Genomic DNA, 72,089 nt, shown 5'->3' on the forward strand with positions numbered 1-72,089 from the left:
TGATCCCTCAAATTCGGTTTGATTTAGTTTTTAAAAATACCAAAATACCCTTAGTTTTTTTTTTTCTGAAATCACCTTCATCTCTCCTCGACATGCAGCGGCGCAAGCTACGGTAATCCCCCACCTCCGGCCCTATTCTCCCTCTCTATATCTCTCTTTCTTCTTCTTCTTCTTCTTCTTCTTCTTCTTCTTCTTCTTCTTCTTCTTCTTCTTGTTTTGCACGATTGCTGCTGCAAATCTTAACAGCAACAATTTTTAGTTCGGCAATCTTCTCTAGCTCCGGAGTATCCTCTCCCCTCGCCGATCAACATACTAGGAATCAACTGAATCATTTGTTGCAACATTCATTTCAAGCCAACATACGAGTTAAGTAAGTTCCTTGATTTGCAACCTCCAGTTATCGGAACTGATGGTGAAGCTCTACTGAACTGGTCCCATTAGAACTCTTAAGACCCATCCCGTCCCATCACAGCTTCCGCTTGGAGCTTTGATTGTCGCATGCTTTTGTTTATTAAGGAAGATAACCTTTAGAGAATAGACCTCCATTTTTTTGTTTTTCTCTGTCAATGATTTACAGACCTAGCAATTGGGTTGGGTAGGTCGGGTTTGGGTTGGGTCAAAAAACTTCGGGTTGATTTCGCGTCGGTTGAACTTCGGATTGGGTTGCCAAAATTAAAGGAATTAACCTTAAAATTCCAAATATAAAATAATAAAACTTGAACATTTAACAATTCAAAGAGTAAAGGCTAAGTAGTAAAAATTGAAGAGTGGAAACTTCTACAATGCATAAATAATCCCAATTAGACCTAACAATCAAGTCAACGGGTTGACTCATGATCATGTCATTCTCACATTCAGGTAGTTCAATATGAGACCCTAACCCTATTTTTTCGGGTTGCATTCGCAGATTGGGTCAACTTTTTGCCAAGTCTAATGATTTATATTCTCTAATGTTTACAATAGAGTGATGTTCACTTAACTCTATTCTTCATTTTAACCTTATTATGAACTATCTGAATACATGGTCCTAGGTTTCAGATCTCATTTTACTAGATCGGTGTTTATTGTGTTTATTATGTTGAAAGGCTCATAAGAACATGGCTTTCACTTTGTTTCCTGGGTTATCAGCTTGTTTATCATAATTTCAATTGTAGGAATACCAATAGAAGATACCATGGACAGGGGAAGCTATCAATGCTAAACATCGATTATAAAAAACCTATTCAGACCTAAAAAAATAAAAATAAAAATAAGGGTAAATTACAAAGACCCCCTTGTACTAAGGGGTCAATGACAAAGTTCCCTTGTACTTTTTTTGTGATAGAGACCCACCTGAACTTTAGCAGTTTGACAAAGACACCTTTCACTACTAAGTCCGAAAAGCATTAAATGACCAAAATACCCCACTAAACTTTTTCTTGCCTTTTTTCTCTTAAAATCTATTTAACCTAGGAAATGGATATCTGGTCGTGCACAAGAAATTGCTTATGGAAAAAACAAAAGTGCATTGTAAAGATAATTATAGAAGAAAATGGATCTGTGGTCTAGAAAAATAATAAAGCAGTAAGGTAAGTCGTCTTACCCAGCCTTTTTGAAGAAATTGTTCAGTTCATCGCTTCTAGACATGGGTAAGCACCCCTCTGTGAAGCCAAACAGCTCGGAACTGTTTTTAACGAACTGAAAAATGAGGTTGAAAAGAACAATCATACCAGGAATAAAAACCAAAGAGGGGAGAGGGGAGATAAAAACGGATTGAGAAACCCACATTAAACAGGGTATGGGATTTGATAACAGGAACTATAGATTAATAAAATTTCTAGCCCATTTTCAGTTGAACGATATCATAATGTGTACTTAAATTTAGATGGAAAATGAAATCGATAGCCAATAGATAGAACTTACCAGATTGAGCATAGAAGCATGACCCCACCTGCAAGTCCCATAGTCACATTTCTCTGGTGGCCACCAGTCCATTGTGGCACAAATAAAATCATCGTCTATCCTCTCAATGGAAGTGCTTCCATTAATTAAGACAGTACCTTCAATAGTTCCACCTCCTCATACATTCTGTGGCACCACCATTATCGAACTGTAAATACAGAAAACCACCCAGAAGATCAATGCTGAGGATTCTAATCCTTCTCAATGGATGACCCCCCCCCCCCCCCCCCCAAAAGCACTAAAGCTGCCCATTGGAGGAAAGGAAGAATGGTAACTGATTAGTTTCAAGATATTGATTTGTACACATTATACTCATGATATTGATCTGTACATCTCCCTTGCGACTAAAACTCGTGCGGCTGAAACTAGTGAGGCAGATGACCCTTGCTACTGTAACTTGGAGCTTGCGATTGAAACTCTCGAGGGAGAAATCCCGTGTGGTTGAAACTCATGAGGGAGATGTCCCTTGCTATTGTAATTTGGGGCTTGGTTATAGAGGGTAGTATGAGAATTACAAGGGTAGTATGAGAATTAAAAAAATATTGCAACGGTGGATTTCTCATCTTTTTGGACTGAAGGGGGTCTTTGTCTCAGTCATAGTATGGGGAGGGGGGTCTATCGCAAAACAAAGTACATGGGGGTCTTTGTAATTTACTCAAAAAATAAAATAAATTGAATGAAGAAAAGAGAAGATGGTAAGTGAAGGATAAACAATTGCAGCATGTTGATAAGAAATGAGACAAAAAGAGAGAAGTGGGTGAATTAATAGAAGGAAGTCGAATTGGTGTCTCTGATCTAGAAAAGGGAAAGAATGAGTTGCCTATTTAGAATGGTAAAGAAATATAATAAATAAATAAATAATGATGGGAAAATTCCTGATCAGTACCCTGCACTTTGGCTCGAGTGACAATTTGGTCTCCTAACTTTAAAATCCGACAATTCAGTACCCGAACTTTCAAAATGTGACAATCCAATACCTGCCGTTAACGAGTTTGTTAAGCCGTTAAGTGACATTTGAAAAGTAAAAAATGCCCTAAGAATGCCATCTAATTCTCTTTATCAACCATCCAGACATTGGCAATAAAATGAATAGTCCCAAATTCTAGATTCTTTTAAACAGTCCCCAACTTTTTTGAATAGAATAGGCTAAGATTTGGGATTGTTCAAATTTTTGTCAACGTTTGGATGGTTGATAAAGAAAATTAGATGGCATTCCAATGACATTTTTGACTTTTCAAATGTCACTTAATGGCTAATTAACGGACTGGTTAACGACAAGTACTAGATTGTCACATTTTAAAAGTTTGGGTATTGGATTGTCACATTTTGAATGTTCGGGTGTTTGATTGTTGCATTTTAAAGTTTGGGGACCAAATTGTCACTCGAGCCAAAGTACCCAACTGATCGGGAATTTTTCCATAAATAGATGAACATAAGAAATAATGAGAGGGGATGGAGAGAGAGAGTAGGCTAGTGAGTAACTAATGAATAAATACCCAAATAGGATTCTGTAAGGAAATGACTAGAAATAAATAAAAATAGTAATAAATAGATAAAAAAGGAAAAATGATGAAATAAATAATCAAAAAATTAAATAAAAAAATAAAAGATAAAATAAATAGAACAATAATAATAATGAAGATAAATAAAAATAAATAACACATAAAAAACAAAATAAGTATAAAATAATAATAATAAATTGGTAAGATAGATTTGTTATTTGTTCTTGTCTTTCACTTTAAGTGTTCCTATTATGTCTTCGCTTGATTAAATAATTGTGTTTATGCTTGTTTAGATCCTCCATGTGGGCCCCATTTATTGAACCTGGGAGAGGGGTGCCTAACCCATTCCCTCTCCCATCCAAGTCTTACCTTGACTAGTTAGACCAATGCCTTGGGTTTTGGAGTCACTATTAAAACAAAACGTTTTGAAGCTCATTCTTGGAGGTCTCATCACCTCCATTTCCTCATCCAATGGGTGGCGATTCCAAATCCAACTCAAGTAAGTCATTTTCACGATGCTCACAATATATATATACCAACATTTAATTCTCTCAAATGACTCCTATTAAGGCCCCCTTTCGCTTCTCGATAAATTATTTACCCAGGTAAATGTACTTACTCGGCTAATTGTTTCCCATGAAAGACTTACCTGAATAAGTGCATATACCCATGTTCTTTTATTTCCCATGTAAATAAGGCAATGGCATTTTAGCCATAAAAATCCATTGTTAAAAGGGGCATTTTTAAGTGTTGGCAACTCCCCCCACCCCCCCTCCTCGAGGTGAGAAAGTTATTTACCCACCTGGGAGATGGGTATATACATAGGAAATTTAACTTTCCTTGATCCCTATATAAAGGTGAAAAAAAAAGATTCTCTTGTTCCCCTTCCTAATTACTCTCACCTTATGCTCGATTATTTTCTACCAAAAAAAGTGCTCCCATTATTGGACATGACATGTAACATTAAATCCTTATTTATTTGTTTATTTTGATTGATGGCCTTGTTTGGCAAGTGAATTTAAAATATCTAATGGGCTTTCAGAAGCCCGGTAGATCAAAATTGGTCTTTTCTTGTTTGGCTCGTGAAAGGATGAAAGCCCACTAAATGAGAAGACAGGACCCAGAAAAAGACCCTAATGTCCCAAAGTGGTCTACAACTCTACATCTAATAATTAGACCAAGCTTATGGTACACAACTACGGCCCAAAGTGACTCACTTGCCAAATCACTTATTATGTTTTTAAGCACTTAATGAGGTGGAGATGTTTGGTAAGTTACTTTCCTCATAAGTGCTTATATTGACATAAATGACAATTTTAGCCCTCACTTCATTCATACATATATACAATACTTTTCACATATTATATTATACATTTCAATGAAAAAATGCCACATTATGACAATTGAGAGCCCATGTTAACCCACACGTAAGCGCCATGTGGACCCAATTAATAATAATAATAATAATAATAACAACAAGTCAACAAATAATAAATAATAATAATAATGAATAATATTGATAAATAACAATAATACTAATTTAGCAAATATTGAATAGTATTTTCAGAATTTTTTTACATGATTTTTAACAAAATTATGAAACTGCCCCTTCCCTTACATATAGATTTGAACTTGCGAAGCTGAAGGATTGTCCATCATCTTCATCTTGAAGGTGAGAACACAGCGGTGGTAACCCCCTTGTTTCCTATTCCTTCTCCCTCTTCTTTCGTCCATCTTCCCTTTTCATTCCTATTCTCTTATTCTTCCTTTCTTCTTTTCCTGCTTCTTCCCCATCCCCATACTTTGGTCATGGAAAGCAGCTTTGCAACAGTGATATCAACTTAGTTTTCAATCATATATCGGTGGTTTATTATCGTTTTCCGGAATACATCCTGATCTGAAGTGCTTCATCAACTTCCTCTATTGATTTTGGCTCCTCAAACGCATCCTTGATCCTTTGTTCTTCGTTGGCATGACAGAGGGGATAGTAGCGGTGGTTTCAAGTTCCTGTTCCTCTGGTGATACCAAATAGTATTCTCAATTCTAGATCAATCCATCTTCATCGTCTTTGATCATTTTCTGGTTCACTAGGTTCGAATGAGAGGAGAGGGAGGTAAAACCCTCATGTGGGGTATTTTGGGTATTAAAAAATACCATGGACCGGTTCGTCCCATTCTATTGAAAATACTTCTCCAAGAAAAAAAAAGTCAATTTCAAGTCACTTTTTTAAGAGTGACTTGAATGTACTTATTTTAATAAAATGTAAGTCTTCCCCACTTTTTTATCAAATACATAAAAAACACTTAAATAACCGATTGATGTGTGGTCCTACCTCTTAAAGGATATTCTTTAAGAAGTAATTTTAAGAAGTGAAATCAAACAGGCTACATTCGACTTAGAAAACCTCTGCCCCAACAACCGATAGGCATCAATCGACACAGTCACACAGGTACGTTCTTCTCGTTTTCTTTTTCTTCTTATTAATCTTCTTCACAGGTACTAATCGAGACTCACCATTCATGGTGTTCAATTTCTTCACAGTGTTCTCCGTTTTTCATCCATACTCAGCTATTCTTAATCGTGTTCAGGTATAACCAACCACCATCTCTCGTTTTTCCTTTTCAGATTCCATTGATGCATTAGGATTTAACATTTGTTAATGTCTGTTTATGTTTCGAATTAGGCAAAAATTCTCTGAATGTTGTTTTAATTTTGTTCATTTCTCTTATTGTTTGTGTAGTCGTATACTTCTCTTCTCTCTCTGAGTTATTTGAATCTGTTTACATCAATTTGAATTTGTATACTTCTCTTCTCAACAAAAGAGTACTTGTTTTGTATTGCAGATCTGTTATGTATCAGATGTTGTTGCATCCCGTTCTCTTCTCTTCTCTCTCTCTCTGCCCGACCCAAAATGAACGTTAAACTTGTTTTGCTAGGTTGCCCCCCTTTAGGCTTGCTAGAAATTCTATTTCATCTCAGGTTTTGAGCTGAAGTGGTGAATAGCGTAGTATATGGGGGTTCCATATGACTCCAAACTCAAAGTGGGCAGTCATTCCCGGGAACCATTTGTTCCTGGGTCTTGCCGATCTGCAGAGGAAGTACCTACAATAGTTACAAAGTATCGGATGTGAATTAGAAAAAGTGAAAAAAAAAAAAACTATCATTCATTGACTACAGGCTGGTGTCAGCATGTGAAACCCATCCAAATTTGGCTCTTGGTCGTCTAACCTTATAACCTGTGGTAAGTTATGCAATCCTATATGCCATTATTGTTTATCAAAAGCCTAGACCCACATGCCCTGTAAGTTTCAGATAGAGTTATTTATGTAAATAAGTTAGCCTGGACCCATCCAAATTAAACTAATGCATTCTATTAGCCGTTCTATGATGTTTTATAGAATATTCGGTGTTGCACTACACTTTGATTAATAAAGAGAAAAATTACCTTATAAACTAGGCCAAAACCCCCTTGTCCAAGCTTGTTACTGCACTGAAAGAGTGGCAACTCTAGTTTTATTTTATTTCCCTCAAGGTCTTCAAAATTGGTAGAGCCTTGAATCATGGGATCTCTTGGCATGTCTTATAGGGAATTGATTTTCTTATTTTCTGATCTACATTATGGATTCAATATTTAAAAAATGATGATCTGCAATTGTTATGCAGAGTGATGTTTAAGCTTTGTAAGGGAGAGGTTGAAATTTATCTTATGTCTCTCTCTCTGATGAGTAACTTTTAAGCTTTATGAGTGATGTTTCTTTTAAGCTTTATAAGGGAGAGGTTGGATTTTTCTTTTAAGCAATTGTTATGCATCTCCAATGTTATTATTATAATATCCAATCAATATTATCGTTGTATTGGTTTCGACTTCCTCACGAAGTAGATAAAGTTACTCAATTGAATTTGTTCCTCATGTGTTTAGTGATTTGCTAGTCAAGTTGCATAATAGCATGCATGTTTTTTTGTCTACATATATTGTTCTCATCTAACTGTTTGTTGTCCAGGGAAATGAAATAATAAAGGGCAAACCTTCAACTCTTTTTTAGTCAGAGTTTTGTTTCTCTCATAATTTTCCATTTCAAATGATAATTTTTAAGAGAAAACAAATTAATGATGGATATTACTGGCTTATGAAAAAAAGAAGATCAAGTGACCTATTCATTGTAGAGTACTCCAATTGATGATGTTGAGGGATGCCAACTCTATATTTTTGGAACCCTCCAGTTTCTGAAGAAAGAGATTTGTGACCTATTCATTGTACTAGGAATGTCTTAGCATGAATGAGCAATCATACATGCATATTCAGGTTGGAGGTCTTTCATGTGGCATCCAGTCCTTAATTTGTTGGTGGCTCCTATGTGAGGCTATGACCTTTGACAATATATTGAACTATATGACTATGTGTGTGGACACAACTTATTTTTGGAAAAGGTAAAGTATAATTTCATTCATCAAAAACAACACCCATGTACAGAAAGAGACTGTACATTGGAAATTTAGGATTTGAAGCCACTACATAGCCATATTTTAGATACAAAAAAGAAAGCTTTTCTCAAAACAACTGTCAACAAGCCTTCCTCTGTAAATAGGATTTGAAGCCAACCAAGAAATCAGTAAACCTTTTACTTTTTCTGCTACCAATACTAGCAGAGTGACACATGCTTTGCACGTGTATTTAAAATATGTTAATTATTGCTTTCAATGTAAATTAATTTAAATGAAAAGATGACATTAGAAAACAGAAAATTATTTAGTAAGAGTTATGATCCAGCAAGAACTGTACAGAGTTAACATGAAAGTCCTATTACCATGTTCATCATGAAGTCAATTGCCTTGATCATATCCATACAATGCTGCTCAATTCTTCCCATTGTATTTTTGTTGGAATTAATAGATAAACTCTATATACAAAGATGAATGGTACTAATTTGATGATTTTCTGCAAGATATACAATGGGTGGTAGGTGGTACCAACTCTAGAGGAAGTAAAGTTTCTTTCTTTTATTTTTATTTTTGGTTCATCTAGAGGAATCAAAGTTAGACCAGGCATTTTTGACCGAAAGACTGTTAGAAGCGAAGATATATCTAGAACTATGACTACCGGGGTTAAATGCATGGGAGAATAAATAGGTTGAATGTAAATTCTGGTTTGTTTTTGCTTCAAATTTAACTTTGTTTTGTTTGAAGATGACAATTATAAGTTCTTTTGATGCTATTTTGCAAATAACTGAGACACAAAGAGATACTCACAGAACCACAAGTGCAATGGACAGAAACTTTCTATTGCAAGTCAATTACTTTCCATTGTCTATCCCACCATGACAATCCATTATGGATGCCCTAGACTTAGAAAAGTGGAGTTCCAGTGATTTTTCACCTGAATTCATTTACTCCTTCCCTCAGCCAATGGTGCCTTAGCATCCCTAATTGGTTTTCTTTGATATTAGAAAATCAATCATATACCCTACCTTGTATTGGAGGCTTTCACAATTAATATTAGCCATTCAACCAATTAGCCTAAAAGAAATCCAGTTTTTTTTCTCACAACATATCAATCTAACAGTTCACCATAGATTTGGAGCAAATGTTTTAAAAGAAAGAGAACAATTGGACAGCAGACGTTGGAATTTGTTGTCCATGAATAAGATTATCCTCATTAAAACACTCCCTCAGAAAGAAAAAAACAGAAATAGATAGCAAAAGAAATTCATATGTTCAACAACGGACGTCCTTATCAGAAATCTGAAATCAACAAAACAACCAAACATGAATTCCTAATTTGAAATCATGCTTTTTTACCTTTGAATAAAGCTTTCTTATGCAAGGTGCCAACTGGCTGGTTGGTAAGGTCTCCTGCTGGTTGTAGCAGAGACTTGGGATTGAATCTTGCTTGCACCTGTGTTTTGGGGGGGGGGGTTATGGGTTTGGGGGATGGCTACCCCTGTTGTGTAGACCCTTCTTTTTTTTTCTTCTTCTGAATAAATTTCTTTTGAGAGAGAGAGAGTGAGGGAAATACAGTCAATAGGATACAGAAGTAGCAAATCACAAAATTCTTTAAGAAAGGAAATAAAGAAATTATAGAGGTGTATATAAATTTGACTATTGATGAAAGACTAAAAACCAATGTTCAGAGAATCACACTGGGCATAGAATTGGAAAAGGGATAGGTTCACAGGTCAGAGGTTCAATTGCAGTCAAACCAGAGGTCGAACTGTGATGTCATGACATATACACACACATACATACAAACATATACATATACATATACATATGTTTCAAGCCATATAAATGCTATATATAACATATTCTACAAATAATATCACACTTTAGTGTGGTGCATAGATGGTTATTTTTGTTAAATTTTAAGCAAATGACCAGAGTTCAAGTCTTTTTTCCTTCATTCTTTAAAATGCAAGTGTATTGAAGCAATATATGCATTTTTTTTACGAAAAAAAGCAATATATGCATTAAAAAGGCATAAATAAGCATAAATAAAGTGGTGGATTAATGGCCATTGTATAAAACCAGGATCGGTTGATCGATTTTTTTGGTTAAACTGTCCGAGCAGATGACTTTGAATGGTTTTGATGAGTTCCAGATTTTAGGGTGTGACCGAACTGGTTAAGGGTCCAAGTCATGGTTCAACCGGTCTGACTGGACGGTCTAGTCTGGTTTTTTAAACGCTGCCAAATACAGAGAGTTGTAGATAGATAGAGCGTGCGAGAAAAACATTGTCGGTGGGATTCAGAAGCAACACAAATCACAAAATTCTATCGGGAAGGAAATAAAGAAATTATTGTAGGGGTAAATAGTGGAAAAATTGATCATTGACAAAAGACCAAAAACAGAGAGCACGAAACTTTCTTTTTATATAGTAGATGGAAAACATCATTTGCTTTATTAGAGAAGAAAGATGACTATTTCTCTAAATCCAAATTGTCCAAACTATTGCAACAGGACACGTATTCCTCATTGCCTTGTCTGTCTTACTAAGACCATCCAGCTACCAAGCTTCTAGCATATGGACAAACCTTATGTTTGTTGCTCTATATTTAGGACTTAAGTGATGACTTTTATGATGCTTGATTTGGCTCTATTAGTGTTTAGAAAACCAGACTGGACCACACTTGATAAAAAACCGGTGAAAACTGACTCGTTTAACTGGAAAACTGGTGAACCGGTCTGTGTTTAGAAAACTGACTCTTTACAACTTTTTGTGGGAGCCTGGAGAAGGAGGAAAGGATCATTTGGTTAGATGGGAATTAGTATGCAAGAAAAAGGACCGGTTCACCAGGGTGGATTGAATTAGAGTAATTCAACCCCCAAGGGACACATAACTTTTCTTCCAAGCTGCCAGTTTCTTAGCACACCTTTCCACCACGGGATTCCAAAAGCTTCCCTCCGTAGGATTGGCTCCTAATGGTATAAACCCAAGTATCTCATTGGCCAACTAGATGTTAGACATCCTAGTGCCTCAGCTAGGATGCTATTTAACTGATTGTAGTTATTTTTTCCAATACATATTACTACCACCTAACTCTGTCGGTGTGATTTTGTCTTACACCACCCGTCCTAAGCCCAGATAAAGGAGGGTTGTGTCAAGTTGGCAGATGGCACTAAAACTTTTGTCAAACCCTTATGAATGTGATTACTTCATAATAGAAAGAGTTATTGATAAAAAAAAAAAGATGGAAGAGTGGAAAAATTAGAAAGGATAGGATCTGGAATGAAGGCTCCCTGTTCAATGACTAGTTTGGGTTGGTTGCATTATTACTCTACATTACCAGAAATTGGGTATTGTGTGGTGAAACTTCCTGCTTGACCCAATTAAGAAACCATTTTCACACACAGATGCATATATGGATATTTTTCTATGCATTTCTGTACTTTTGGTTCTTGCATGATGGCACAATTTGTGATATAGATATTTTTTTTCTTCTTTCTATATGTTGACAGGAAAAATGAAGAAGTATGGTCTGCAACTTAGAGTTCAACCATCACAGCAGAAGAAGCAGCCAAAAAGACCTCCTCTTGCCCCTCCTCCTGGCTTCAATGATGATGATGATGATGATGTTGAAAAGGAGATTGCTCGTCATGCCACCAGGAATAAGTCTCTAAAGGATGTAAGCACTTGAAAATTTTGCATCTCTTGTTTTCCCAAACTTCTTACTAGTGATTTCTTTTCATTTCTCTTTATCTTCTGAAGATTGAAGAACAGCAGAAGAAAGCTTTGGAGGAAGACCCTTCAATATTTGACTATGATGGTGTATATGATTCAATGAAAGAGAAGATTGCCCGGCCTCGTGAAGAAGATTGCCAAGAGAGAAAGGTAATATTGCTTGATTCCTGATTTATAATATATTGATCTCATATGAGGATTTGTTGTCAATTGCAATGATTAATGGTAAGTTGGTAACTTAATTTCGCCTTGTGGAATAATTTGCTTTTGTTTGAATGCTATTTCCTTTGTTGCAGTTGATGACAGATTTTTTTAGCTTTAAGGAGCTTAAGTTTAGTTTGTGCTCTCATCAATTTTAAAGTCTATTTTTTATCTGTTAGACTTTTTTTTTTTTCTATTTACTATGTTATCCATTGATGTAGGACAGGGTAGGGGTTCTACTATAAGATTTGGTGGTGGGCTTTGTAGGGGTGAAAGAGGGCTTTTCATGATCCAAGATGAAGAATAAGGGTAAAAAAACAAGTAGATAGCTTTCTGTCCACCAAAGAATGAGCAAGAAACCAGAAATAGAGAGAAGAATTCTTGCTTTTATTGGTAGAAAGAGAGGGGAAAAATGAGAAAAAATTTCTGGCAACTTTCATATTTCACTAAACCAAACTTTAATTCTTCCAATCAACTCATCTTGAACTTCAGTTACAATGACTATTTATAGACTCAAGTTATTAACTCAGATGTCCCTTTACAAACTCTAATTTGGACTACGGATTAGGGAATTGACCCAAAACAACTAATTGTCCCTTTACAAACTCCATAGTGAAACATACTAAGTACTCCCCCCTTCCTGTGCCCTGATTGCTGTTGCTTTTTGTTGTTTGTTGATTACTGGTTATTTTGCTCCATAGCTACAGCTTGAGAGTGCTCAATTTTGCTACATGCATGATATTCATTTCCAGAAAGAAAACAAAAGCAGAAAATGTTGTAGAAGATTGGCATTCGCTGGATAATATGTGGGAAGTTTGTTTGAAGACTTCTTCAGACCTTCTAAGCAGAGCAGTGTTTTAAAAGCGAAAGGCGCACAAAATGCAACATGTTCCAAATGCGCCTGAGGTGCAAGGCGAGGCGCATGCCTTTTTAAAAAAGGCGCACAAAATAAAAAAAAAAGCTTAAAAAATATAAAAAAATGTAGAAATTCTAAGAAATCAGGAAAATTTCAAAAAACAAAGTTAATTACTTAATTATTAGCTCAATTGGTTAGATACTTAGATTATTAGACATTACTCATTATTCATTACTCATTATAGGTAAAGTATGTAATCAGCTTATCAGCAATCTGAAGTTAATCAGGAAAATATGCAATCATCAATGATCAATCTTGAATCTACAGAAATAAAAATTAGAGATAAACTGATAAAGTATGCAATCAGCAATGATTCAATATAAAAATTAAGAAATCAGCAGTAAATATAAAAGAATTAAAGAATATGCAATCAGCAATGGTTCAATTGGTTAATCAGGATAATATGCAATAAGTACAGAACTAAGAAATCAGCATTAAATAATTAAAGGAGACTAGACTACAAAAAAAAAAAAGAAAACAGAACAGTATAACACATTCAATGGTTCAATATAAAAATATAAAATATAAATATAAAAGAATTAAAGAATATGACTATGAGCACAACCTATACAACATTAAATAATCAGCATTAACAAAGCTAAAAGACACTTAGCTCTTAGTATCGGTATCCTCTCCATGGCTCACACCGTCACACTCACATGTAACAAAATCAATATAAAAATTAATCATTTATTGTAATAAGCAAGTAAGGAATCAGATTTGAAAAATATTTCAAAAAACAAGCTATATATTAAGTATTTAAAAATGCAATATCAAATTTTTAATATAAAAAAGGTTCTTTCATCAATCATCATTCACAAAGCACAACCTATACAAAAAGCAAGTTTACTGTCTATACTAAATCTCAAAATCAAATTCTCATATGTTCATTGAATCCATTCATTCATTCTTGATTCTTCTTTCCTCAAGATTCTAGCATTTTCCTCTTCTTCATTTGGAAATTCCATATCATCTTCATACTCATCATATTTCTAATCATCAATATTCTCTTCTTCTATTTCTTCTTCTATGTCAAATTCATCTTCGTCTTTTTTTTTTTTTATCAACAAAGGAGAATTTTATTTGAAATTAGAGTTAAAAAGTTTTACAACTTTGTGTATGGGATTAAAGCTCCCACACTATTACATATTTCTGTCCCTGTTTTCATTGCAGTCCAAAACAATTGTTGCCTCAAATCCCCTTGTTTAGCAAGATAATCAACTAGCCCATTTGCACTCCCAACCCATTTGAATTCAGCTTCTACCTCCTTTGCAACCTAACCCATTGAAAGTCTACGGAGTACTTTTATTGTTTTTAGCCCAAGAGATGATCACCTTGGAGTCCCCTTCAACGTCAATATGCCTCATTCCTAGTTGCTTAGCTATTGTAGAGAAGATGGGCCGAATGGCCCATAGGTTGTTTATTCTTCTTGTTATTTTGGGCCCATCCTGTCAATATTAAGTTATTTTTAAGTTCTTTGTAAATTCTTGCCCAACTAAGGGCCTCCTTGTAATTACTCAAATATATCTAATAAAATAGTGTTAAAGGGCTGAGATAGAGAGAGTTCGAAATCCTCTTCTCAGAACCCTCATTGCAGAACACTCAACTCTCCTCTCCTCTCTTCAGTTTCAACATGGTATCAGAGCGTATCTGAACTTGAACATCCTAGGGCTGGAGGCTTAGTCACGTACTGCCTGATTCTTGGAGGTCATTGGACGAGCCCAAGACTAGAATCTCTTGGAGAAGGGGTTCGGTGACTAGGAAGAATCAGAGAAGAAGAAAAAAAAAGGGGAAGGGGAACAACTCGGTTCTGTTTTTGAAACTCGACTGTGTTTGGACTGTTGAAGCTCAAATTGTAAGTTGTGCTCAGTTTTCTGGTTCTGTTTTGTATTACCTTCGACTGTGTTTGGACTGTTGAAGTGTCCGAAAATCCTAGCAGTTCTGTACTACCTTCAACTGCATTAAATCTGGTTTAACCCAGAAATTTCTGGGCTGTTTTTTCTCTTCTTCTTGGACTGTTAAAACCTGCCGAAACATCCTTGTAACAAGGCTGTGTATTGTTACTCTTGTTCGGTTGTTTTAGGGGGCTGTACGAACTGTTTTTGGGGTCTTTTCTCTTCCTTGACAGTGGGGTTGTCTCTATTGCCCACACTGTGTTTGTGAAAAGGCCTATTCAGCAATACCGATTGGTACTTACTCTTCTTGGCTGAGTGTACAACCTTGAAAAGGTACTTCGGCTAAGTGCACAGTACCTAGGAGTTTCTGTTTACTTCTTGAAGCCTGAACTCAGTGAATTGTCTTCTTGTGGTTGGCTGAACTCAGTGTGTTGCCTCCTTGTGGTCGGCTGAACTCAGTTATTGCTTGTCCTTATTCAGTATACTTGTAGAAGTCATCTGAAATCATATTTGGAGTGTTTACATGATGTACTCCTCAGAGTTTGAAAACAGAAGTGGTGCTGAATATGGACTGGGTCAGGGGACTCCAAGTGATTCCTTATTGGTTGTGACAACAGTTAAACTAGATGGAACTAATTATCTGGCATGGTCACAATCAGTAAAGATTCATGTTTGTAGTAGAGGAAAGTGGGGGTTCATTTCCGGGAGTAAGAAGGCTCCCCCAGAAGATGATCCATCCTACGAGAAGTGGATGCAAGAAAATTACACTGTCATTGGGTGTCTTGTGAACTCAATGCAGCCACAAATCAGTCAACACTATCTATGGATGAATTCAGCAAAAGAAATTTGGGACAGTGTTGCAGAAACCTATTCCCAAAAACTCAATGTGGCCCGGGCATATAAATTGAGAAGTGATGTAAAGAATTTAAGGCAAGGAGAGAAACCTCTTGCTGTATATTTCTCAACCCTGAAATCCCTATGGCAAGAGATTGACCTAATAGAAGTTGTAACTTGGGACACCACTAATGATGCAGAGACTTACAGAAAATTGGTTGAAAGGAACAAGGTTTTTGAGTTCTTAACTGGACTAAACCCGGAATATGATATCACAAAACAGAATATTATTTCCAAGGAGTGTGTATCTTTGTCACAAGCTTATGCATTGGTGAGTAGTGAAGAGAGCAGAAGGGCTGTTCAGGTTCAAGGGGCTGATATTAATGATCACTTTGCCAATATGGGGATTAAACCTAAAGGGAATGTTGGAACTTCTAGTGGCACAGGAAAGAAAGAAGTTGTATGTGAGTACTGCAAGAAGCCGAAGCACACCAAAGACAAGTGCTGGAAGTTACATCCTAATCTTGTTCCCATTCAGTTTCAGAAAAAATATGATAGTAAAAGATCAGGAAGTGCAAATGTAGCTGCCGGGCCAGATAGTGAAGAGATGTCTGCTTCTACACAGTTGGCAGCCATGAGAGCAGAATATGAAAAGTTTGGGAAGATGATCAGTCAGCTGAGTGATGTGACCTCTGCTTCCGACCCTTCAGGAAATTCTACTACTTCAGCATTTGCTCATTCAGGTATAAGGGCTTCTGCTAATCATGCTACCTCTTCAGGTAATCTCAAGATCCCTTGGATTATTGACTCATATGACTTACTTCCTACCTTGTTTGTTTCATATGACTTACTTCCTAGACGTGATAAAATCACTTTAGCTGATGGTTCACTTGCCCCTATCTTTGGTAAGGGAACCATCAAGGCTACGGATTCCTTGTACCTACCTTCTGCCCTTCATGTACCTAAACTAAATACAAATTTGTTGTCTGTGAGCAGTTTAACCAAGTCACTAAACTGTTGTGTAACCTTTTTTCCTTCCTACTGTGTTTTTCAGGATCTGGAGTCTCAGAAGGTGATTGGGAGTGGCCATGAGGCGAACGGAATATACCTGCTTGATACTCCGGGACAATGCACTGATCATCTTGGGAATGTTGCTCTTGGATCTGTCTCTTTAGAGTTTGTTAGTCGGATTATGCTGTGTCATTGTCGTTTTGGTCATCTGTCTTTTTCGGCCTTGAGTCATCTATTCCCTGAACTGTTTAAGGGAATTAGTCTGTCCAGTCTTCATTGTGAGTCTTGTGAATTGTCAAAGCATTGTAGAAGCAAGTATCCTTTGAGAAATAAAAGATCTTCTGTTCCTTTTAATATTGTGCATTCTGATGTGTGGGGGCCTTACCACTTACCCTCCATGGGTGGCTACAAATATTTTATCCTATTTATTGATGACTTTTCACGATTCACTTGGATATTCCTGATGAAATCCCGTGATAAAGTTCCAAGACTTGTAAAACAATTCCATGAATTTGTTCTAACCCAATTTGATACCAGGATTAAAATCTTCAGATCGGACAGTGTAAAAGAATACCTTGAGAAAAACCTATCCTGCTATCTTTCTGACATGGGGGTTATTCATCAAAGCTCATGTGCTAGGACCCCAAAACAGAATGGGGTTGTTGAGAGGAAAAACAGGCATATTGTTGAGGTTGCAAGAAGTATCTTATTTGCCTCACATGTTCCTACCAGGTTTTGGGGTGATGTTGTACTTACTGCTATCTATCTTATAAACCGCATGCCATCCAGGGTTTTGGGGTTTAAGTTTCCCTTCACTCTTCTTCATCCGGACAAAGACCTTTTTCCTGTTCCTATTCGTGTCTTTGGGTGCACCTGTTATGTACATGTTCCAAGTGTCCAAAGGCATAAGTTTGAACCCAAAGCCCAAAAGTGTATCTTCCTTGGTTATTCCCCCAAAGAGAAGGGTTATTGCTGTTTTGATCCAAAGTCTGGCAATCGGTATGTCTCAATGGATGTCACCTTTGATGAGTTTTCCCCTTTTTATGGTTCCTCTCCAGAAGGACATTGTCCACAGGGGGAGGATTTGACACAGATGTTTGCTCTTCCTCTTCTTGTCCCTGTTGAGTTCCTTGATGTGTCTGCCTCTCCCTCAAATGAATCAAAGTTGGATCAGTCGTTCCATTCTCCTTGTCCCGGTACCCTACCTCCTCGTCCTATCCTCAATCCCAAGGTGTATCAAAGGCAAAGATTCAGAAATGTGTAGGTTGTTTCTCCTACAACACATGAGCCTCCTACACTTCCAGTCACAGAAGAGACAACAGGTACTGGTTCAACACTTTTGAATTCATCATTCCCTGATCTTGATATTCCCATTGCTGTTAGAAAAGGAAAACGGAAGTGCACTGCACACTGCATTTCCAAGCACCTTTCTTACAGTTTGCTTTCACCTTCATATTTTTCCTATCTCTCTTTTGTTGCTTCTCATCCTATTCCCAGGTCTGTGTCAGAAGATCTTAAGATTTCAGAATGGAGGGATGCTATGAAATCTGAAATAGATGCCCTACACAAGAATGACACATGGGAAGTGGTGGATTTGCTTGAAGGGAAGGATCCTGTTAGTTGCAAGTGGGTCTTTACTATCAAATACAAAGCTGATGGCATCATTGAAAGGTACAAGGCCAGGCTGGTTGCAAAAGGCTATACACAGACATATGGGATTGATTATTTAGAGACTTTTGCACCTGTTGCCAAGATGACATCTGTGAGGGTTCTTCTATCTTTAGCTGCTCACTTTGACTGGCCCCTTTATCAATTGGATGTGAAGAATGCATTTCTGAATGGTGAATTACATGAGAAAGTTTACATGTCTCTTCCTCCAGGGATGTATGGAACTGATATAAAAGGGAAGGTATGCAGGCTGAAGAAATCTCTTTATGGACTAAAACAGTCCCCTAGAGCATGGTTTGAGAGATTTAGAACAACACTTGTTAACTTTGGTTATGTGTAGACACAGTCCGATCATACTCTTTTTGTGAAGAGGAGTGGACCTCTGGCAGTATACCTCATTGTGTATGTAGATGATATTGTAGTGACGGGTAATGATGCCTTAGGAATTCATTATCTAAAATCTTTTCTCTATACAGAGTTTGAGATTAAAGATTTGGGGGAATTGAGATACTTTCTTGGCATAGAAGTGGCTCGATCCAAGGATGTGATTCTTATCTCCCAAAGGAAGTATGTTCTTGACTTGCTCTCTGAAACTGGAAAGATGGGTGCTAGACCAGCTGCTACTCCTATTGATATGAGTCATAAACTCTCAGCCTCAGAAGGGACATTATTAGAAGACAAAGGAATCTTTCAGAGACTTCTTGGGAAACTTTTGTATCTATGCATGACTCGGCCTGATATTGCATATGCAGTCAGTTGCATTAGCCAATTCATGCATGCTCATCGAGACACTCATTTGGCAGCTGCAGAGAGAATCATATGTTATTTGAAGGGCTCCCCAGGAAAGGGTATTCAGAGACTTCTTGGGAAACTTTTGTATCTATGCATGACTCGGCCAGATATTGCATATGCAGTCAGTTGCATTAGCCAATTCATGCATGCTCCTCGAGACACTCATTTGGTAGCTGCAGAGAGAATATTATGTTATTTGAAGGGCTCCCCAGGAAAGGGTATTCTGTTTGCCAAGCATGGTCATATGAAACTTGAAGCTTACACCGATGCTGACTAGGCCGAGAACATTGATGAGAGAAGATCTACCTCTGGGTATTGCAGCTTGGTAGCTGGTAATGTTGTTTCTTGGAGAAGCAAGAAACAATTGGTTGTTGCTCGGTCTTCTGCTGAAGCAGAAAACAGGGCCATGGCACATGGGGTTTCTAAATTATTATGGCTAAAATCTTTGATGGAAGAACTTGGAGTTGAATATGACAAGCCAATTATGTTGTACTGTGATAATCAGGCTGCCACCAACATTGCTCACAACCCAGTGCAACATGATAGAACCAAGCATATTGAAGTTGATCGACACTTCATTAGGGAAAGGGTCTCTTCGGGTGAAGTGTGTCTTCCTTTCATCACATCTGAATGACAGTTGGCAGATTTTCTTACCAAAGGCATTCCCAAGGCAAAACTTCAGCATGATACCAGCAAGCTTGGCATGATTGACATCTATGCTCAGCTTGAGGGGGAGTGTAGAGAAGATGGGCCGAATGGCCCATAGGTTGTTTATTCTTCTTGTTATTTTGGGCCCATCCTGTCAATATTAAGTTATTTTTAAGTTCTTTGTAAATTCTTGCCCAACTAAGGGCCTCCTTGTAATTACTCAAATATATCTAATAAAACAGTGTTAGAGGGCTGAGATAGAGAGAGTTCGAAATCCTCTTCTCAGAACACTCAACTCTCCTCTCCTCTCTTCAGTTTCAACAACTATCTTCAGTCCTTGTAGCAGTGCCATTAGCTCAGCTTTTAGAGAGTTGCCCATGCCAATCGGTCCAGAGAATAAAGCTAATATTCTCCTTTCAGAATTTCTAATTACTCCCCCAATACTTGACACTCTAACAGTTCCGGATTTCCAATAGAGCTTCCATCAAAATTCAATTTAATTCTGTTGCCATCTGGAGGTTTCCATTCCATCCTTACTCTCTCTTTCACTCTTGAGGATTGTGCTACTTCTGTCCAAGATCTTATAATGTCTATGATAGAGAAATCTTGAAAGATATGCAGATATCTTACCCAATGAGCTACTTTAACTTTAACTATGTCAATTACCTCCTCCATTGTTCTACTATTGTCCAAGAATATTCTGTTATTCCTTTCTTCCCAAATCATCCAACAAATAGCTACCTTTGTGGCTTTCCACATAACATTCCCTCTTTTCTTTGGTTGCCTCAAAAAGTCTCGGTTGAACAATTTTGCCACATCTTGAGGGGAAACCCACTTGTAACCAAAGAGAATACAAAAAAAATTCCCAAATGTGATGCACAAAGGAACAAGATAATAATAGATGTGCCAAGGTCTCACCACTTTCCTTACAAGGGGAGCACATGTGAGGAGAAAGGCAAGCAAAAGACCTTCTTCTCTACAACATATCACAAGTATTAACCTTTCCAAGGAAAATTTCCCAATAGAAGGCTTGAATTTTTGGGGGGATAAGCTTACTTCAAATTTCTTTCACAGGGAAATCCCCAACCAGGATGCTAGGTGAGGCAAGTAAAAAGGAGGAACAAGAGAAGAGGCCATCTGAGGAGCCTTTCCATATTCTAGAATCTTCCAAGGATGGGTCCAAATGGATTTTTCCTATTAGGTCCAGCAATTGAACTAAAGAGGCACATTCATTTTCCCTGAGGCCCCTTCTGAAACCCAGATTCCAATTGACCCCATTTGGGCCAAGATTTCCCAACATACTTGTTGTTTCCCCTTTGAAATTTGACTAAGTGTATAGGTCCAGGGAAAAAGGTCTTTAAGTGGACTATCTCCCACCCAAAGGTCTTCCCAGAAATGAACTTTATTACCCTGGCCCACATCAAAACGAATGGACTTAAGGAAATATTGGGTAAATTTCATAAATTGCTTTCCAAGGAGAAGTTGAGGAAACATGAGGAGCAACTTTTGCATCCCAACCATTTCCATCCAAACCATGAATACTCACAATGACTTTGTGCCACACCCTGTTTCTCTCAAAAGGGAATCTCCACAACCATTTTCCTAACATAGTTGAGTTTCTAAGTGAAATATTTCCTATTCCCAAACCCCCTTTATCCTTGGGCTTTCTAACTTGATCCCAATTAATCAAGTGAGTCTTCCTCTCCTCTCCTAGGTCCCAAAGGAAATCTCTCATGTATTTCTCTAATCTCCTTGCTACTCTACAAGGTATTCTAAAGGTTGAAAGGAAGTAAATAGGGAGGTTTGCCAAAGTGGCTCTAATCAATGTTAACCTTCCACCTAGAGAGATATGATTCCTCCTCTACAGAGCTAGCTTCCTAGCAAATCTTTCAATGATTGGCTTCCAAAAACCTTTTGACCTAGGGTTACCACCTAAAGGTAACCCTAAGTAGCTAATTGGCCAACTTCTAATTTCACACCCCAAAATTTCTACAAATCTATTGAGTTCCCCTTCCTCCAAATTGACCCCTACAATGCTTGTTTTGGTCCAATTTATCCTTAAACCTATCACCCCCACAAAGTTATCCAATAACAACTTTAGGTTTACCACTCCTTCCTCATTACCTCCCTCACAAAAGAAAATTGTGTCATCTGCAAATTGAAGGTGGGTAACAACCCCTACAATGCCTTTGAGTTCTGTTAGTTTGACAACGACCAAGAAGAGAGAAGAAGAAAGAAGAAGGAAAGAGAGAGAGAAAAGGAGAGAAGAAAAGTCTGGTTTGAATCAGGGAAAAAAATCACCTCTCCCATTCGGCCAGACATGTTTTATATTACTAACATAATGGAAAAGACACATGTGCCCTTACTTAAGTGAGGGACACTAGTTCTAATATAATATTACAGATCAACAACCTCAACATAAGTATAAACACAGAAATACCCCTACACTAACACTCCCCCTCAAGATGGTGAGTATATATCATATAATACCATCTTGTTACATATGTAGGCCACTCTCCCATGACTCAACCCTTTTGTAAATAAGTCTGCCCACTGGTTCCCTGTGTTAACATATGTAGTGTCCATCACTCCATTCAACACCTCTCTCACAAAGTGACAGTCAACCTCTATGTGCTTGGTTCTTTCATGAAACACTAGATTAGAAGAAATATGAACTGCAGCCTAGTCAGCATCATTATATCCTTCTATTTCAAGTTTTCCACCACTTGTGTATATCAAACCATGACCAGGGGCCCCTTTTAAATACCTTACAATTCTTAGAACCACATCCCAATGAGGAACCGGAGGTTTCTGCATGAACTGACTTACCACACTAACCGCAAATGAGATGTCTGGCCGAGTAATGGATAGGTAGTTTAGTTTACCTACAAGTTGCCGGTATTTGCTAGGGTCTTCAAACACTTCACCCATATCACTGCTCAGCTTAGTATTTGCTTCCATAGGTGTTTCAATTGGTTTAGCACCTAATAAACCTGCTTCCTCTAGCAAATCAAGCACATATTTCCTCTGACACAAATTAATACCATGCTTAGATCTTGCTACTTCTATCCCCAAGAAATATTTCAATTTACCAAGGTCCTTTGTTTGAAAGTGTTCTTGTAGAAAAGTCTTCAACTTGTCAATGCCCATTTTATCATCCCCGATAATAACAATATCATCTACATACACCACCAATAGGATTTTTCTTGCCTGAGAGTCATGATTGAAGACGGAATGATCAACTTGGCACTGTTTCATACCAAACTTCTTTACCACCTCACTAAACCTACCAAACCATGCTCGAGGAGACTGTGTAAGCCCATATATAGCCTTCTTTAGTCGGGGGAGTAGCTACTGGTACATGTGGGCGATATGTATACACTTGACAGATAGGTGGCCGTTCAACAGGTGGTGGCCCTGGAGGTAAGGACTTGGTCACGGCTGGAACAAGGGGAACAGAATCGACAACTGGAAGTGGAAGAGGGGAAGGTGATGAGGAGGAAAAAGCATCACCAGGCCCCAAGAAAAACGGAGTAGACTCAAAGAAGGTAACATCAACACACACAAAGGAACGACGAGAACTAGGATGATAACACTTATACCCTTTCTAGGTCTGGGAATAGCCAAGAAAAATGCACTTAATGGATCGTGCATCTAACTCGTCCTTCCCGGGGCCCAGATTATGGACGAAGCAGACACACCCAAAAACCCGAGGAGAAAGAGGAAACGGAGACAAGGTGGGAAACAAGGTAGTGAATGGGGAATGACCATCAAGGATAGACGTGGGCATCCGATTAATCAAGAAGCAAGAAGTAAGCACCGCATCACTCCAAAAGGGTTTGGGAACATTCATGTGATGCATGAGGGATCGAGCTGTTTCCAAAAGATGACGATTCTTTCTCTCAGCCACCCCATTTTGTTGTGGGGTGTAGGTACATGAGGTATGATGTATAATGCCATGTTGGTCCAAGTATTCTTGAAATGATGAAGATAAATATTCATGACCATTATCAAAACGAAAAATTTTAATGTGAACACCAAATTGGTTGCGAATCTCAACATAAAATTTTTTGAAGATGGTAAACAATTCACTTCTTTATTTCATTAAATAGAGCCATGTCATTCTTGAAAAATCATCAACAAAAATGACAAAATATCTATATCCATTGTATGACATCACTTTATAAGGACCCCAAACATCTGAATGAACCAAAGAAAAAGGACTCGACACACGGTTATCAACCCTAGGACTAAAGGGAACATGATGATGTTTCTCCAACCGACACGACTCACAATCTAAAACATAAAGTTAACTCAACGAAGGAACCAAAGATTTCAAAACTTTCAGCGAAGGATGACCAAACCGACAGTGCCACTGGAGAGGAGAGAGATATGACTGGAGAGCTGTTGATGTTCTTCCACCACCGTCAAGATAAAACAATCCACCAGCTTTATGCTTTTCACCAATCTTCATCCCTGTCTTGAGATCCTGAAAAACACACATAGAAGGGTAAAAAGTAATAGAGCAATTGAGTGACTTGGTCAACTTACTAACAGACATATTGTTAAACGGAAATTTAGGGACATACAAAACTGAGGATAAAGATAAGGGGGTCAAGTTAACACTGCCAACACCACAAATCGAGGATGTGGAACCATTAGCAAGGTAACAGATTGTGATGTTAAGCAATGAGAGAGGGAAGAAAACACACTTGGAGTTCCAGTCATGTGATCGGAGACTCCAGAGTCAATAATCCAGGGATTGGGTGTGGATGCCAAACAAGCTATACCTGAGTGTGCGAAAGTAGCCGTGTTCTGCTGAGATGTGGATTGGACAAACCTCTCATACTCATCACGGGGAACACTCACCATCTCCTTCCCGGGAACATCTATGGATGTAGGAGGCATCTGATTAGATGAACGATTCTCCTGTCTGAAACCGGTGTCACTAGTTAGGGCATGATTGGCCCAAGTTGAGGGTGGACCATGCAAGTCATAGCAATAATTAATGGTATGTCCATCCATACCACAATGAGTACATCTCCTCGGACCCGAGCCGCGTCCTCTACCACGGGCTCCCCCTGAATCTCTACCTCCAGTACGACCACCACCATGGTTATATGTAGGTCCACCACCACCACTCTGACCATATACCGGACCACTGCTACCACCACGATCAGACTGAGCTCCTCGAGCTCCACCTCTAACACCACGGCCCCTTGACACTGCAAAGGCTGATCTAACAGAAACATTAGAGTTCTCAGTAGACCCAATGGAAGTCCTCCGAAGTCGAGCAAACACCTCTTCTAAGGAAGGGAGAGCTGACCCTCCCAGTATCTGAGCCCGCACTGGTTCATACTTAGATTTCAGCCCCACCAAAAATCGAGTCACATCAAGCTGTTCCCTCTGTTGTTGCTGAATTTTGACATCAGAAGTGAGGGGGTGATAAATATTCAACTCATTGCGAATGTTTCTCATACTAGCATAGTACTCCTCAAGACTCTGATTGCCCTGTTGCAGATTAAAGTATTCCTGATACAGCTGGTATACTCTGGTTGTATTGTCTTGACCAGAATACAACTTTAGCATGGTCCCACACATACTTTGGCAGTGTCAAGAAACATGAAATTTACACTAATCTTGGGTTCTATACTATTTCACAACCACGTGATAATCTGCGCATCCTCTTGTTCCCAGTCTTCATGCTCATGAGAATCAGTGGAGGGTTTCTCCTCCCTTATGTGTTTCACCTTCTTCTTTGCCTTTAGAAAAACTTCTACAGATTTAGCCCAAGGTACATAATTCTCTCCATTCAGTTTAATGGAGGTCATTTGAACATTCAGGTAGTCAGTAGGTATCATCACATTAGATTTGCTATCACTGCTATCTCCCATTGCTGAATTCTGTTATTCTTGAATTCGGCACACTGCACACTACTTGATCACACTGGTTTCAGCACTTGTTATTGCTGAAGGTTGCACTCTTTATGCCACAAAAAAACCCTACCCTACCACTACCTGAAATCTCACCACTATATGAGAACCACTCCCCCTTCGAATCACACAAAAAAAACATAAACCCTAGCACACTACAGTCTGAAATCCCATCATACGATCTGAAACATACTTCCTATTTGATTCATAACAAAATATGCATAGAAATCTCTTACCTCATCACCCGAAAAACAAACCACACAAGAAGAAAATCAGACCACACAAGACACCCACTACACCACACGAATCAGCCTCTTCTCTTCATCGATTAGGGGAGGGCTTCTTAGAAACCACAGCAACCGACCATGAGCAGCACAACTGGAGGCATAGAAACCTCCAAGGGAAGAGGGCGACCACTCCTTTTCAGCCCTTTCCCTTATCTCCAATTGATGGCAGAGAAATCAAGAGAAAACCCTAGATTGAGTGCACAGAAAACAGAAATCTGGGCAGATCTGAGTTGCTTAGTTGAGCTCTGATACCATATTATGATTTGGCCTGCCTTTGAGTTCTGTTAGTCTGATAACAGCCAAGAAGAGAGAAGAAGAAAGAAGAAGGAAAGAGAGAGAAAGGAGGAGAAAAGGAGAGAAGAAAAGTCTGGTTTGAATCAGGGAAAAAATCACCTCTCCCATTTGGCCAGACATGTTTTATATTACTAACATAATGGAAAAGACACACGTGCCCTTACTTAAGTGAGGGACACTAGTTCTAATATAATATTACAGATCAACAACCTCAACATAAGTATAAAGAAGGAAATACCCCTACACTAACATAAACAATCCTTGGAAATCAGCTTTTGCCACCATTCTGCTTAACACCTCAGCCACTAAAGTGAAGAGAAAAGGGGATAAGGGATCTCCTTGCCTAATTCCTCTCTCAGCCGATCAAATTCATCTTCATCTTCCAAACGAAGTTGGGAATTTGATGTGCTAGGTCTTCTGGAATTGGTTGCCTTGGGCCACTTGGCTCATAACCGTGAAGTTGAGCTTGAGCCTCTAGATCTTGTATATCTTAGTGGCTCTTCAACTCCAGAAGCACGAGCAACATCTCCCCATGTTAATGAATCACCATCAAACACCAAATAATCTTCAGCCCCATCCATCTCTCCCAATAACCACTCGTTATTCTCATCAATATCTTTTAGAGAGATGGGATCAATGTAACTGCGCGAATCAAAATGCTCTTTCAGCATCTGGTTGAACTTAATAAACACTAAATCATTTAATCACTTTTGATCCAAGTGATTCCTCTTTTTAGTATGAATCTGTGAATTCATAAAATAGCATTGAATTGCTAAAAAAATTTAAATTTAAATGTAAAATATAAATATAAAATAAATTATAACACAAATTTATTAAAGACATACATACTCAAACACACTCTAGTTCCGCTCGCAACCAGACGCACTGCATGTTAAACTAAAAATTTTGATAGCAATTTTTTGTAGATTTGGAGCTGAAGCACCAAATGCTGTCCACCAATCAGCTGAAAAATATAAATATTAACTAAATTAGCAAATTGACTAAATAAAAATAGCAATTATTAAAATAATTAAACACAAATGTTAATTAATTTTATATGAATATTTACCCAATGCTTTTAACACAGCAGATGAATCTCAGTATACAATGGGTGGGAAGGGAGGCAAATGCATTGGTTGATGCTTTAGCAAAGCAAGGGGTAATTAGGGATCGGTTGTATTGGGCGCAATTGTAATTACAATGCTAGCTCTAATTTAATAGTGAAGCTACATCTCGTGCCTCCCTTCGGGATGCTTGTAACAATGCCTATCATTTTTTTCTCAATGAAATTTAATGATCTTTTACTTAGTAAGTGAGATGTGGTGGGAGTTATATGGAATTAATGGTTTATAGGATGGCCCTTGGTGTTTGGCAGGTCTGCTAATGCTATTGGCAGATTATCTTGCTAAGCAAGGGGTTATAAGGGAACATTTGTACTCAGCTACCTTGTAATCTTTATCTATAGTGCTTTGTGGTTTTCACATTTTTAAGGGAGGTCACACCTTGTGCCTCTCAGTGGAATGCTTGTAACAGTTCTCGTGTTTTCTTAATAAATTCCTCTTTCAATTATTAAAAAAGCAGTTGAATGTGAGGCACTTGTGAAGTATATAGGAATGGTAAGGGTGAAGTTGTGGCTTGTTTTGGGCTCAATTGTAATTTTTCTGCTTTGTTTGCTTCTTGTTGGAGGAGATAAGAGAGGTTATCTCCTCCCTTTGTATCCTTAATTTTCTTCAATGAAATCTTCTGTTAGTGATAAAAAAAAAGATGGTGAAGTTTTGGCTTTGTTCTAGGACCTATGGGTCAAGGAGACTCACTAAAGGCTGAACTCGTGGCTTTAACACCAGGGTCTGATGCTGGAAAAGAAACCTTTTCTTTTCTTTTTTCTTTTTTGATTAGTAACAGGCTTTTATTACTTGAAAAAGCATTTACAAGAGTAATGTTCAAGTTATACAAATTTTAACGTAGAGATGTACCATCACCCCTACTTCTGAGGTCCTGATAATTATTACCCCTAATCCATTGCCCAAAGTTATACAAATTTCACTGAAAAATAGATACCCAGAACAATTGACTTTGTTGGAGTCCTCATCAGCTAGGCTGTTAGCAGACTAGCTGAAATTAGTAGTCACTTCTCTTATCAATAGCTGTATCTCTCTCAAAGTGTTCCCTATACTTCCAAAGCCCTTCTTTGCTTCCTTTTAGTCATCCCACTTCCAATTTGGTTTCACCCTCAATCATCAAGTCGTCAAAATTTTGTGTTTTAGCCATTTTGATCCCTTGAAGGACTGCCCATAGTTCCGCTCTAGTAGAGTTCCCATATATCCTATAGGTCCCAAGTATAAGCATTGAATATACCCCTGAGTATCTCTAAATACACCCTATTCTAGACTTTCCCAGGTTGCCCATACTGCACCCCTCTACGTTCATTTTAATCATGCCTTGTTCTGGTTGGTCCAACTCATGACTACTTTGTTTCTTATCAGGGGGGCTTGAGCCACCACTTGCCAACTTCTTATAATTTCATTATTTTATTAATATGCAAAATTTGGCAAAGTCTTAATTCAATGGGCAACTTGCACAGGAATATTCTCTATGATTGCTTCCTTTGTGCGAGATTCGTCTCGGAAAACTCTTGCATTTCTTGTTCAAATTACAGCTGATCTAGAGTATGTCACACAACTTTCCTCTTACCTTTGTTGGGGAGAAAAAAGTATATTTGAAAAGATCTCTTGGAGAAAAAATGGGTTCCATCTGCATTCAAATTCCAAATAGTGAAAAGAAAAATCCTAAATATCTGACACAAAAGAACATGAGATTAGTAAATAGAAAGAATATTCACCACAAGGTACAAAGGAAGCACGTATTGGGATTTGGGAGATAAAAACCAGGTTGGCCTATTCTTCGGCAGAACATCAAAAGATGATTGTGAAAGGTGGTTCAGAAGTTGTAAGCAAGGCTTAAAATTTCGATTTGATACGCCCGATACGGGGCGTATTGTATCGTATCTTTGAAAAATAGATGCAGGATACACATGAAAAATGAGCGTCTCGTCTTCTTTTTTAATGTGTCTCATCTTTTTCCCTGAAATAAGCCTTCTTTCACCCCCAAATGACTCTAAAACTCCAAACCTATTCCTAGAGTGCTAGATTTGCAAAAATTTGCAAGAAACAAGTGTGAATCGTTAATTTTTTTGAAGATTTTTTAAATTTTGAAAAAATATGGAAAAAATTTATGTTGATCCACATTTCTTACATTCAAAATCACAATTTTTTGTGTTATCAGTAGATTTATGGAAATTTCATCAAGATATTTGGGGAAAATATAAATTAACAAAAATTTGAAAATGTAATTTTTTTTCTATGCCTATAAAGACTAAATATGTTTTAGATCTATGGATTTATCTATCATATCCATAGAGCAATTGAAATTTCTTCTTTAATATTTTTTTGATTTTTTTATATTTTTAGAATTAAAAAATAAATAATAATTAATTATATTTTATCATTTGATCACAACAATTGAATATATTATAATTCTATGGATGATCTATCATATCCACAGGCCAATTGAAATTTCTTCTTTAATAATTATTTTTTATTTTTATATTTTTAGAATTAAAAAATAAATAATTAATTAATTATACTTTATTATTTGATCACAAGGATTGAATATATTATAATTCTATGGATGATCTATCATATCCATAAAGCAATTGAAATTTATTCTTTAATAATTATTTTTTTATTATATTGTTTATTTATTTTTTATAATTTTTGGAAATAAATAATAAATAATAAATAATTATTAATTATATTTTCACTTAGAAGTTGCGCCAATGCATGTTTTATGGTTGGATAGGAGAGTTGGGTTTTTCCCATCCCATAAAACATTAAAACTTAAGAATTATAATTTATAAATTGTAGTTGAGCTTTAATGAAATTATAATTAACTACAATATATTTCTTCATAAAACCATTAAAATATATTAATTTAATGTATATACACCTCATTGAGGTCTTATATTTAGTGTTATTGATGTATTTTTATGATTTACTAAAGTAATTATTAGTGTTTCCAAGCGTATCTTAGTTTTTCTTCGATACACATGTATCCAAGGCGTATCCCGATACATCTCTTAAAATTGTCTTTGTGATACTTTGAACCTTGGTTGTAAGTAGGGGTGCAACTTGGTCAGGCTCAAGTTGGGGTTTTGTCAAAATTTGAATGGCCCCGGACGGAAAACCCAGCCTAATGCAACATAAAATCTCAAGATCGGGTACCCGACTTGCACCTTTAGTTGTAAGATGTCTGCTAAATAGCAACCCAGGACTTTGGCAATGTCAACATGTTTCTAGAGAAATAAGGAAGCTGGCACATGACCCAAGGGCCCAATTTCTATGGACAAAGGAGGCTTATTGCTTGGCTGATGCTCTAGCAAAACAGAGTTAATAGGGAGAACTTGCATTGGGGAATTACAAGTGAGGATTTAGTGGATATGAGATAGGTAGATGATATAAATGTAAGGAGTTTTTGGGATGTTTTGGAAAATCTTCTTGTAAACCAGTTTCTTATTTAATTGACAAGTATCAAGTTACCAATAAAAAAGTTCTAGAAGGTTGCTGTATTAATTAACATGATCTGGCTAAAAAACAAAATGGAAGGGACGTGGCATTACAGGAACATCATAAGAGAGGTCAGAGTTAGTGCCACAAGATCTGTAATCCACTTTTTCCTGGGTCCATAATTCAGCAAATTGCTTTGCTGATGCATTGGCAAAGGATGGGGTTAATAAGGCTCAGTTCTGGGATTTTTTTTTAATCAGCTTGTTCTGGGAAATTTCTTGAACTGTATGTAAGAAGTTAAAGCCTGGACTGTGTGATTAGTGTCAGCCTAGAAGGGGCCATCATTTAACAGTTATACATCTTCTCTTTATTTATTTATATCTAATAAAGTTTTAATAGTTACCAGTCAGAAAACAAAAAAGTAATCAGTGTATCATCTTCTGTAATTTTGGGAGTATGTTCTCTATTCTATGTTCTCAGTATTATCGATTGTGTTATATTACATGTGAAATTGGTAGTGCAAAATAAATAAATAAACTAGCAAGACATTTGTTTTTTGAATCTGATGAATGGAGGGATTTGATTATTGTATTTCCAACAGACTTTTGGTTCCTATTGCAGCCTAAATATATTCAAGTACTGATGGAGAAAGCTAAAGAACGTGAAAGAGAGCATGAGATAATTTATGAGAGAAAACTTGTTAAAGAGAGAAGCAAAGATGATCACCTATATTCAGACAAGGATAAATTTGTTACAAGTGCATACAAGAGAAAACTTGCGGAACAAGCTAAATGGTTGGAGGAAGAACGGTTGCGTGAACTTCGCGAGGAAAAAGAGGATGTATGCATCTCTTTCCCCCTTATCCTTTTAGACATGATTTAAAAGCTGTGGTTCTGCTACTGAAACTTAACATGCTTGTATAAGTGCAAAAAACAGTCACAGCTCTTTTATAACCCAAGAATTTTCTTGCATTATGGTTGGGGTGCCAAAATGTAATGTTAATAAGCCTTCTAATAATTGATATTATTTGTGGAAATAAATTTATTTTTTTTGGAAAGGTAAAGTAATTTTATTCAACTCAAAAACATACAAGCTGGGATCAGACCCAGAAGGGCAGTCTGAATACCACAGCATTTACATTTTCCTCCAGAATTCAGAACAATAAAAAGAAGACAAATTCAGACTTTTAAATTCTTCAGATACAGATATCCAAATGGACCATAAAACAGCGGCTGAATAGTCCTCCACACCAGGTTCCCTTTCTTACTAAGGCCTCCCACCTTCCAACAATCGAGGAGATCCTTAACCGGTCTAGGCATTACCCAACTAAATTCCAAGAAATAAATTTATTGGTTATTAGGGATTGTTGTTTATAAGTAATTGTCATAAAATTTTCATTTACGGCATTTTTTCTTGGCATCATATTCTCCTTTACAAATTTTGCCAGTTTATATTTATACATTAGCCTTGAAAAGGTTAACTTGTAAAAATGTTAGTTTTTCTTTCAGCATTAATCTTTATTCATATTAACAGAAATAGATTTCTTTCCCCTTCCATTGTATTTAACATTGAGTACAAAGTGGAAGATACAGAGGATAGCAAAGAGAGAGGACCTAAATTTGGGTTTTGGTTTGTTCAAATACAATAAGAACTGCAAGTTATTAAAAAGGACCAAGAACATACTTAGGTTGATGTCTCGATGATGGCCAGAGCTACCTTGAGTGAAAAGTGAGGGATAGGAATATGAGACACTGGTTTTGGTGGGGTTTGGGATGTAGAAAGACTTATGGTTTCTTTCTTCTTTCTCTTGAACAGGGAATGCAAATTGTGTAAGATATACCTCTCACTTTTTATTTGTTTATAGTGTCAAAGTTTAAGAAATAAAACTTAAAAATGTTACTTTATATAAAGAATGAGCAATTGATTTCCCATAGATGTCCTTTACACTTCAACTATTTAAGCACTATATATATGAATCTAATACATTTTATTACAAATTACCTTATAAAAAGAAAATGTGCTGTATATGAATAAACCATTTAGGTTATATACATGTAGTCTATATAAAATGTATTCTAATATCTAATAACATACCATGAATTTCCTAAAAGATTATTGGGAGTCTACCCCTCACAATACCCCAGATGGCTGGGAGACAAGGACCAACATTGGGTAAAGGCCTTTTAGATATTAGAAAAATATTACTTATGAACCACTGAACTAAATTGTTTCTCCAGAATTTTATTAGATTATAGAAATTATTTATAAAATAATTTATTATAAGGGGGCTATTGTAAGGGGTTATTTTGGTTACTTTAGTGCTCTTGGGCAGTTTTGCATGGATATGGACACAGGAGTCAGAAAGTGATGTCTACGAGACTAGACAAGATGGAAAAACATGGTCTCATGAATGTATCTAACTGGAAAGGCATATACTATGATAATGGTTCATATATTTTTAATTCTAACATTTAATACCTGCAAAAATGGTCTAAAATGTTGCCTTTGTTTTGTCAATTTAGCATTCATATTTGTACACTAGCCGTTCATTTATATCAATATAGCAAAGATATAATAATGAAATGTTACATAGAAGTGTCTTCAAGAACATTGTAGAGCGTTGAACTCCAACGACTTGTGATGTGTTCAACACAAACATGTCATCCATTTCGGAGAGTCTATGCAACAATGCTCTTAGGCTGAAAAATCGTACTATAAATTGTATGTGGGAACCAATCCACCATTGTCCAGGCAATTGTGACACCTACTCCAAGTCTCCAATGTATCTGGTCTTGAGTTTGATTCATGATAAGCAAATGATTTCAACCATGAGGTCTGCTAAATGTTGTGCAGGAGTGGTCTACTGAGTCTTAGCGCAGCTTGGTTTCATGATCCAGTTGATATGAGATTTGGGTTATATGGCATGGTTTCTCTTCTGTTCTTGTCTGGGTTTTAGCCTAAAAAAGAAAAGAAAGAAAGAAATAAATACCTCAAGAAATTAAATGAATCCTTTGTGTTGTCGTCTTTGCTACCATGCCTAAGATTCTTGGCTTGTCTAGATCTGTTCTGTGAATCTAGTAAATCCAAGCCTTATCTCTGAGATATAAAGGACAAACAAATACCTCAAGAAACATAAATTAATAAAGGCAGCCATTTTCTTAGGTCATGACTGTGATTTGGCTGAGTAATATATGAACCCCTAAACATCCATATGTGGTTAAATAAATAATAAGTTACACTTCACCCAGCTTTTTTATTTTGGAACTGAAAGGTTTTGAAGCAGATGCACTATGTGATTGGTTTCTGTAGCACAATATTATTTACAGCAATGAAGCATCCTTATTATTATCCTGTTAGTTCTGATTTAAAACTCTTTTAATTTGCATGCCCATTTCCTCTCTGTTCAAGGTTACCAAGAAGAAAGACATGACTGATTTCTACTTCAACCTTTCAAACAATGTTGCTTTTGGTGCCAAAACTGCTGAATCAAGAAATCCCGAGAAGCAGGAAGAAAAAGGGACTGCTGATATCTCAGAGAGAGTACTCCCAAAAACCAACTTGCCAACAAAAACTGCTGACTTAGCAAGGCAGAAAGAGCAGTATCATGCTGAGACGTCTCACTCTGAGAAGTTGGAATCTTCAGACAGGATACCAGAGACAGATACTATCCCAAAAGAAAATATTGTAGCTGAACAATCATTAGCTGAAGAACCAAAACGGGACCATCATAAAATAAGTGAAGATGCATTGGCTGCAGCTAAAGAGCGGTTTTTGGCGCGTAAGAGAGCAAAAGAACAATAAGTAAGATGCTATACCGGTCTCTTTCTTTTATCTGTTGTAGCATGTCATGAATGATATATTAAAAAGATGAAAAAGATCTTTGCTAACTTCTTGGTTGGGCTCTCAAAGTATGTTTTTTGTTTTTTTGTTTTTTTTCTTTGGGTCTAGTTGTTAGAGATGTTTGGACACATTTTTCCTACCAAAATAATGATGATATTAATTGTTTGAGGCCAATATTGGGAAACCAGGTCAGGGTGTTATTTGTCGTCATAACAAAGAAAGAATCCATTTTATTTTACAGAAAGGGCATACAAATCATCTTGGCCTTCGCTTTAGGTACTTGTTGGTTAGAGGTTCCTGCATTAATTGTCTCGGTTTCTTAACCCGTACCAAACCCGACCTGTTGACATCCCTACATGCCAATATAATATGATATTCTGGATACTGCACACAAAATAAAAAGGATACACAAAATTCAAATATTCAGAAGTCTGTTTGGTTCCCAGTCAGAATTAGAATTGGAGTCGAATTCATCAGAAGCGGAATTGGACTGGGCCTCCCACCTGCTTGGTTTATATGGGAATTGGAATCGGAATCAGAATAAAGCTGAAATGAATTCTCATTCTCAAGGGGGGGGGGGGGGGGGGGGGAATATGGCCATTCCCTCAAATGGGGATTGTCATTCCATCAGGAATGAGATTCTAAATTACCCCCCTCGGAGTTTTTAACAATTGGTATTCTATTTTTTTTAAGGTTGATAAAATCACAAATACATATATCAGGATTGATATTAAATATCTAAACCCATTAAATGTCCCTGACTCTCGTTTTTCGCTTTTTGGTGGGTTTAAAAACCGGTACATATCATACAATATGAACCTTGATTATTAGGAGAAGCACCGAGGATAAATGTATTTTTCTTTCGTCCACACTGGTGTATCTTACACTCAGAGTGGTACACCCGAAATGACACAATTGTGGACATTTTGTATGTATCGAATGATGCAGCTTAGGCTGGATTAGCCGAAACCCAACCTGAAAAAAAAGGTTGGGTTAGAGGTCAGGTTGGTTAACAGGGTTGGGGTCTTGGCCTCTCGGCAACCTGACCAAACTTGAACCCAACATGTCTACTGTCTTCATGTTACCGTATAAATATCATAAAACGTATATGCATCAATAATTTTAGTTTAAACTTTAAAAGGTAATCTTTTTATCGTTACGTAAGTATGTACTCCTAAAGCACCAGAACTTTTTCCTCTTATAGTCTTATGTAATCAAGTTTAAGAGAAGTGGGAATATTTAAAAAAAAAAAGAGTGAAGAACTTGGGCTAACCCAAACCCAAGCCAATCCAAAGCCATTGGGTTGGGGTTCAACGATGTGGGTTGGGTTAGGGTTGATACTAACTGACCTAACCCGACTTGCACCCCTATATGGTCAATCATGTCCAGCCCATAGCTGGCTCAATTAACAGACTGCAAAAGCCACAAGACTTGGGCCAGTCTTCACTGCTTTGAGAATCAAAAACCCAAGCAACAATATGGGTAAACAAAACAGATGATGGGCTTTAGGCCCAACCTCGGACCAACGTTGGCGGTCCCACAGGGAATCTCATTGGACCAACCTGATTCATGTTGGAGAAAGCAGTTACAACACTAGTGGGAAAGCTTTATTATATGGTATTGATGGTGATGCGCACGATTTGATGATCTTACATCACATGTAGTTGAAGATCATGACAAGAGTTGGACCTCTAAGATACACGCTTTCATCTTATAATATTAATGGAAAGAGGCTTAGATCATTGACAATGATTTTATTGACTTGGTCAAAGATTTGCAATCAATAGAGCGGGAGTGTAGATACACCTGATCAACACAATCTTGTCTTCTGGATTACATCCATTCTTTAGAATTTCCCATTTCCATTAATTAAAGAGTCCATGTGGGTCACCTGGTACACCAGATCCTACAAGAAGAATGAGAATCCAGAGCTTGTTTCTATTTTATTTTACTCAATTTATATCTCGGCAAGGTGGGTTCTGTTTTTGTGAATTTATTGGAAGTCCAGAATCTGAACTGGATCCAAAAGCTAGATGGGTCAGAGTGAATGCGAGATTGGATGGACGGTGCCCGGCTGGTCCATGGGGTTGGCTGTGTGAATCGTTGGATACAGTGGGCCCCACCTTGGGAATATTTCCACGACATTCGGAGCTTATCCTGGTTAGAGAACGAATGTTTATTTTGATTTGCGAATTAAAAATTGTGATGGGAACGTGGACGTGAAGTGGAGCCGCGGAACACGGAGGGAGAGAGAGAGAGAGAATCATCTCTCCGTCAACCTTTGGCGGGTGTAAGGCGAGCGACACTGCATAGAAAAGTGGGTGGGGGTGGGGGTTCTTTTTTCGTGTTTGGTATACCGACAGTCTCGCTTGTTGTTTTTTGCTTTGTTTTCTTCTGCTTTTTGTTTTTTGGCTTTTTGCTACCAAGGTTATTTCTTTTGTGTAAGACTTGAAATCATGGGCTTTGACCCGACCCTTGTTTCTCTCCCCACCTAATGAGACTTTTTTCAGAACATGGGGTTAGTGTAAATGTGTAATGGTTAAGACTGGTTCCAGAGCAGAAACCAGCATTTTATACAATCCCTTCTTGACATCTTACATTCTGTGATTTAATTTGAAGCCTGAATCCATGAAATTACCATTCCGAAGTGAATTTTGACAGTGCCATTAACAGCTTTCATGTAAATCTATCTGAAGCCGACTTGTTTTCTACATCTCTATCGCCTTACTCGAGAAGGCAAAAAAACAAAACATTCTAATCGTCTCGGTCAAGCTTCCTTAATTTTATCACCAGTGAGGACCAACCGTGCTTTCTCATTAATGAAAGCTGAACACCTTTACTGGAACCGACTTGTTTTCTACATCACTCGAGAAGTGAATTTTGACAGTGCCATTAACAGCTTTCATGTAAATCTATCTGAAACCGACTTGTTTTCTACATCTCTACCGCCTTAATCGAGAAGGCAAAAAAAACAAAACATTCTAATCGTCAAAAGGTTTCTGTCTCTGTCCCCGTATTTTTAGTTTGTTGAATGGAATTTGCCGTTTAGGCTTCAAGAAAAAGATTCATTCAACACACTCTCATTTTGGAAGAATGACATCAGTTGGATATATAAATTGCTGATAGTTGGATATACTGCGAAGATTCGTTAGTATAAGCCATCAAATTTGACCTTCGCCATAACGTTTCATTCCCGGCCATGTATTTATCTAGAACCGGCTAAAGCTCAATTTGGTAGTCTACCCATCACTCAAAACCGGCAAATCTTGATTCGTCCGCATCCACTCGAGTCTTGACAATTCATCCACATGCACGAGAAAGGGAGAGGAGAGAGATTCTCATTTTCTACTAACAAAAAGTTTCAAGTTCAATCACTAATTTCCACAAATATTTCAGAAACAAATTAACAAGAATGACATGTAGAAATTTTCACATTGGGGAGATGTATATGTGAGAGTGTGTAGATGATGTATGTATAGATATGTAAAAAAGAGGCCAAAAAGCATATACAATCCATCTTTTGTCACATGGCGACACCTGATTCGGGCACGTAGCTTAGTCTCTCAACCTCCCAGACCAACTTGGATGTAATCTCATCATACTCTGGAACATACTCCTGATACACAACAAGATAAGAATAGAAGCCATTAGAAAACAATTAATTAGTTAACTGGGTAAACGTATTAATTTCAAATACCCATCTCATCAGACCTTCACAAGTCTTAACTTGAACCAATTCTAGTTTTTCTTTTCTTTTTTTTTTTTTATATATATACTAAAAGAAAGGGACTATTTTAGTATTCTCCCAAGTCAAACCACGCCTAGTTTCAAAGGGAATTAAGGGATAAGTTTTAACTTAAATATAATATAATATTCAAAGTGGAACAAGAAATTGTTTAAGGGTATCGATCCCTTTTTGATGAATTGTTTATACCTCAAGCTCCCTCACTAATTGCTTTGCAGTTGGAGCAGATATAATAATGCGTCGTGCAGATGGGGAAATAAAGCCTTCATCAACGGCCTTGTCTATGAAAGACAACAAGGAATTATAGTATCCATCCACATTCAAGAGACCCACCTGCAGAAATATGTATACTTTAGTTAAAAAATAATAATATAGAATTAGTCCTCAGGTGATGCATAATATGTTATTAATTATTACAACAGCCAAAAGCACGAGCAAACAGGCTCTCTTTGACCGAGTTCTAATGGATTGCAATTTTCCAAACCATCTTCCCCATTCAACCATTCAAGATGGAAACACTCCCCAACACGGAAAGCAAATTAATAGACTCAATATTTTTTACATCAATGTCATCTCTTCTATGTGAAGCAATGCAACAGTTAGAACGTGGTCATGGTGACAAATTCTATGATCAATATCTGAAGGAAAAAACTTGTAGCCTTGCTTGTGGAAAATGACTTTAGGCTGGTATATACATTGGCTGTTGAACAGGTTTGGCCCCATTCATGGTGAGTTTATTAATGGAGTGCACCGCTGCATGATAAAGAAAGAAACTTGTGTTGTGGTTTAGACCCATCCGAGTCAAAAATTGCAATTTGTCAAGAAAGAACAAGGAAAAACTCTCTAGTTATGTTTATTTTATCATATTAATGAATTTTACAAGAATAGATGATAATGCGTCCATTTCCAAACCTAAGCCACTAAGGATGAAATGAAAATTGTTACCCCATGGCAGTCAAGCATGGAAATGAAAGCCTTACTGGTTTTTTATGAATACCAAGCTGAGCCCAAGTGATGACTTCAAGCAGTTCTTCAAGGGTGCCATACCCGCCTGATATATATGAAAAAACCAAAGAATCATAACATTGATAATTAAACAAGTATAGAGGTTTTATACCATTGACATGGTAATTGAGACAATACCAGGTAGAGCAATGAATGCATCAGCTTGACGAGACATCTCAGCTTTTCGTTGATGCATATCAGATACAGCTCTCACTTCTCCAACAGTCTCACCAGTTATCTGCAATGCCACCCTATGTTATATAATTGCATGTCTAGGGAGCTCTTGAGTGTTTTCAAGCATTTAATTCTAACTAGGTCATGGGTATCAATCTACTATAAACAGAGTGACCAGACTGTTCTTTTAAGGTCAAGCTCCCCCACTTTGGATTAAACCATGTCCAGAAGAACCAAAACCCAGATTTCAGAAGCTCGACACCAAACATGATACACACTGCTGCATGCCTAATTTCTGAGGACATCAATATATATACAACATCCTTTTCAAACAAATATTCACATACAGCTCATGAATGAACTGTAAGATGGGAGTACAAATAAGGAAAGAGCAGATAAAGATGTTAAATACAGAAAGGAGGCCACTGTTACAAATAACGTAGAGACTCGACATCTCATGAATGTCGACAAGCTGCGCCATATCTGAAACACCTTACATTTAACCCTGGTACTCTAAAAAATCATCGTTTTCCCATGTTTGTCACCAGAAAGAATTTCAAGGAGGATTTGTTTAAACCTTAAATGAAGCTTTCCAACTTACCTCTCTAGGCATTAGAGTCCTCGGAATAACACTGCAACAAAACCCATCAAAATGTAAGTCATCACCCAGACGCAGTAGCAAAATATCTTTAGCTTTTACACAAATAAAATAAAATGAAATCTAGAGTACCATTCTCTTACGTTATAATTAAAGATTCCAGAAAGCAAAAAAAAAAGTTTTTTTTTTCTTTAGGAATAAAAAGCTTCCACAGTTCCACCGGAGCAGGTGGAAAGAAATCTTTGGAAAGTTCATGAGCTTTTTCCTGATCTATGTTTCAGTGTGTACTGACATTACCGACCGACACCAAATCGATTTCACTTTATCTGGTTGATGAAAATCTCAAAAGTTTGAAAAACAGGTGTCTGGTTCTTGGTTCTTACCGTAGACAAACGAAGAATGTACACGGCACTACGGCAGTAAAACAAGAACCCAATTTACAATATCAGACATAAAAATCATGCAAGTGACGACACTAGTCTTTTGAAACTTCTTCAAAGGAGGAGAGAGAGAGAGAGAGAGAGCAAACCCTAGAACATGGCGCCCGCCATCATGAACAGCCTGAGAAACAAGACCCATCAGTCCCACGCTGCCACCTCCATATACCAAATCAATCCTTCTCTCCACCTTCAGAGTTCCAAAGCATCGAGAATGCAAATCCACGTAACAGGTGTCAGTTATAATAACAGCATCAGAGACCAACATTATTACTAATTAAATAATACCGATGTTAAGCAACTGATACACTAATCATAACAAGGACTTTGGTCAAATTTAAAACCCCGGAAGCTGCCGAGTGATGCACCTCTTCATGGAACCCATGAACAAAAAATCATGGAGTTTCGTCATGGGAAGAGGGTGTGGGGATTGTGGAGCTACCCAAGAGAGGACATGCTTAATGTGTCATGATACCAAGGTAGCACGTTTGCTCCCTAGGGGAAGCAGAAGAGAGTTTTTTTTTTTTTTTTTTTTTCCTTTTTTCCCACTTACAGAGAGAGAGAGAGAGAGAGAGAGAGAGAGAGAGAGAGAGAGAGATCATGCAAGAAGACAGGCAGGTTACAGCTAGCTACTCTCATGCCAAAGATAAACTTAAAACCCCCGGAATTCACCAAAGAATCAAAGCCTGTTTGTTACAAAAACCACAAACACAGTAACATGACCACCAAATGAGAAAGAGTTTCATCAGCACACGAGAATAATAATGAATTTTTCAGAGCTTTGGAACTAAGATTTGTAAGTTGTAACATTGCAAAGAAGTTAACACAGAAGAAGACAGAAGATGGAGAAGAAAGCTTTGGATTTTGGATTTTAGATTGCATCCGTCAGAAGAAAATGACATCTGAAAATGCACCAAAAGAATCCGCCAAATATGGAAAGAAAGCAGAGGTTCCTCTTGGTATAGAATACAAATCAAGATTCATAAAACCTATCCATTAATGGAACAAACTAAAATTGAAGAACTCAGAAATCTAACAACAGAATCGAATCACAGAAACCCCATAATTTCTTCTTGGACGAAAATGATACCAACCAAAAAAACACAGGAAATGAAAAGGCGGAAATGGGATCCCATCGAATCCAGAAATCATTAATGAAACACTAAAAACTGGTTTCATTGGGTGGTTTGAATTTTTCTAGCTGTGAAAGAGAAACACCAGTAAAAAACTGTTCTGGAAAGAATTTTTCTATAGTAAAAGCAGTGCTGACAAGAATAAAGGAGAACCCATTATTACCAGTTCCTTCCCCAACTCAACTGCAGCTTCTTGGTATCTAGCTTTCTTCCCTGAACTGCTCCCACAGAACACACAGATCCTCCTGAATCTCGACTTCCTCTCCTCCTCCATTCCTTCTCTCTCTCTCTCTCTCTCTCAGTAGTGCGTGTGTGTGTTCGTGTGAACCAACAATTTCTTCAAACAAAAGGAGGAAAAGGAGCGGTGTAGAGATGAGCCGAAAACAAGCTCTATTTAATATACAAACAACCCCTCACCCCACCTCGTAGAAAGTCCCCTCTATTGTTAAATCTTACATCATACCTAGCAAAAAAAAAAAAAAAAAAGAATTTCATTTTATTTATTCCTTTACATTATTTTATTTCTAAAAATGGAAAAGGAGTATAGGATTCTGCCAGGGGCCAAAAGCCAGGAGGAAAGGAAGGTCTTTCAGTTTCAGGAATATAGGATTATTCTCACTTGGTTGATGCATAATTAATTTGATTTTTTTTTTTTTAATTTCTTCCTTTATATTCTTGGGTCCTTGCTTTTGTTTATTTGGCACGCTTCTCACGTGTGAACCTTCTCTTTACCCTCTCAATGTCAATGGTAGGTTAAGAGTTTTCTGATTTTCTGCAATTAAAATACGTATTAGACAACTGTATAGTGTATATACTATTTAAAAAAAATACTTGAAATAATAATTGTTCACAAATCACAAGGGTAACGAGGCAATTAATCTAAGGATACAATTGAATTATCTATTTAGCAACTTTCTTCTATTATTGTTTTCTTCCTTTGACGAGGAATGCTAACCATTAACAAACTGCATACTTTGTGGGCCCACAAAACACAATAGGACAAAACCAGATCAGGGGGTGTTTCCATTTGGACCACTAATTTATGGGCTACTTGATATCCAAGGGGGCCCATGTTACTTTTGTTGCTTTGTGCCTGGTGGGCCCGTAAGGCTTCTGCTTAGCTTTCTAGCTCCAATGGCTTGTACTCTGTATGAGAGATACTGTGCTTGGGTATTCTTCTTGATACAAGCCTCCAAAGTCCAAAGTGTTGTATGTGGTGATCGGACGTTCTAGGCTTCTGGCATTTGCTTTGGCACCGTCTTTGTCAGAATTGGTCAGACCACTTGGACCACAGACCACCGGCCAGAATGGATCTCGGAATGCTTGATTCTTAAAAGTTTATCCAAATGAGGGTGTTTATTGATAGATATACAATATTATAACATTTATTTGTTTTTAGCCCTATTGTAGATGCAAAATAGGTTCAAAAGTAACGTGAAAGTGTTTTTATGTTTTTAAATTCTTGAACGATTTAAATGGTCGAACCGGATAATTTGCCGGTTTGACTTGTGATCCAGTGCCCAAAACCAAAAGTAGGGGTGTTCACGGGTCGGGTTGAGTCGGTTTATTGAGATTTTCCCAACCGACCCGACCAGGTCGGGTTACCTGAGGTGGAAATTGAAACCGATCCACTGATAGGCCAAACCGACCTAGTCGGTTTGAGTCGGGTTGGGTCAGTTTCAGTTTTGTTCCTGTACAAAAGGACACCTAATTGAATTCTAATTATAATTGCCTAACGGGTTGCCTATTTGGTGTAAAAGATTATAGAAAGTTAGAAACTAGGATAGATTGCCTATTCTAATTGTAATTGACTAATGGGCCTTCTAGTTCTAGTAGAAGACTAGTTATAATTAAGTAGGAAACTACTCAAATTAGGAACTACCGAACTAGTAGAAGACTAGTTCGGTTCGGGTCGGGTTGGTGAAAACCGAAACCGACCCGATATATCAATTTATATATTTGCCCAACCCGAAACCGATCGGTACTAATGAAAACCTGGCCGACTCGGGTTGGGTCGGTCCGGATTGGTCGGTTTGGTCGGATTGGGCATTCTTATGAACAGCCCTACCCAAAAGTAAATATCCAATCCGAATCTGATAAATTTGCTCGAAAGTCGAAACCCTTTCTTACAAAGATTAAAAAAATGCTTTTTTCACAATAAAAAAGAAAGTAATTTCTTCTATGAAGAAGAGGATGTTTGCAATATAGATTAACAAATTGGGCAAATTTATCCTTTTCTTGTCCATGGGATGTCCAGTAATTATTCCTTTTTTTTTCAATTTCTACTTTCAATTTGCATAGATTAAAATATTGGAATCTCGTTGAATAGCATCACGCAATTTGGAGGCCGCAAGGTTCAAATCTAGAGTCCATTTGGAAAAGATGAATTGAATTACTTATTGATTGGCCTTTTAGTGGATAAAACAGTTGTGGGTATGGCAATCCAATGTTTTAAAAAAGATACGGAATCGGAATCGTTTTGACTACCATTGATTGATCATTGTTTGAATGGATGGCCCGTTTTGATAAAATAAAAATAAAAATAATAAAATAACAATTAAAATAAAAATAATTAAAAATGATTGAATGGATCAAACAAGTTGATGATTCGACCACTCTAAATCAATAATTCAAAGGATTTTTGCCAAAAATCAGAATTGGAATAAAATAAAAGCGATTGCCTAAATGATTCCTGACCAAATGATCCGATCATCCGGATCAACAATGATTCAAAAACATTGTGGTAATCAACCCAACATTAATATTCAATTCAGCCATTAAGTAGTGTCTTATTCATTAAAACACAGGAAATTTTAATTTAGCTCAGCCACTATAACAATTATATGACTCCCAAGTCTCCATCTATATCTTTGTACCAGGAATCCGAAAAATAGAGAGAGAGAACAAACAAGTTTAAGGTTAAAGTGGTAGGTGGCATAGAATGTTGAGAAGGACCGATCGAACACAAGGCAATTGAAGAGGGCCCTTGTTTCCCCACACGTAAAGGGAAGGCATCACTTTCACCGAATGAAATTAAAGAGATGTCGAGAGAGGCATAAAGGACCCACATAGAAGACTCATGTCTGGTTTTTGATAAAACTGAAGCCTGATATTTGAAAAGCAGAAGACCTCTACATATTTGATATCTAAAAACAGTAGAACTCAATCTCACTCCTGTTTTTATAGATGACAATATTAAATTAAAAAGGAGGGCATCTTAGTTATTATAAATACATTTGAAACATGCTTAATCATGTTTTACGTATGGATTGATCACTAAATCAAACCAATTATTACTTTTTAATTTCAAAAGTGTGATTTAGAGGTTGACAAATATAAGAAAAGACATTAACCTTTCATAATTAACTTTGATAATTGATTATGTTCAACAATGTGTTTCATATACTTGCATCATCGCAAATTCTTAACCCATGAACAAGGGCTTTTGCCAATGTAGACTTGGGGAGACACAAACGGCAAAGGGTATAAAAAACCCTTTGTTAGCCGCATTTGAGGAGAGTAGATCTACCATGCACACCCTTGTGAACACTAAAGGGGGTTGTCTTTGAAAACAAAGCAACTACTACATCAGTAAGTTTGGCAACATCTCAAATGTGAGTCCAAAACAATTGGATGAAATGATTCAAATCAAACTATTAAGACAGTTATCAGAATATTTATTGACTGCTCACTTGGGGGTAATGGACAAGATGGTTCATTTTGTTATTCAGAACTTATAAACCCCAACTATATTGTGAAACACCCCCTAAGTAAGCACTAAATAAATATTCTGATAATTGTGAAACTTGCTTTTGAATCAGTTGAAGGATAGGCTGGGGGTAATTTATGAGATAGGAATCAGAAAATTTATTGGGTGCTTTTATCAGCATATTCATCCAACTGTACCTGATTTAGACTCAAATCTCAGACTTTGCCAAACTTCTATAGTCTATGGCCAATAATGGCTATATATTTTCTTTTTTAAACAAAAGATGACCATGGAAAAGTGACTTTTTTTTTTCTTTGTTACCATGGAAAGGTAACAAAGTGGGTCAACCTCAATTGCTTCCACCTCATTTTGCCACATGTCAAAATCATATAAAGCAAGATTCCAAGTCTTCATTATCTGAATATTAAGTTGTCTCAATTAATTAAAATATACTTATGGTTTTTTTATAATATCGTTTCTAACTCACATAATTAATGCCTTTCATCTCTCCCACAAAGAAGGAGCAATAATGGTTTGAATCTCAACTAACTTCATTAATTCAATAAAATATTCAATAAATGGTCAATCGGGGATTTGGTTAGTTGCATTATACTTCTTAACTATAGAAGGCAAAAGGCATTTAATCCCCCTATTTCTTTATTTTTTTTTCTCAAATCGATTATATATATTTATCTTCCCTAATAATCATTCTTCCTTTCATTGCAGTCTATTGATGGATGGCCATGAAAACAATTGGATCCACTTAAATTGCAAAGAAAAAAAAAATGGTGGTCTCACTCATTAGCCATTAGCTCAAAAGCTCAAAGGAATATTTATTTGAAAGTTGAAAGTTGAAACCACTAAAGAACATGCCTAATAGCTGTATTCAATATGTGAAGGGGTTGCTGATAGCATCATTTATCATTTAAGTCTTCTCCATGTCAAACATGGCTGTGGGTCCCCCTAAAACATTTAGATTATTGGTAAATCATCCCCAAATGTGGCCAAAATTATCTTCTGATTGAACATCAGAAGATAAACTCTATTCACTCAACTAATTTAGATACCTTTTCCTAGTCATGAGTTGCCCATTAGAACTGATACAGTTATAATGCATGGGTTTGTGAAGGTTGATCAAAAGATATCTCAAAATAGAGCCCGAGACCAACTTCCCTTGTAATTACCACAAACCAAAGAAGAAGAATGAAAGACCACTTGTTTTCCACCCACTAGCCTAACGTAACTTCTAATCCTTTCTGGTGCAGTTCAATCATCCACGATTCTTCCATCTTTAGACTTTAGTTTAAATGTTAACGTCCAAGTGGGCCTTGAGTGTTCAGCACCGTCTTATGTGTTGATTGGGTAGATAGATATTACTTGTTTTCTAGTCATTTACTAAAACACCATACCCTTTATGGCTTGCAATCAATTTACTTAATCAAACTTTTATTAAGAATGTCTTATATTACATGACCATCTAAACTAAGTGAAAAATGTTTAAGGGCATGGGCCCATTTTTTTTTTATTTCAAAAACACCCCTAACACTTGATTTCGAAAAAAATATCATTTGATTTTTGAATCTACCAAATAATGGTTGGTTTCAACTTTCAGCAGAACGAAGAAGAAGAAGAGAGAACAGTGACTTCTAAGGTTCTTTGTTTTCAATGGCATGTCTTCCTTCCCAAACATAAAATAAAGTTAACCATGACAGTTATTGCTTGCATATTATTAGGGGCAAAAATGACATTTTTTTATTTTCTATAAATTAAATTTATTTAAAAGGGTATTAAGGCCAAGACTGTCATTTTCCACTTGGCCTAATGGAAAGGTGATTAAGTAAATTAGCCACTTGGTTTTAATAAATCCATGAAAACTACCTATATACATGAATGTTTTTGTAAATGATCCACAATATAAATTTATGCTAATTTTTATGTATATGGATTGAATCTCTCAAATTCTTGTCAAATCGAATTTGGTTTATACCTAATCCAATACCAAAAATAAAAAGAGAAATCCAATTCATACCGTTCGCAGCCCTACCTCTATTAAATCTATTTTATTTTATTTTATTTATTTATTTATTTTGATTGCATTGGAGTCTTTTCACGGATTCGGCATTGGAAAAGGCTCCAAGCCCTTCAAATGGTCCTTTTTTTCAAGTCCTTGAATCTTTTGCTTCACTGGGGAGAGAGAGAGAGAGGAATGATTCACATTCACTGGCTGCTCTGCTCATGCTTGGTACTGAAACACTGCTGTCCTTCACTTCCCTCACTTCCGAGTTCTGCCTTGGATATCTCTATCTTATTTGCTCCTCTGCTCTTGGTTGGGCGTGATTCCTACCTTATTTCGTTGGTCTGTGAATTTGAAAAGCTTTCACATTGCACATTGTTGGGTTCTGGAGCCAGTGATAGATGAACACTGAACACAGTAGTAGGGCTCACACCATTAATTCGACGTGATCGCTCCCGCACGATCATGAACCCATTTTGGTTTTGAATTTTTCGGACGTAAAAATCTGAGAACAAGGAGGCCGCCGCAACGACGTCTATTTCACTTCAGGTGAACTATCATCACTAACTTCCTGACCTGGTTCCGTCCTGGAATTACTTTCCAGTTCTGTCACTCTTCGTCCTTCATATTTACAAACATTACCCTCCTGTTCACTACTGGTTCATTCTACTATTGCTGCAGGTAGAGCTGCAAATGATCCAAATTAAAGGTGGTCCTGGATTGGATCCAATTGTATTCGGGTTTAAGGATGCATCAACAGGCCGGGTTTGGTGCGGGTTCGAATAAACCCGAATCTTACCCAAAGGAGGGGTATTGAACCAACCCGTCCCATGTATACTCAATATTTCTATGTTTCAATCTCAATGAATGCTGACCTGACCCACTAACACACCCATTGGATCAAATGCTAATGTATCCCAATTGACATGATTTAACATTTGATTTTACTAGCAAATGCGCACTTGTTTTGTATATACTAATTTTAGATGATAATAATAACACTAGTAATAGTATGTATTCAAATATTTTTTATAATTTATTTTATATTTTTATGTTTACAAAAACAATTCTTATTTATCATACTAATTTTTGTTTAATATGATGAATATACAATATTAGGAAAATGGAGAAATGTTTTCTATCAAAATTTTGTATTTTTATAAAGTTTTTTAATTTTTTTATATATTTTTTATAATTTTATTATGTAATTATGACATCTAGGGTTGATATTGATAGATCACGAACTGGATGCTCCCTTTTGGAGGATGACCTAGAGCTTCGCTGTGTGACGAGCTAGTTGTTCTGCAAAACAATGAGCTCAAAGAACCCGAGGTAGCTAACCTGACGATGTCGCTTTGATGCTTAAGTTAGTATTCTTGCGGTAGACTACGAGTTGAAAATGAGCTAGAGTGCTAGTGTGTAGATGATATTATGTGTACCTGGGTCCCGGAGGGGTTGCTACCTTTATATACAGAGCTACCGTGAACCTCATGGAACAGTTCCGAGATCTTCGGCCTAGATGGATGAGGTATGTGCCCATTTTATCTAGAGGGTATCGTTCTAGTTTACAATCCTTATCGTTACCGCTAGATCTATCGTTACCGCTAGATCCGGATGGGTAGAGGATAAGGCCTACCGTTGTGCGGCGTGATCCCGTGGGGTTCAGAGTCGCTTAGGGCCGATTATGTGTCACTTTGACACCTATGTCACGAACTAGTCGAGACGCCGAGGTGACCTGATTCCAAGGTGGCTATATACCAAGGTAGCTTTGTGTCGAGGTGACCGATCACCGAGCTGCTAACGAGTCTCTCCTCACTGAGTTGTTGCTTTGTTGGCGGATCGTATCCATGTGTCCCCCCCCTTGCTAGGTTGGGTCAAATCACCCTTCATTAATTGCCCCCCACTCCTTGTGCCAAGGGTCTCAACTTGGTGCGGGGAGTTCATGACAAGCCTAGGTAGATTTGGCACGATGACCAAGTGACAAGGGGGTCGTTCTCCTGGTTGGTTCTTTGGGACTGCCTGACTCGACCAGGAAATGACCTAGATTGCGTGTCGGCTACGCGTGGACGTCACACTGTTTATAAACTCCATGGATGTCAAGAACGCGCTCAACCGATTTTGTCCTCGGGTAGCATGCACCCGGTTTCCATGGGAGTCGTCGGATCACGTAGATCACAACCGTTGATTGTCGGATGCGGTGGATTATAATTAGGGGTCGAAGGGGCCATCTTCCTTGCCATAAATTGTGTGACTGAGCTTTCTTGAGATCACATCGAAGTCCTTCAACTCACCATTCTCTCCCCTTATGTCCAAGGTCGTTTTTGATGTCTTTGGTGAGTTCGTCTTCTTGTGTTAATTGTCCCCTTTTTCTTTTTTCTTTTTTCTGTCCAATATGCCTAGCCTTAGCATAGATAGGCTCCTTAATGATTCTAGTGAGTCCGGGGGTGCCGAGATGCGGTCCTCAACACCCGCTGGTGAGGCTAGCTCTTTGTTAGAGAGCTCCTCCTTGAACCTTTCAGGGAAAGTGCCTTTACCAGGAGTTGGGCCAGCTCGATTTGAGGAGCCCGACCCTTAGGCAGAGCGGCCAACCTCCGGGGAGGGGGTCTCGACTTCTACACTAGCTCGGTTTGAGGAACCTGAACCTAAGGCAGAGCTGCCGACCTCCGGGGAGTGGGTCTCGTCTTCTACTCAAGGTCGGGACCCAAACAATTTTGGTCCTTCCACGATGACCTCGAACAGGTTACTGTCCTTAATACCTCGTTATTGTCTCCTCGACACCCTTGTCTTCGTTATTCCCTTGGGTCAGTACCCTTGGGATCATGACCATTATGAGGTCACGGTTTTTGACGAGCAACTCATAGCCGGGCAACGCATCCCGCTCCATCCCTTCATCAAAGAGATTATTAAGTTCTTTAACACCACCATCGATCAACTTCACCCGAACTCCATCCGTACTATTGTTGGTATGATCTCACTCTTCCACGAGTATAACCGACCTCTCTCTCTAGATACCTTTAGCTCGATTTGTTCTATTAAGGAAAATTCCTCTTGTCTGCTCGGTGACACCCGACAAAATTCCTCTTCTTTGTAAGGAACCCCGAAGGATGGCCATTCCTGACTCACAAGTGAGTGGCCATTAAAGACCCTAGGGTGAGAATGGATGCAGAGACCAGGGTAATCCATTCTTGGAGGGACCTTGGCTTAGAGATGGGAAATTTCCTGGCCGAGGATAAGCTTGTGTGAGTTGGGCTGAGTTCTCCTGGTAGACCTCTACCTCAGCACACACATTACTTCTCTCTTTTTCTTTGATTTACACTTACCTTAGTTCGTAGTTGACTGGATTTTTTTTTCCTTTGTAGGAGCTATGATGGGTGTCAACGCCGCTAACCTCCTGAAGAGCGTTCAGAAGGGGAAAAAAAGAAAGGCCTCGAAAAGGTCTCGTCGCGAGGAGGCTACCCCTTCATTTCCTGCCAAACCCGAAGTCGTAGTGCCAGAGCCTACCACTGCCGAGCTTCCTAGGGAGAATGTTCATCCCCATCCTTTGGTTGTTGACCTAGAAGAAGATCAGGGTGAGGAGACCCCACCCCACGAGCCCGAAGGTACTTCGGTCCCTGAGCCTCAACCCCCCTCGACAAAGGAGAGCATAATAACTCTGAGACTCAGGATCCTCAAGAGCAAAGACACGGTGTTCCTTGCGGAGGTCGCAAAGTGAGCTCTCATGCCAACAAGTCAGCTCGGAGGAAGAGCAACTAGCTATTGTATGGTGGTAAGTAACCTACCTCTTCATTTATTTTCTTATTCTTTCTTTGGTAATACTTACGCTTGCTTTTCTTTTTAGGCGAGCTCGGGAAGCTGAAGAGAATGCTCGGAAGCTTCATCGCGAGCTGGACCTAGCTCGGGGTGAAATCCTTAGGGTGAAGAATGGAGTTTAGATCTAGGAGGAGTTGATTCTGCTGCTAACGGAGGAGAAGAAGAAGCTCAAGGGGGAGAAGGAAGCTCTCCTAAGGGAGAGGGAAGCCCTCCATCGGGAGAATGAAAACCTCGAGGCAATGATCAAGGAACACACCGAAATCTTTGACACCGCAATTCAAGAGGTGAGGATTTAGGAAAGAGATCATGTCATCAAGGAGTCCCCAAGTTTCATGACCTCCAAGTCGAGTACGATTTCGAATTGTATTGATCGGGCTTCAAGCTTTGTAGGTGGCTGGTGCGGCAGAAGTTCTTCGAGCTTAACCTCGGATCCATCTCCATGTCTTCCGTTACTCTAGAGATGGCGAAGGAGGCCGACGAGGAACTTGACTTCGAAGAGGGAGAAAATGATGATGAACACCTTGAAGTGGGATTGTCAGAGGAGGTAGGCCAAGACGATGGGGAGGAGGACCACATGGAGGCCGACCTACCTGTTGGAGGAGATTCTGAAAGTCCGATGTCTGAACTTGCCTCTTTTCTCAAACCTCCTTATAATTATGTGCATATCCCAGGCCTCCAAGCTCGGTTGAAATTGTAGTTAGTATTGTGTTTTCTTCTTCTTCTTCTTCTTCTTCTTCTTCTTCTTCTTCTTCTTCTTCTTTTACTATGTACTTTCAAACATTCATCTATTGAAATACAGAAGTTCAAAAAATCTTGTATATCGAAAAAAAAATTATAAGTGTTGGTTATCCCGAAGAATCGAACTAGCGAGGTAGGCTCCGAATTGGAATAGGCAACGTTGTTTTACGCCAAAGTAGATAGGCACTGTAGGGCATATGCCCGACCTGTTTGTATACAGACTACCTTCTTTCATATACTGATGTAGTTGAGCCCTTTCCCCTTTTTTTTCACTGAGAGTGACTCATTGTCCTCTCTCCAACTTGGTGTCGTAGCCCTTAGTCTTATGGGAATGACTCATTGTCCTCTCTCTAGATTAGTAATCCCATGGACAACTTCATAGGTAATATCTCCTTAGGTTGTCAACGTTCTAAGCACGAGGTACTTGCTTTCCCTTCATGGTTTTGAGCTCATACGTGTCTTCCCCGAATACGCTACACGATAAGGACCTTCCCAATTCGATCCTATCTTACCCACACCAGGCTCTGGTACCTTAACTTTCCGAAGCACCAAGTCGCCAATATGGAACTACCGCTTCCTTGCTCGGGCATTATAGTATCGAGCTACTCTTTGTTGGTAAGTTGTTGTCCAAATGTAGGCCAAGTCCCATACCTCTTCTATCAGGTTCAGGTTGGTACGGAGCTCGTCATTGTTTGCTACCCCGTCGTAGGCTTCAAATCGCAATATTGGCACTTCGATCTCCATTGGGATCACCGCCTCTGTTTCATACATGAGGTTGAAGGGTGTCTCACCTGTCATGGTCTTAATTGGTAGGCCCAAAGGACATTGGGCAACTCATCTACCCACAGTCCCTTAGCTCGGGCCAAGCAAGCTTTTAGTCCATAGAGAATCACTCTGTTCATCACCTCAACTTGTCCGTTCGCCTGCGAGTGTACCACCGAGGTGAAATTTTGCTGAATTCCCAACCCGACATACCTTCTTGTTGTCGGATATCAACACTCGAGGTAGTCCGAAGCGACACACTATGTTCTTTCAAAAGAAGTTCTGGATATTCTACGTTGTGATGGTTGCTGATGTAGCGCGATCCGGTCACTCCTAGATGGCACTCACGTGGCTCCTGAAAGATACCTGAGAAGAAGAATCCCGGGGGGAGTTACCCGGCAGGAACACTCCGATGATTAAGTTAGTACTCAGTTGGAGAAGCAAGGAGAAGATGAAGGCTAAGAGTGCAGATAGCGCAAGTATTGAGGATAAAGATCATTCAGATCATACCTATTCTCCTTGATATTAAACTCCCTATAGCAGAAATCGGTTGCCCCTGGCCCCTTGGCTTCTGACAGGGTGGGTATAACCGCCACTGTCAACTTGCCACAACCGTTACTGGCAAGGCTGAGGTGGCACGTGCGGGGCCATCACCGCAGGGTACGTGCCTGTCAGGTGTAAGACACCTTCTAAAGGTGGTAGGCACGATGCTGCCTGACGAGGGACATGGCTGCTGTCACCATATTTGTCGGGTACGGTGGTTGGGCAGGAGATCCTCCTATCCTCCTTCATGCAGCTTGCCGAGCTACCACATACCGGGCTGCTTTGGGGCAAATCGGTCCCTGCCTCGAAGCACCGAGGTGATCCCTCTCAGGCGAGGGAAAGCTTGGGGTTCCTTTGTGGGAGCCTGGGCTCTCCGAGCTAGGTGGGAGTCGGTCTCACCGAGGTGTTAGTCCTTGGTGAGTTGTCAGTCTTTGACCTGACGCTTCCTTCCCATCGAGTTGAGATCATGCTACCAGGTTGGACTGTCCACCAAGCCAGGTCATGTGCACGTGTTCTTAGTCCATGGGATTGGGTCAAATCGTCTTCCATCAGTTGCCAAAGGTTCGACCTCCACCCATTTTGTGAAGTAATCTACAACTACCACCAGGAACCTTCTCTGCCTGGTTTCTAGGGAAAAAGGTCCAAGGATGTCAATCCCCCATTGAGCAAAAGGCCTCGGGCTGGTGGGGTACTTAAGGTCGATAGCAAGTAGGCGGGGAATGTTGGCATGTCTTTGGCAATTATCACACTTCTTGACTAGCTCGAGGGCATCTGACTTCGATCCATCCTAATCTGAAATGTTGCAAGGCGTTGGAATGTTGCCCCAATGTTTTTCAATCCAAAGGGCATAACCTTATAACAATATATCCTGAGCTCAGTTACAAATGCGATCTTGTCCTGGTCAGTAGGGTCCATTCTAATATGGTTGTAACCGGAGTAGGCGTAAAGAAAACTCAGCAACTCGTGCCCCGAGGTCACATCTACTAGGCGGTCAATCTTGGGCAGTGGGAAGTAGTCTTTCGGGCAAGCTCTATTCAGGTCAGTGTAGTCTATGCACATGCGCCACTTGCTGCTGGCCTTCTTCACCAGCACCAGGTTGGCAACCCAACTCGGATAATGGACTTCCCTGATGAATTCTACCACGAGGAGCTTCCCAACCTCCTCATTGACTATCCTTAATCGTTCTAGGGTGAGGTTGCATTTTCTTTATCTTACTGGCCTAAATAGAGGGTCGATATTAAGCTTGTTAGTTATTATTTTAGGGTTAATTCTAGGCATCTCCGCTGTGGATCAAGCAAAAATATCTAAATTTTTAAGTAAAAAACTTACTGGTTGAGTTTGGAGGGGCTCGCTAATCAATGCACCATTCTGAAGGGTTTTGGCGGGATTGGTCTCTAAATCCGGTATGTGAACCGTTTCTTCTATTGGGGCAACTTGTTCCTCTGCGTACTCCTCTGGTTGCTCTAGTTTGACGTCTTCCACCAATTTCGCCTTTCCTTTAAGGGCGGCCGCATAGCATTTGTGTGACTTGAGATGGTAACCTCGCACCATTCCCACGCCATAGTCAGTTGGAAACTTCAAGGCTAGGTAATAGGTAGACACAATCGCACGTAAGACATGTGTGATAGGCCGACCTACGATTTCGTTATAGGGGGATGGAGTCACAACCACCAAAAAGGTGTGCTCGAACTGTACGATGTTCGGCCATGTGCCTGCTTCCACTGGTATGGTAACACTGCCAAGGGGTCTAACCTCTTCTCCGCCGAACCCCACCAATGGTGTGTCTGTTGGCTTCAGATCGCTCCTTTGTAACTGTAGCTTGTCGAAGGTGGTCTTGAAAAGAATGTCCGCCGAGCTGCCTGAGTTTAGTAGAATCCGCTTCACCTCAAAGTTGCTGATTCTGAGTTTTATGATTAGGGTGTCATCGTGTGGATACTGAATCCAACACACATCGTCCTCGGTGAAATAAATAGCTTCTTCAAGAAGATGTCGCATTGGCGGGTTTTCGCTCTCATTTTCCAACTCGCGGATTGACGTCATTCTATATGCCGAAGTGCACCCCACAATAATGGACCCTCCGGTGATCATATTGATTACCTCGTGGAGCGGCATCTCTTTTGGTAATTGTCGAGGTGGCTGTTCGTTCTACTTGTAGACTCGGGAGTGTTCCTTCTTTGACTCGGGGGCCTCTCTTTTGGTAATTGCCGAGGTGGATGCCCGTTCTACTTGTTAGACTCGGGGGTGTTCCTTCTCTGATCTCCTAGTCGATGCTCCTACTGATCTCCCTGCTCTCTTTCCTCTCATAGGATATAGTTCTTTAGATACCCGCAGCGAATGAGCTCCTCGATCTAGTCACGGAGATTCCTACATTTCTCCGTACCATGGCCATGATCCCGATGGAAGTGGCAGTAGACATTTTGGTTCCTTGTTGCTAGATCTCCCCTTAGCCTGGGTGGCCATCTAAAATGGAGGAGTCCTTGATTGCCATAAGGATCTCCCCTCGCTTAGCATTCAAGGGGATATAGTTGGTTCGTTCTATTGGAGGGGTCCTAGAACACCGACCCGACCTGTAGCCGCATGTGGGAGACTTACTTCTCGAACGCGGGGACTTACTTTTGTTTCTCTTTTGATTATCACGGTTTTCCTTTGTCTTCTCTCTTCCTCTTTTCACCCGGCAGATTGTCAGTTTTTTGATTGATTTCTTCCTCGGTGCCAATGAATTGGTCGGTGAGCTTGAGGAACTTAGTAATATTTTTTGGCTTGTTCACCACCACATGCCACTTAAATTCTCTATGGGTAATCCCCTTCTTTGCCGCAGTGAGACGTACCACTTGATCGAGGTCTGGTATTTTTAGGCATGTATCGTTGAAGCACTTGACGTAGCTTCTTATAGACTCTCCCTCCCTCTGAACTACGTTCAAAAGACTCTCCTGTGACTTCGTTCACTTCTTGCTGGGGATAAAGTGTGTCGTGAACAAATCAAAAAATTGAGCCCAACTCATGATGGAGCCCAGCACGAGGTTTCTATACCAGATGCACACTGTTCCTCTAAACGTGGTGGAGAAGGCCACACACATACAGGATTCGTCAGTCCCGACGAAGTGCATCTGAGACTAGAAGGTGTCTACATGATCATTGGGGTTGAATGATCCATCATACTTGTCCAAAGGAGGGACCTTTGGCATTGGGGCCGCTAGGAGCTCGGGTGATAGAGAAGATGGCCTACTCAGAAGGGCAGGTGTGGTCTTTGTTGCCATTGGGCTTACCTCTTCCTTTTCTTTGATCTGCTTGACTGGCTGCTGGTTGGGCTTTGCTGACGGATTGTTCTTGGCTAAAGAGCAACAACTCTTGCAATGCTGCTGCTGTTGCTTCTTCACTGACTCGGCATTAGTGCTACTGACCTTAATTCGGTCCTGTGCCTCGACCCTAGTTCTCTCGCGCACCTGGACACTGTTGCGTGGTGGGTCGGGGTTCCTTCTTACTGACTCCTCTTGGTTGAGGAGCCTGCATTGATCATGATGAGGCGTGGAGGGGACCTGCCTCAAGTCTGCGCCCTGGGATTCAAATCGATGTTCTTCTCTTTGCGACTTGTTGTTCTTAGGTTGCGGGTGTTTTGGTTGGATAGCTTGACAGAGCTGGTTGCCTTCACACCTATCGCCTGGGTTCCCCCTTTGAGAAACTGGGGAAGCGCATTGTCTGTCCGCCCCGCCTTGTGGTGGAGTTTGGTTTCTGGGGAATGTCAGTACATATGATGTCCCTTCACCATGATGGGGAGATCAGTGGACGTTCTAACATTGAGCAACATAACGAGGCAGGACCAGTTGGTTGCTCGGGTGAAGAGGAGGAAATTGCTGCTGATAAAGGAAATGTTGCTGGAACTGTTGGATTTGTTGCATTTGCGTTTGCATGGTTCAGACACATGGCACCAGGTCATTGAATTGCAAGTGCCCAACCCCTGAGGGAACCACATTTGGGTCTGAAAAAGAGGTGACCAAATGGGGGAGCAGGGCACTCACTTGCAAAGTGGTCTATGGTACAAACAGTGATGGGGACCCCGAAATTGTGAGAGGGATGGTAAACTGACCGATACACACTATGGGACCCTAAGAGAGAGTTGACGGTTGATCTTGCCCCCCAACGATGTTTATGTCGATACCTTTCCTGGTGTTGCTGGAGGAATCTGTTGAGATATTAAGATGACATTTCGTTCAGGTTCCCATAGACAACGCCAATTGATGGAGCACGAACTGGATGCTCCCTTGTGGAGGATGACCTGGAGTTTTGCTGTGTGACAAGCTAGATGTTCTGCAAAACAGTGACCTCAGAAAACCCGGGGTGGCTAACCTGGCAAGGTCGCTTCAATGCTTAAGTTGGTATTCTTGCAGTAGACTGTGAGCTGAAAATGAGCTTGAGTGCTAGTGTGCAGATGATAATATGCGTACCTGGGCCCTAGAGGGGTTGCTGTCGTGAACCTCATGAAACTGTTTCAGGATCTTCAGCCTGGATGGATGAGGTTTGTTCCCATTTTGTCCAGAGGGTGTCGTGCCAGTTTGCGATCCCTATCGTTACCGCCCGATCCGGACAGGGAGAGGATAAGGCCTACCATCGTGTGTCGTGATCCCGTGGGGTTTGGAGTCGCCTAGGGCCGATTACGTGTCACTTCGGCACCTATGTCACAATCTGGTTGGGACGCCAAGGTGACATGATTCCAAGGTGGCTATATACTAAGGTAGCTTTGCGTCGAGGTGATCGATCACCGAGCTCCCGACCTGCTGACGAGTATTTCCTCGGTAAGTTGTTGCTTTGCTGGCGGATCATATCCACGTGTCTCCCCATGTTAGGTCAGGATCAAATCACCCGTCATCAGATACATTTGATGAAAATGGTTCAACTTTACTTGCCACCAAACAAGATAACAATTTTATTTTTTGGTAACTATAAATTTTGTATTTAATTTTTATAATCAATTAAATAGTTTATATTTATCACATTTATTCTTCTTTTGCATGATTAATATAAAGTATTAGATATATGCCCAAATATTTTTTATAAAGTTTCTATTTTTTATAACTTTTTTGTATTTATTTTTTAATTTTTATTATTTAATTATATCATTTTATTTATCACACTTTTTAATTTTAATTTTATTTTTCAATTTCTTCCTTTTGGATGATGAATGGTCATTTGATGTCTCTCAAAATATAGAGGCATGGGCCAAATCCGTATAATGCAAGCTTTATGTGGTAAGGTTAGTTTACCTCACATGCATTCTTTTGTGTGATTGTGTCCGACTGCTTAATCCCCTCTTATGTATAATATGTAATACCGTTGAGTTTGTGGGCGTGATAATGTTATAATTTTTGGGGTATGGGTAAGGCTGGCTATATCATCCTCCTTTGTAATTTTATTTCATGTCTTCGGATGTAAATAAAATTTTAAGGTGATCATCCTCCAATCGAATAAAGTCTGGGGATAAAAAACCATTATTATATGGCAATACATGTTACTTTTTTAGTCACATCTTATAAATCATAGTATTGTGCCGTGAAATGACTAAAATCATAAAATGGGCTATAAAATTAACGGGTCCATTGAACATTTGTTCCATTCTAACAAAAAAATAAAAAATGGTCAAAACCATTTGAATGGTTAATCGTCCGATTCAGTGGTTTGTTGACCAAAATCAACGATTTTAGTGGGAAATCCGACTTTTGGGGAAATGGAACCAATCAGGTGACTGATTTTGAAAACCATGGTCCAAATCAATGATATACACGTCATAGTTTTGTGCCAGCTCTCCTCAAAACACTTAGGCTCCATTTGAAAGGAGTACAAATACAAATATGTAGAATGCAAAACCTTGTATTTTTTATGTATTTGTACAGTATATTTTTTGTATTTGTACTCCTTCCAAATTGTGCCTTAAATTTTTCAAAAATGCATGTTACTCATGAGTTGAGGATACAATAAGGTGTGCAAGTCAGGCTAAGTTAGGTTGGGTTGAGATCAACCCAAACCCAACCCATGTTGTTGAACCCCCAACCCTAAAACTTTTGGTTAGGTTAGGATCGAGTGGGATCAAGTCAGGCATGGGTTGGGTTTGAGTTGGTCTCTGGTTAGTCCAACTTCTCTGCTTGTATCCTTTTTGCCAAATATACTTATTTCTAAGATTCTAAGAATTCATGTTATTATTATTATTATTATTATTATTATTATTATTATTATTATTATTAACGAGTCTTAGAAAAAAACATTGCCTTTAAACTAAAAATCAATGGCATACTACAAGACAATAAACACACACAATTTGAAGTTATCCTGAACTCACATGTGAAGTTTTCCTAGACTTTATGGCAAAACCGGCTCTTTTTTATTTTTGATTTCTTTTGAAGGGTTACACAATGGGGGTAGCCCATCCTCCCTCCCCCCCACCACCACCACACACACACACAACTCAAGCAGACATGATTTGATCACAAGTCTTAGTTATGACTAACAAGTGACCTTATCAATCTGCTAATTGGCACCTTACTATTTGAAGTTGGGGTGCAACAGGAAGATTTCCTAAGAAGTTATTTATTCTATTACTACTCTTGTCCAATCATGTTTAACTTCAAAATTTTGATGAAATCCGATACACTAGTGCTGGTGTAATCACACCCAATGCCAAAACTGGCTCTATAAACAAGAACGTGCTACTTAGTCTTGCCATGCCTGGCCGGCCGATACAACAAAACTTGCACCTACCAATGAGTCGCATTAACCCCTGATTTGGCCTTGCTGGATTTGGGCTTTGCTAACGAGGAACTAGCCAATACGCATGACTTCCTCCCTAAGAAAGTAAACCGAAGCACTTAGTGTGACGACTGGCTTAGGCAATAGGGTTGTGCCACGTGGCGAGGTTAGAAGAGAAAAGCCTGCACTTGGAATCTCTTTTCCTTGACCAATAGGAGATAGATTCAAAATATTCTAAGCTGGTACATAGCCTACATGGGTCAGATTTGATCTCCCATTTTAGGGATCCTTTTCAAGAAACCTAATACTTCTCCCTACTGTCACAAATTTCGCATCTAAACCCCAATCTTCAGAGCTCACATGCCATCTTATACCCATGCATATGCATACATGCACAAATAATAAATATGTATAAATACATATTTATATGATATTTATACATGCAAATATAAAGTTAAGTTGGGTTGGCCAAGCCAACGCTAGACAATTCAAAGTTGAGTGGGATTCATGCTTTTCAACCTAACCCTAATCCAAATTTCAACTCAACTTAATCCCAGTTTTTTGAGTTAGGTTCAAGGTTTGGGCTAACCTAGCCTTAGTTGCAACCCTAGATACATGGCATAGGCCTATGATGTGACTAATGTCGTTTGCTATTAGTAGATCTAGGTTTTAAAATTGTTGTTTGGATAGACAATTAAACTAACTCTTTGGCCCAAAACCGGACAGGTCACCTGTTTTATTTTGCCTTGTGTCGCTATTTTCTAAAAGAAATATTAAAGAAGTAAAAAAAACTGCTTGACCTGTACAGTTGAACCATTCCACAGTTGCATTTTATATGCCATGATTGAAATTAGGGAAAATTCCACTTTAATACCTTAACTTTGGAGGTACTGTCAAGTTAGTACTTGAACTTTAAAAGGTGTCACTATAGTACCTAACTTTTAAAAAGTGTCAAGTTGGTCTCTATTGTTAATGGATCGTTGGAAATGTCAAAACTACCTTTCAAATGAAGATACTATTCATTGTCTTCTACTTTAAGATTGAACCGATTGAGGTGTTTGAGATTCTAAACTAATGAAATCATTATCTTTTACCTTTAGATCTGAAACACATTCTTGTTTAGTTATTTCTTTGCTTTCATTTATTGTTTTCATCTATCATATTTCATGTTTTTTTTTCTCTCTTTTTCTTTGAAAATAGCTGGTTTAGTCTCAAGGTAGAAGACAATTAACAATGTCTTCTTTTGAATGGTAGTTTTATCATTTTTAACAAATAAGTAACGGCCCGTTAATGACAAAGGCCAACTTAACACTTTTTGAAAGTTTAGAAATTGTAGTGGCATGTTTGAAAGATCAGATACTAACTTTAGACTATCCCCAAAGTTCAGGGTACTAAAGAAGAGTTTTCCCTAAATTAATTTAACTTAATAAAAATAAAAAATATAGCTAATTCAAAGAATAAACTATTCTTCCTCCCAACAAAATGAACCAACAACCATGAGTCGGTAGTCCTCCATCTTTCTTTTTTATTCTCCTCCTTTTTACTCTCTTTCCAATTTCTCTCTCCTTGTTTCCTTCTCAATCACTATTCATTGTCTTTCCCAACTTGCCACCGAAAATAGTTGCTACCTGCCACCAGTTCCTCTCTCTCTCTCTCTCTCTCTCCATTCTTCTCAAGCTAGGCAATGATAGAGTACATCAATGGTGTTTGTGTCCAAGGATTCCATCAACGATGTTTGTGTCCCGAAGAATGCCACTGCGAATCAACATGTTGTAGTCCTCTGTAATCATCCTGTGTCACAAGAGCTTGCAATCCTTGGTGCGTTGGTTGAGCTTGGCAAAAGCTAAGCTGATTTGCTCTGTGTTTGGAACTTGGCCATGGTCAAAGTTGAGATTTTGTGGTCTAACTCTGAAGACAACGAAAGGAGGACCTTAGGGAGAGAATTTATTATTATTATTATTATTATTATTATTATTATTATTATTATTATTATTATTATTATGGGTCAAACTGTTTGATTCGAACAATTGAATCACTTCCCAAAGCAGTTTCATTTTTGGATCAGTTATGAATGGTTGCTCTTAAAGTTAACATGGCACAAAAAAGTGAATAAATTAATGGCTGATTTATATCGTTCAATAACTAACAAATATAATTTGTCAACTCAATATTAATCCCAACTAAGTAAATTTTTTATTTTTCTTTTTGGTTTCTAGAGGTTCCTTCTCTCTCTACTTTGAGAGAGTCTCCATCTCGGGGTTCCTTGGATTTATTTTCACTGTCCACCCTTTGTTGTCCTTCTTCTGTCATGGGACGCTTTTGGGGTGGCTCCTTTCGGGGAGTTACCCCTATCCCCATTCTTTTCTTCCCAATCTCTCCCTCTTTTCTCGGTTCTTCTCCCCTTCTCCCTTTTTCTCACTCCTCTCTCTCATTGATTAACTTGTTCCACTTCTCATTCTTTCCTCTCATTCGTTCTTCTCATATATTTATTTTTTGTTTTTTTTGTTTTTGTTATTTTCTGTAGGGATTTTGGTATAGGAGGCTGACTATTCCTTGAAGATTTGATTTTGGGCAGTGGCCATTATCGCTACTTTGGATTTCACCGTTAGTGGCTATTTTCCTATTATATTTCACTGGCATTTATAGTTCTAGGTGATTACAGTTCCGGGTGGTTCAAGTTTCTTGGTGACAGTTGCAGTTCCTTGATGGCAGTTGCATTTCACCTCTCATGCCTTTTTGGACTCTTTGTCTATACTTTTGCGAGTCGCTACTGTCTTTATCCTTCACTTTTGGTGATCGGAGATGCGCTTAATTGTTTCTTCTGCCTCACCATATGCCGGTTGCAAAAATTCTTTCTTTTCTCTTTTATTCATTGTCTATATTTTGTTCATTATAAGGATTTGCATTTACCTTTTCTTGCTTGATACTGTGATTACTTCTATACATTCATTCAAATTTCTTAGTTTGAATGAAATATGATTTTTGTCTTAAAAAAATATTAATCCAAACTATTTAGGTTTAGCTATATGATCAACTGTTTGTAATAAAGATCTAATATTTTTTTAAGTCATAACTATGTTTAAATGTTTAATTTAGTACTGTAATTTTGTCTATTATGTCATATGAATGACATCCATAGCTAATTGTAGAAATATATACAATATTGTGCATCTACCTCTTATACCACAATGAGACTTTTTACTTTTTGGTTGTCTTTCCGTTTGCGGATGGAAGTAGAATTAGATGCACTAGAACGGCAAAGTTATTGCATTTCCAAATGACTAATTAACGATTTCACATCAGCCTCTCACACCACATTTCAATCATCTATTGGGAACATTTCCCGATGATGTCATTTTTTGTATTATCATTGGGAGATATTCCCAATATGCTACTGAGATGTGCTGTAGGACATTGTGGGGCGCTCTCTGGTGGAGGCCTGATGTGAATTCCTAATTAACTTCTTCATTCTCCATGGGTTTATAAATTATATCACTTTTGGGTTCTATATTTTTTAGCTTGTGGCAAAATTTAGAAAGTATTTTTTTTTTCAATCATGTGTTTATATTCTACCCAAATCTAAAGAAAGTTACATTGATCTCTATGATTACTAACTTTCATCATCATCCAAGCGCTGTCCCAACTTACAGTCATATTGGGGGGTTGGCCTATTCCATTATGTTCAATGCCATATCCATTGTTAAATTATTGTTGCTTAAATTATTACTAATTACTTTCACCCAAGTTGTTTTTAGCATGTCCCCAGCACTTCTAGCCCCTCAACTTGTGATGGAACATTTTCCTAGGTCTTATAGATGGTCTTTCATGCACATGACAAAACTATATTACTCTATTTTTTTTCTCATTTTATCACCTATTGGAGCTACTTTCTTAAATTCTCTTGTATTTACCCAATCTGTAAGCATTTGTATTTCTATTAGAGATTAATATTAGGAATAGTTAAAAATCTGATCAATTTACCCCATAAGGTTTTAGATTATTATGCATGATCTCCTTAATTTAGTGAATTTGCTTATCCCAACTAATTATCAATCGGTGTTTCATATGATTGGTTCATAAATGTAGGATTTTCACTTGTAAGTTAACCAAATTCTCTATAGAAATTTAAAGCCTTAGTTCATTTGAGATTGAAGAAGATAAGTTATTCTAGTGCACTTAAGTTATATATTTTTAAAATAGTATTAAGTAATTAAAGTACCTCTAAATCTGAAGTATGTTTTTATAATCATGTTGACACAAATCACTCAATGGTCTCGTAAGAGTTGTATCCCTCAACATCATCTAACATAATTGCTGAGATTGGGATTATTCATCTTTTACAAACATTTAATCGATACTAAATTATTAAATTAAATCTTATATTTGAAAATTTAGGGCCCCTATTTGGCATATCTTTCTGTGCGGTATTTTGGTTGTTTAAAAGCTGGGAAGACAAAAAATCGGTCTATTTTCATTTGGTAAGTCTTTCTGTGCAATCTTTTGGCTGTTTACAAGTCGGGAAGACAAAAAATCGATATATTTCTATTTGACACGTAGAAGATCCAGCCGCCAAAAGATGGGATGCTGAAAAGACTAGATCAACTCATTTTGGGCTAATTTCGGAAAGCTCCAAATGAAACTTCTCACGTTTTTTCATATTTTAATATTGTACGGAAAAACTCAAAATAATGCACGAAAAGATGCACATCTGCTAAACGGTCTTCAGACTACCCAGATCTTATGTCAAAAGCTAAATATATCTTTTGATTGTCAAAGCTAAAAGAAGATCTTCTAAAAAAGACTTGCCAAACAACTCTTAATCATTATTAAATTAATACTAACCTATTATTAAAATTAAAAATTTTCTTTTTTTTTACAAATTTCAAACTAAGATTTAAATATATTCTAGCTTATTTGGATTTGGGTTGAAGTTGAATAATTTATTTTTAGTCAAATGGCAGGTCATGTCATAGAACACTGCATTTCCTAGTCCGTAACCATATTGGATCAATGGTTAAATTTTGGATACTCCACATGAATTCGAATAAGATTTCATTTTCATACATGCTCACATCAAAAATCAAAATCATATATATGGACCATCAAAACAACCTTATTAAATGTTATATTTGGCTCACTCAATCTCTATGATTTGTTTGGGTTCTATTATTTGATTTAAAATTTCAGAGAATGGAATTAAAAAAAAAAAAGGGAAAAATGAAAATAGGATTGGAAGGGCACATTGGTCGGTGGAAAATTGAAGAACGAATTTTCAGTTCAGTTCAGTTGGATGCGAATGTCTTTCGGTTACATTTCTTTCAACGGCCGGGCGAACCAACGAAGAACAAACAAAGGAGTGACGACACTTTAATTACTTGCTGGCTCCGCCCAGCCGTATGAATGTCTGTCTCTGTCTCTCTCTCTCTGCAGGGTCTCGGAAAGCGGAGTTTGGACTGTTGAGTGAAGGACTTGACCACTGACGTCGGCGCCCGTCCAGACGTCGTTTCCACGCGCGACACGTAACCTTACTTTTGCTTTGAAAATGACGTGGGAAGATAAGACCCGTGAGATTAAGAACCGAGGGAAGAAAAGTGGTGAGAGTGATGATGAGAGTGCATTTAACAAGGAACAGGAAAAGCATGGCGGGCCTGCTCAACCCTCTCTCTCTCTCTCTCTCTCGTCTCTACAGAAGAAGAAGGTCGAACAGGTGGTGGTTGGATGGTGGAGCCCATTCAATTGAGTTAGCCACACGTGCATTCAGCCGCCGGCAGCGCACCGACGGATGCATGCGGCCATCAATGTCTCTCCCCTCAGATGTCGCGCAAGCTGGTGGACGAGAGGTCGGAGAGATGAGCAGCAGACCGGCCGTCGCTTTCACTGTTTCATTTCACGTCACTGTGGTGATCCTCAAGCATACACTGATACACTGTGGTGGCTCTGGTGGGTATTGTGTTGTATGACATCAGTCCCAGACAATAAAATCTTGTTAAAGATTGTTCTGTTTCTTCACAGTAATCTCTAGATTCACAAGTTTTGTTTTCTTCCCGGGTTTGGTTAGGATCGAGATAATTGTGATTTGTAGCTTACTAGCTTCTGGGTTTGGTTAGTTGCCCAACTTTAATTGTTGTTGAAAGGGTGAGATATCGTGTTTGAGAGATTGGTTTGGAACCTCTATTAATTACTTGCCATGTCTGTCCTGTGTTCAGACTTCAGAGTATCAGGTCCCACTCAGCATGATTAACTGATTTGGAGTTTTTCTTCTGTGTCTTGTTATGTAGTGTAAGGCTTACAGTTAACAGGTATTCGACTTTATATACAAATAGAAGAAAAAAGAAACTCTTGAGTATGAACATCAAAAACTTCCAAATGGGTATCTTCCATCTGGTTGATATATTGGGTTTAGCAAGTTGCACCAGTGAAATATTCTGGGAGAGCAACAAGTTTAGATATAAGATATGTATTAGTGTTGGACCAAACAGTAACAGTAGTATGTCTGAAGATAAACTTATGAATTAATAAGAATCTGATGGAATGGAAATATTCAGAACCCTCACCTCTGCTAGACTGACCCACTTCACTACCTTGTAATAATTAATATAAATCAAACAGCCGTGATAAAGATTTGGTTTGACACTACCAGTTCCAGAAAATTCAAGCTATCATTCTCAGAGAAATTAATTTAATTGATCATACAGATACTGTGTGACTATAAGTAGATGACACCAACATTGAATAAGAGCTCACGGGTTCCAACTCTGCTGAGTTTTTCTGGAAGGAGCCGATTTATATATGATATAATATTCAATGAATTAAATAAGTTGTCCAAATTGCTATATTGCATTACATGATCTAGGACTAATAATCCAAACTATCTGCAGGCACTATAAGATCAGATAAGTTAGAATAATTCCAACTTCTTTTCAATAGATGCATTCTTGACTTTGACGGTATTCCTGTATGCTTGTCATATGGCATAATAAATTTGGCTGTCTAGAGTTCAAGAGAAGGAAAGTCATTCAGAAATTCAAGTGTTATAACCCTAAAAATTATCTGAATCAGTAAAAGAAATTTATTGCTTTATTTGCTTTAATTTTACTTCTACTTATCGCTTCTCTTGTCTCTTATTCTTCTTTCTTCTCTGTTGAAACAAGAAATGCGGCATTGTCTTATTTTGGTGAAAAAAAGAAGGCATAGGTGTGGAATTCTTCTTTCTTTCTAAGGCCAAGACTTTTGAAACTTTTCACTACTTGGCAATGTTTTATTGTTTATGTTGGAAGAAAACGAAGATGGGAACTTAGTACAAAATACAATATTTTGCACCTACATATTTGTATTTGTGTTATACTCTTTCTAAACTGTGCCTAATTAATTGACTAGTGGGAATTGTTGAATTTAGAGAGTTTAGTGGTGGGTAGAGTGTCTGTCTACGTCAGGGTAGACTTGATTATTAACTTAAAACTATAATACGGGAATTGTTGAACTCATTTGGAAAAGATGATATGACCCGGGTCTTAATCCATTCGGAACAACAAAAACCAATCCTGGCCCGAATATAAGCAGGATATGATACTAAAACCTAGAAGTGACCCGATTATAACACCAATACCCTAAATAATTGGATCGGCTTGATTCAATTCTCTGATGCGTGCCCGACCCCTTATAGCCCTAGTTGGATTTCCAAATACTAACTGCCATTAAGGCTGCAATTTGGGCCAGGTTAGTCTAAACTTAGATTTAAGAAAGTCAGATTGAATTGGGTCAGGTTGATGTTTAGATTAGGGTTAGGGTTGAAAAATATTTTGATTTGACGTGAAGTTGAGTTTAAATCTTCAAAACAACCTCTCTCTATATATACATGTAAGGTTCAAAATATCAATATGATTGATACATCAACAATCATATCGAGCAAATCGATACCATTTTTTTTACTTTTTTTTAATTATTTTTGAAACCGGTTCAGGGGGATTGGTTTAGGGCTCCTCCACCCCCTGAACTAGTCAGACCCCCGATACACCCACTATAGGGGCGTATCGAAGGGGTCCCAAAATGTTATGTATCTACCGATATGGACCGACGTGTCGATACTTTGAGCAAAGTATACACAAGTGACCATTTTGCCGTGCCTTCAAGTGCCATCACCATGCCCACAACATGCCATCAGAGTGTCCAAGTGTGTGTTTTGGGTGGAACATTGCATGTATTTTGTATGGGAGATTGTCAATGGTATTATTGTAATTTCGTAATATGATTTTTCACTTTTTTTATATTTCTTATTGTCACTCCAGCAAAAGCTTAACGTACTCTTTGAGGGGAGGTAGGTATTCGAGTGAATCAGTAGCATGTAAAGGTTAAGCACGAGATCCTCTCGACACTAAACTGTGTGCTTGTGCTTTTCATCTATAAATGCAATACAAATAGCCTTTTGCTAATTCATGTGCCATATTGTTGCCTTTTTGTGTGTTTGTTTTGTTGCTTAGGTTTACTCACCCCATTCGAGTGCCGCACGGGGCCTCAATGGTTAGCCCCGTGACAGTTGGTATCAGAGTAGGAGCTCCTTCCTACTTATTCGACCCGTGACGCTAGTGACAGCATAAAGCACAATAGGGACATCATGGAGGAGATCAAGCATGGATTCTCCACATCCCATGAGCCCGACGATGCACCCTCCGATAAGGACAAGGCATCGAAGCCCAACAAATGTGAGAAATCTACCAACAAGCATGCAACCATTGACTTGCGCATGCTATGTCGCGAAGCCACCGTAAGTGAGATGTGAGATTCGATAGACAAACTACATCAAAACATGGAAGCCATGGACAATACACTAGTCAAGATGGAAGGTCGCCTAAGTGGAGTCGTGGATGAGGTCCATGACATAACCAATGGCACGCTCAAGAAAATTTGCAGCACTGCGCGCCAACAAGAAGCAAGCTCATCCAATTCGCAAGTTTAAGACAAGCTTGATAGTTTTCAAGCCCAGCTCGATGAGATGAAGAAAGAATGGGTAACGTGGAGAAGAACCATCTCCACATCAATAGCCGTTCAGGCCCAATTAGATGAAATGAAAGCGGAGTGGGCCTCAATGAAGTCAGCCGCGTGTGCCTCCTCCGACGCCCAAGCTCAACTAGAGGAACTCAAAGCTGAATGTGCAATTTTGAAGAGGGCCATCGCCAATCCAGCCAGCACCTCATTTGCGCATACTCCTTCCCACATCAAGATTAGGGAGCCAACTTCCAATTCGGGTGCCCGCAATGCACGAGAGCTTGACAACTTCTTGTGGCAAATGGAACAGTACCTTGTCGCAACCAATGTGACTGATGAAACGACTCAGGTGCGTATTGCTACTATGTATTTGACTGATGTCGCTATGTTGTGGTGGCACAAAAGGTGTGTTGACAAAGAACATGGTGTGTGTGCCATTCGTACTTGGGTTAACTTTAAGAGAGAGCTGAATAGACAGTTCTACCTGGAGAAAGTGGAGTACCTCGCTCGCTGCAAGATGAAAACTCTCAAGCATAGCAACTCGCTCCATGAATATGTTAAAGAATTTTCATCCCTCACACTGTAAGTCACCGATATGCCCGACAAGGACTTATTGTTCAACTTCATAAATGGCCTAAAGCCTTGGGCCAAGCTCGAGCTCCAACGACATAATGTTTAGGACCTTGCCTCTGCCATGGCCGTAGTCGAACAACTTAGTGAACTGAGACTATCAGATGATGAAGGAAACAAATCAAATAGCCCGCATGCCATGCATTCGAATGGGGGAGATAGACAACCAAGTCCCCCAAAGGAGAAGTCGACCTTCAACCACAAACCGATCGAGTACCACAGAGGGAAGCAGCCACAAGGAAGTCGAAGCTACTACAACAACAAATATCAAGGGAGACTAAGTTATCCTCCCACTTGTTACATTTGTGGGGAGGAGCACTTGACCAAGGATTGCCCAAAGCGGGAGAAGTTGAATGCCCTCATCGCCAAACTAAGTGATGACGAGCAGAGTGATGGGGAACGGAGTACCTAGGCGCCAAGAGTGGGCGCCCTCCAGCTTTTCAATGCTATGATGAAGAAGGGGGCTACCTCGAAGCAACCCGCCTCAGTTAAGAGAGGACTGAGGTATGTTGATATACACCTCGGCGGGAGGCCGACTAGGGCCCTAGTTGACATAGGGGCCACTCACAACTTCATATCCATTGTAGAGGCCAAGAGACTTAATTTGGCCATTTCTAGAGAGCTAGGCTGGCTCAAAGCAGTTAACACAGGTGCAAAACCTACTAAAGGCATGGCTCGCCAAGTCAAACTACAACTCAACACCTGGGATGGGGAGATTGACATCTTTGTTGTTCACATGGATGATTTCAATGTTGTCCTTGGAATGGACTTCATGATATAAGAAAAAGCGGCACTGATGCCTCACCTTGATACTTTGATGATCTTGGATAAGCAGTCACCCAGTATGGTCAACATGATCGCCACAGCCAATACTAAGAAGAAGCAAGTATCAGCCTTGCAACTCCAGCACCACCCTCAACAGCAAGGGTTGGCAAAGAGATCTACAACAGCCAACTATTGCAACTAGAATGGTCGTAACGACTCCAAGAAGAAGTCAACGCCATCACCACCACAACACTAACAATAGCAGCAGAAGCCATCTCCGCAGCAGGAGTCGCGTACGCCCTCAACTAATTGGCCCAATAGAAGACCCAAGACAGTATCCAACTTCACCCACATCTACTATCACAACCACCGGGGAGAGCGAGTGCCACCCGAGCCATTTAAGGACCTCTTTCGCACCATTCCTCATACTAAACCACGTAGTAGCCTTGTAAGTAGTCACCCTTGGGGAAAAATTCATGGGAACCAATGTCCCAACAATCCAAAATATCATTTTGACCCATCCTTGGCCACAACTTATCCTACCACCAAAGTCGAACATCCAAAGTCCTACCTTGACGCAGTCAAGTAGGGACTCAACTTAGTAAATAGCCAAAGGTTATACCACCATCATGATCATCCAAAAACCATCCGCCCAGCCTCCTATCCAAGCCTTGGAAGAAACCCTGTTCGTGGAGTAGTTGAAGAACCTTCCTTCACCAACATCAAGTTTGAGCTACAAGCTGAAACTGGTTTTGAAGGATGAAGACAGAATTGAGTGGGGGAGAATGTCACAAGTGACCATTTTGTTGGGCATTCAAGTGCCATCGCTACGCCCACAGCATGCCATCCGAGTGTCCCAAGTGTGTGTCTTGGGTGGGACATTGCATGTATTTTGTATGGGGGGATTGCCAATGGCATTATTGTAATTCTGTAGTATGATTTTTCACATTTTTTATGTTTCTTATTGTCACTCTCTCGAAAGCTTAATGTACTCTTTGAGGGGAGGTAGGCACTCGAGTGAATCAGTAGCGTGTAAAGGTGAAGCACGAGATCCCCTCGACACTGAACTGTGCACTTGTTCTTGCCATTTATTAATACAATATAAATAGCCTTTTACTAATTCGTATGCCATCTTGTTGCCTTTTTGTGTGTATTTGCTTTGTTGTTTAGACTTACTTGCCCGATTGGAGTGCTGCACAGGGCCTCAAGGATTATACCCATGATGACGTATTGATACTTTGAACCTTGTATACAAGGATAAGACTGTATACATTTGTTCTTCCCTAAACCCCACATTGATGAAAACCTCCCAAGACAATGTCTTTGATAATACTAAAACTGAATTGACCTCAACCCTACCTAGTTAACGTGGCCCGACTTGCACCACTAACTGCCACAATAAGCAGTTATTGGGTTTATATATTCAACAAAGCCATTCCAAATGAATGTTGGAGCCCATTAGCATAACAGTGATGGCCCATATAAACAGATGGACAATAAGGCTTCATCAAACAGTCCAGATCAGATAAACACATTCAATAAGCACTTAAGAAAATTTTTGTTTCTACACCTATCCCTTAAAAACCACTTTTGACATAAAATGCTCATGGGCCTTATATTGTACTTTGACACGTGGACCTACACAATTACTTCAATCAACAGGGCTGTAGGAGAAAGGGAATTAATTAACTCTCGGGATGGTATCTCCTCTATTAAAAACAAACAAAGCTAGCAATCCCAAGATTATTGGGCAGTGAATGTGCTTTTCTTCACTGTTTCACGTTGGTCTCTCTGTCGAGCATTGAAGTT

The 72,089-nt window shown here is 38.7% G+C and overlaps 2 protein-coding genes across 3 annotated transcripts; one reads left to right on the forward strand and one right to left on the reverse strand.

Moving 5' to 3' along the window:
• The first annotated feature begins 5,783 nt into the window (after nucleotides 1-5,783).
• On the forward strand, nucleotides 5,784-34,674 carry LOC148847558 (uncharacterized). Its single transcript, XM_088952579.1, has 6 exons — nucleotides 5,784-5,892; nucleotides 5,985-6,031; nucleotides 11,397-11,563; nucleotides 11,647-11,769; nucleotides 31,282-31,500; nucleotides 34,069-34,674. Exons 3-6 carry the CDS (start codon nucleotides 11,402-11,404, stop codon nucleotides 34,459-34,461), a joined length of 897 nt encoding a protein of 298 aa, XP_088808705.1. The 5' UTR covers nucleotides 5,784-5,892; nucleotides 5,985-6,031; nucleotides 11,397-11,401; the 3' UTR covers nucleotides 34,462-34,674.
• A 2,944-nt stretch (nucleotides 34,675-37,618) lies between these two features.
• LOC148847559 (cytokinin riboside 5'-monophosphate phosphoribohydrolase LOG7-like) lies at nucleotides 37,619-42,012 on the reverse strand. Of its 2 annotated transcripts, XM_088948641.1 has the most exons (8): nucleotides 41,756-41,960; nucleotides 40,552-40,649; nucleotides 40,026-40,056; nucleotides 39,389-39,488; nucleotides 39,226-39,296; nucleotides 38,435-38,578; nucleotides 38,038-38,116; nucleotides 37,619-37,791 (listed from the first exon to the last, which is right to left on the reverse strand). In XM_088948641.1, exons 1-8 carry the CDS (start codon nucleotides 41,864-41,866, stop codon nucleotides 37,751-37,753), a joined length of 675 nt encoding a protein of 224 aa, XP_088804767.1. In that variant the 5' UTR covers nucleotides 41,867-41,960; the 3' UTR covers nucleotides 37,619-37,750. The 2 variants fall into 2 exon arrangements, with proteins under 2 accessions (XP_088804767.1, XP_088804768.1); XM_088948642.1 differs by lacking the exon at nucleotides 37,619-37,791 and having other exon boundaries at nucleotides 37,821-38,116; nucleotides 41,756-42,012.
• Nucleotides 42,013-72,089: the final 30,077 nt, after the last annotated feature.

Source organism: Nelumbo lutea, chromosome 6 (genome assembly GCF_056320005.1).
Source record: "Nelumbo lutea isolate HS-2025 chromosome 6, American lotus-T2T, whole genome shotgun sequence".
Classification (NCBI taxonomy): domain Eukaryota; kingdom Viridiplantae; phylum Streptophyta; class Magnoliopsida; order Proteales; family Nelumbonaceae; genus Nelumbo; species Nelumbo lutea.

Excerpts from the sequence above, each read along its gene's own strand:
- LOC148847558 (XM_088952579.1), top strand. The coding sequence starts at position 11,402 with ATGAAGAAGTATGGTCTGCAACTTAGAGTTCAACCATCACAGCAGAAG. Across the intron at positions 11,564-11,646 it reads GGAATAAGTCTCTAAAGGAT|ATTGAAGAACAGCAGAAGAA; the intron begins GTAAGCACTTGA and ends TATCTTCTGAAG. Across the intron at positions 31,501-34,068 it reads TTCGCGAGGAAAAAGAGGAT|GTTACCAAGAAGAAAGACAT; the intron begins GTATGCATCTCT and ends TCTCTGTTCAAG.
- LOC148847559 (XM_088948641.1), bottom strand. The coding sequence starts at position 41,866 with ATGGAGGAGGAGAGGAAGTCGAGATTCAGGAGGATCTGTGTGTTCTGT. Across the intron at positions 40,650-41,755 it reads TTGAGTTGGGGAAGGAACTG|GTGGAGAGAAGGATTGATTT; the intron begins GTAATAATGGGT and ends GGAACTCTGAAG. Across the intron at positions 39,489-40,025 it reads GGACTCTAATGCCTAGAGAG|ATAACTGGTGAGACTGTTGG; the intron begins GTAAGTTGGAAA and ends GTGGCATTGCAG.